We start from the raw sequence: 68,366 nt of genomic DNA, 5'->3' as shown, positions 1-68,366 counted from the left end.
TTCTTAACATTTTTAGTGCTATTTGGTAAGGGCTATGGATCTCTTCTAGATTTTAAAATAAAATAGCATTACAAAAGAAACTTTATATTGAAATACAACTAGGAAATATATATATAATTTTGGCAGAGAGAACAAGCAGGGGGAGGCAGGCAGAGGGAGAAGCAGCCCCCCTCCCACCAGGGGCAAGGAGCCCGATATGAGGCTTGATACCAGGACCCCTTGGTTAACAACCTGAGCCACCCAGGTGCCCCAGGAAATATATATATATATATTTAAAGATTTTATTTATTCATTTGAGAGAGAGATTTAGAGAACGAGTGGGAGGAGGGGCAGAGGGAGAAGCAGGCTCCCCACTGAGCAGGGAGCCAGAGCGGGACTTGATCCCAGGACCCTGGGATCATGACCTGAGCCAAAGGCAGACACTTAACTGACTCAGCCACCCAGCCACCCAGGCACCCTAGGAAATATATTTTAAGAACAAATTTGTGATATAAATCTATTTTTCTTTAAGACATTAAATATCAAGATCTTGCAGCAGGTCAAATAACTACTGAAAGTTTAAAGCGGTGATGAGAAGATATTCAAGAAGTCCATGATAACTATAATGTGATATGAAAATGCCTTTGATTTCTATTGGTGACAGAATGAAAAGTACTGCTAATTCTACTGTGGTTTGTTGCTTGCATTCACAATGGGGGGAAATGCTAAGTTTCAGTTGGACATTTCCTGAAAATAAAGATGTTATTTGGCGGGTGGGCGCCTCAGTGGCTCAGTTAAGCCTCTGACTTTGGCTCAGGTCATGATCTTGGGGTCCTGGAATGGAGCCCTGCCTCAGACTCCTGGCTCAGCAGAGAGTCTGCTTCTCCCTCTCCCTCTGCCCCTCCCCCTGCTTATGCGCATGAGCACTCTCTCTCTCTCTCAAATATACAAATAAAATCTTTTAAAAAAATGTTGCTTTTTTCCATCCAACTTGAAGGACCATGTACCTTCATCCGGAGACTCTTTTAAATCCACTGACCACAGGATTAGAAACCCTGGGCTGGATACCATAATTAAAGTGATTCCATCACCCAATATTTTCTGGGATGACATTTCAAGTATTTTGGATATAGTCCTCAGAAGTATACTCCACCTTTTCAAACCATTTATCATGATGTTTTATATTATGGAAAATATGGTCATTGGAGCTTTGCATTTCCAAAAAAAAAATGTGTGTGTGTGTGAATTTGATATTCCACAAATATGTATCATGTGCCCTCTGCAGACAAATCACTGTGTTAAAAGTAGGGAATAGGAGCTCCTGGGTGGCTCAGTTGTTAAGCGTCTGCCTTCGGCTCGGGTCATGATTCCGGGGTCCTGGGATCGAGCCCTGCATCAGGCTCCCTGCTTCGGCAGGAAGCCTGCTTCTCCCTCTCCCACTCCCCCTGCTGTGTTCCCTCTCTCACTGTCTATCTCTCTGTCAAAATAAATAAATAAATAAAAATCTAAAAAAAAAGTAGGGAATATAAAATGAATGAAACAGTCTCTGTCCTCTAAGAGTTTACATTCAAGCTAAAAACTCAGACCAAATATATAAATAAACATAATAAAAATGAGCTGTTAGGGGGCACCTGGGTGGCTCAGTTGGCTAAGCGACTGCCTTTGGCTCAGGTCATGATCCTGGAGTCCCAGGATGGAGTCCCACATCGGGTTCCCTGCTCGGCAGGGAGTCTGCTTCTCCCTCTGACCCTCCCCCCTCTTGTGCTCTCTCTCTCTCTCTCTCTCTCTCTCTCTCTGTCTCTCATATAAATAAATAAAATGCTAAAAAAAAAAAGAACTGTTAGGGAGCATTCCAGCTATGTCTCTAATCTTTTGAGATTAGGTAACAGTGCAGCCAGGACATTTTACAATCCTTACCTGTCATAGACCAAACCTGGGGTCTGAGCTGATATGTTAATGAACATGCTCTTTAAAAACCATTACAGGGCAGCAGAATATTCAAATTGAGGCTTTGACTTTTACTACTTACAACCTGAAGTTAGCAGAGAATTTTTAATATTATCAACCCTTCTTACTGGATCCATAGATCAATCTTCATCATGCTTTTCCCTTTTATAACATTTAGTCTATCCTTCAGACTTCGAACATGATGACAATTCAACCTCTTCGAAGTGCCTTCACTTGTCACTAACCCAGCCACAGTTCAAAGGCACAGGCAGGGGAAAAGAATAGAAAGAAACAATATAGAAAGGAAGAAAGAGGAGAGAAAAATGGAAAACAAATACCACGTGAAGCATGTGTGGAAAGGGTATCGCCAACCAACCCTTGCTAACATTAGATGCCACGAGTCCTCTACTCAGCTTTACTTGAAAACTTCAAACTTCATTTTCTTCATCAAACTTTACATTTTTTTATTATTTTAAGGTGCTTTCTAACACTGTGGTGCTCCAATCATACTGACCAGAGATGAAGGCTGTTTTTCATTTACACTTCCTAAGATTAGGCTTCTTTTAAAAAAGAATGTGCCAGGGGTGCCTGGGTGGGTCAGTTGGTTAAGCATCCGACTCTTGATTTCGGCTCAGGTCAGGATCTCAGGGTCATGAGATTGAGCCCTGCTCTCTCTAAAATAAATTAATTAATCTTTAAAAAAAGAGAGAGGGGGGTGCTTGGGTGGCTCAGTCGTTAAGTGTCTGCCTTCAGCTCAGTCATGATCCCAGGGTCCTGGGATTGAGCCCCGCATTGAGCTCCCTACTCTGCAGGAAGCCTGCTTCTCCCTCTCCCATTCCCCCTGCTTTTGTTCCGTCTCTCGCTGTGTCTCTCTCTGTCAAATAAATAAAATCTTTAAAAATAAAATAAAATAATAAAAAAAGGGGGGGGCACATGAGTGGTTCTGTCGGTTAAGCGTCTGCCTTCGGCTCAGGTTATGATCCCAGGGTGCTGGGATCGAGTCCTGCATCGGGCTCCCTGCTCAGCGGGAAGCCTGCTTCTCCCTCTGCCTGTATCTCTCAGTGCTCACGCGCTCTCTCTCTCTCTCAAATAAATAAAATCTTTTTAAAAAATAAAATTAAAAAAGAGAGAGGGAAAAATAATGCATCATATGGCTGACTTACAATAGCTTTAGTCAATTTACCCCAAGACCTTCTTTCATGCCTCCTTTTTCATTATTTTTGTAGCATTTTTTTTCTTTTGAAGATTATCCTTGCACTGGCCTGTTGAAGTCTCTTCTAATTCTCAAATTCATCAAAGCCACTTTAAAATGGAAAGCTTATCTCCATCTTAGCAGCAAGACATTTTACTGTGAGTTGAGCTCCTACTGTATATTGGGTGTTTTACATACACTGCAAACACTACTATCCTTAAATGAAACCTTAAAGATAAGTAATATTTTCCCACTTTATTGAGGAAACAAGTCTCAGAGAGGTTAAAACATTTGCTCAAAGCCACACAGCTGAAACCAAGACTAAAACACAGCTCCATGTGACTACAAAAGCTACCTCGCCATGCTACTTTTTAATTAAAGTCTCAGCATCGACAGCTTCTTCGCTTGTAGAGGTACATATTTTTACCAGTCAAAAAATCATCAGTGTCAATCTGATAAGTCAGAAGATACTATTTAGAGTCCCAAGCAAATCATAATATAATGACATTTTCCTTATGTGTTTTGCACATTGGTTTCACAATGCAATTGGAACTTGTTCTGAGAAATGACAGTATCTAAGAACACAGCTGTGGCCTCACAAGGTCTCAACGTTGGGAACCAACAGTCCTTTGGGTAGGTTTGTTAGAAAAGAAAATGACTCATGAAGATTGTACCTATATGGACTTCATAATACTAGTTAACATTTGTTAAACACTTATAGGTTATCTCATTAAGTGCTTGTAGTATGCGAGGCAAGTACCAAAATGTATCCTCTTCCTTTTGCGGATGAGGAAACTAAGGCTCATGCTAGAGCTGAGACCCAAACTCTGATGTAACGCCAAATTCTAGTCTCTCTTTTTTTTTTTTTTTTAAAGATTTTATTTATTTATTTGACGGAGAGAGAGACACAGCGAGAGAGGGAACACAAGCAGGGGGAGTGGGAGAGGGAGAAGCAGGCTCCCCGCAGAGCAGGGAACCCGATGCGGGACTCGATCCCAGGACTCTGGGATCATGACCTGAGCTGAAGGCAGTCGCTTAACCAACTGAGCCACCCAGGCGCCCTAGTCTCTCTTTTTTTAAGTAGGCTCCATACCCAGTGTGGAGCCATGTGGGGCTTGAGCTCACGACCCTGAGATCAAGACCTGAGCTGAGATCAAGAGTCGGATGCTTAATTGACAACCACCAGGCACCAACAAATTCTAGTCTCTTAATCATTATGCTACACAGTCAGAAGAGACAAATCAAAACCAGTAAAGTTGAACCTCCATCTTTTTAAGCCTTCATATTCCCAAACCTTATGTTGGAAGTCTCTGATTTTGAAGTTCTTTTTGTCCTTATTACTTTTTTTCATAGGTTCTCTCTTCTCCTTGGGTTCTGTTGAGGGAATATGGAAAAATTGAAAAAAAGTGAGCTCTCCTTTCCAATCCCCCAGTCAAACCCAAAAAAGCAAGAATCAACTTTCAAGTCTAATTAGGATTATTAGATCCAATTTAAGAGCAATGAACACTTAGTCTCAGGGAAGAATTTAACACTCAGCAACAAGATTCCCTGGCAATTCACCACCAGAAACTTGAGGCAATCTACCCATTGACACTGAACTCTGTAGCCATTTTATAAATTTTTTAAAAAAGATTTTATTTATTTATTTGAGAGTCAGAGAGCATGAGAGGGAGGAGGGTCAGAGGGAGAAGCAGACTCCCCGCTGAGCAGGGAGCCCGATGTGGGACTCGATCCCGGGACTCCAGGATCATGACCTGAGCTGAAGGCAGTCGCCTAACCAACTGAGCCACCCAGGCGCCCCTCTGTAGCCATTTAGAGAGAGAGGCACAGGCAGCAGCAGCACCTGCCTCCCAAAGTCCAGAAATCAAATTCTATGAGACTGTTGAACATAACATTTGAGTTCTAATTATTTTGAGGCTTCCCTGTAGGCAGACAGAAGAGCTCTATCTGCAAATCTTTTATGGAAGTGTTACTATAAGCTTTTAACCCAAATCAGGGGACTTCAAAGAATTCTAAGAATTATCACCCATATTCAAATATACAAATTAAATACACTGTTAGCCAAATCAGATTCAACAGGGATCGTGAATCCTGCTGCTTCAGTGTAACTTACTTATGTCTTGCTTTTAAAACCCAATAAAACAGTAAGAATTGATTATAAATAGACTATGTGTATATAACTAAATTCTCATTACCCTTAAATTGAAATATCCATTAGAAGAGGGCAAGAACTCTCTATCATTAATAATAAAAAGGCTGTAATACCTTCCACTCACAGTTTTTCCATTTACAAAGAGTTTCAAACACAGTATTTCACTAGACATCCTGCTGTCTGGACATCTTGAAATGTGCCCCATCTTTGGCCCTGTGACTCTCCTCTCCTGATTTTCTGGGTTCTGTAATACTTCCTTCTAGGTCCCCTCCCCTGCCCATCATTACCTACTGGTGTTCCCAGGATTTCATCCTTGATGCTGTTCTCATGCTTTATGAGGGCCACCCATTCACATGCATGGTTTACACTATCATCCCCATGCTAGCTCTTCCCGTTTCTTTTCTTTTCTTTCTTTTTTTTTTTTTTTAATTTATTCGACAGAGAGAGACACAGCGAGAGCAGGAACACAAGCAGGGGGAGTGGGAGAGAGAGAGGCAGGCTTTCTGCGGAGCAGGGAGCCCGACGCGGGGCTTGATCCCAGGACCCCGGGATCATGACCTGAGCCGAAGGCAGACGCTTACCGACTGAGCCACCCAGGCGCCCCTAGCTCTTCCCGTTTCTTTATCTACAGCCCCGCTTTTGGTCCTGGGCTCTGGACTTGTATTTTCAACTACTTGCTGGGCATATGAATATATATATATATGTTAAGTTTGGATGTAACAGTTTCTTCAAACTCAACACCTAGTCTCTAAAGGTGGTTTTTCTCTCCCACCTTTTGCCCCCTTCCTCAATGAGCTCCACCCCCACCAACCTGGTGGTTGTTCCTCCAGCATGCCAATCACGGCCTCACTACCTCACATTTGCTCTTCAGTAAATGAAGTATTTAGAACATTTCCCCCTGATGACTCATTCAGGGCTCTGCTCTAATGTCACCTTTTTAGAGGGGGCTTTCCTTGACCACTCTCTCTAAAATAGTAGCCTCCTTCACTCTCTTTCCCTTACTTCTGTTTTTCTTGTTATCACCTGATGTTATATATGTCTTTGTTTATTGTCCATCTCCCCCGCACACACCAGAATATAAGTTCTACAAGGGCAGAGTCTTCATCTCATTCAGTCTTATGCCAGGTACATAAACTGGCACTCAGCAAATTTTTTTTTTAAAGATTTTATTTATTTGACAGAGAGAGACACAGCGAGAGGGGGAACACAAGCAGGGGGAGTGGGAGAGGGAGAAGCAGGCTTCCCGCTGAGCAGGGAGCCCGATGCAGGGCTCGATCCCAGGACCTTGGGACCATGACCTGAGCCAAAGGCAGACGCTTAACGACTGAGCCACCCAGGCGTCCCTCAGCAAATTTTTCTTAAATGACTTAATTTGTAATCTCGATACCCATCCCAGACTCCTCCTCTTTTGTGTGTGTCTCCATTCATAGCATACTTATCCATTCAACAAATCACTTACCTCAGAAACCTGGATTTCATAGGTTCTGACTCCTCCCAAGTCACTCACAGAAGTAACATTTTTTAAGTAACCTTTACATCCAACGCAGGTCCCGAACTCACAACCCCAAGATCAAGAGTTGCATGCTCTACTGTCTGAGCCAGCCAGGCGCCCCCCAATTTTTTTTTTTAATTTTATTTATTTTAGTAATGTCTACACCCAACGTGGGGCTCAAACTCATGACCTGGAGCTCAAGAGTCACGTGCTCTTCCCACTCAGCCAGCCAGATGCCCTGGAAATGTTTGATGGCACACGTAGCCAGGACTGGAAAAGAGTACAAACAGAGACCTGCCCCCTTCTTTTCCCACTCTGTCTCGGTCCCGTTCTAGGAGGGCCCTAATGTCCACGTGTGTGAGGCTACCCAACCTGCAGGTATAAGTCTATCCTCCCAAACCTAGGCCTGGGGGTATACACATGAAGTTTGATTTGCCCTCAAGAAAACAACCTGGGGAAGAAGCTTGGAAGTGGGCTATTTGGGCAAAGAATTCCAAGGTCCTAGATACTTGGAGTTTGTGAACTAGAGAAGTGGGGAGGGGTATGAGCTCTAGATGGGCATGTCCCCTTAGCCCCATGAGGAAATGTGCAAGTGGAGGAGATCCAGATCAGGCCCTTTAAAGAGCAGGGTTCAGGGGGGTGGTCCTGTTGTCCTGGTCCAATGGCAGTACTACCTAGGCTAAAACCCAAACTCCACTAGAGTGGATGTAACTAAACAAGAATGAAGTCCAGAAAGCATGCTTCTGCCTTCCCTTGCTAAAAACCAAAGATTTAAGTGCTATGATTCAAGAGCTATCAATGTGGAGATCCAGAGAAGGAAACCTTGGTTAAAAATCCTATTAGAAAAGGAACTTCAAAATTTAAAACCAGTTCTTTGAAAGACACTATTAAGAGAATGAAAAGACAAGCCAAAGACTGGGAGAAATATTTGCAAATCATATGTCTGATAAAGGACTTGTATCCAAAACATATAAAGAATTCTCAAAACTCGGGGCGCCTGGGTGCCTCAGATGGTTGAGCGTCTGCCTTCGGCTCAGGTCATGATCCCAGAGTCCTGGGATCGAGTCCCGCATCAGGCTCCCTACTCCGCGGGAAGTCTGCTTCTCCCTCTGCCTCTCTCTCTCTCTCTGTCTCTCATGAATAAATAAAATAAAATCTTTTTTAAAAAAAAGAATTCTCAAAACTCAATAAAAGCAAATGTTGGCAAAACTTTCATTAGATTCTCAAAGGGATCTGGATTCTCCCTGTAAAAAATTAATCACCATTGGTTTATGTGTTCTGCTTGGAGAATTCAGAGATTGACCAAATACCAAACTTAGAGCAGGGAGCTTAAAATCCTACTCATGCTCCCTGTATTGACAGCCTGCCATGCAACACAACTCCAAAGTTGCCATAAAAAGTCTATTCCTAGATAACCCTCCAAAGATGACAATGTCTCATTAAACACAGGAACCATCAGTGGTGGGTGTCTTTATGATCCCCAGCTTTATCTGGGGGAGGGGAGAGGCGTCATCTTAGATGGGTCACATCACCTTGGGGAGCCTTCGTCCTCTTGCATAAGGCCCCACCAGCTATGCAATGACAGAATTTCTACAGTCCTTTTTTTTTTTTTTTAAGCAAGTGTGTATTTTTTTTTTTAAAGATTTTATTTATTTATTTGACAGAGAGAGACACAGCGAGAGAGGGAACATAAGCAGGGGAGGTGGGAGAGGGAGAAGCGGGCTTCAGGGAGCCCGATGCGGGGCTCGATCCCAGGACTCTGGGATCATGACCTGAGCTGAAGGCAGACGCTTAACGACTGAGCCACCCAGGTGCCCCTACAGTTCTTTTGTGAGTAGCTTGTGTGATGACAAATCAGAACTGAAGCCACTGGCCTTGCTGAGGGGAAGTTTACACATATTCTCCTCTCATTCATCCAACAAATATCTGTTGCCTGCCTACTCTATACCTGAAGTCAAACATTTGCTAGCGGCTGAAGATACAATGGTGAGCAAGATACAATGACTTCTTCAAGGGTAACAAAGTCTAATGGAGGAGACAAAAAAGTAAACAGGCAATGATGAAACAGGGATAAAGTGCTTTGATTGGAATAAACCCATGGAACACTGACAAGGAACATCTGATCCAGTCTTGTGGGATCGGGAAAGGGTTCCTAGAACAAGTGAGGTATGAGACCTGAAGAATGAGGAGGAGTTGGCCAGAAGAGTGGAGAGAAAGAGATGCAGCCTGGAGAGTGTAGATAGTGCAGAGAACTGAAACTGAGGGCAGCGGAGGACAGCAGAGGATGACCTCCTCAAAAATTACACCAAAGGAGTTTCACTGTATGCCGCTGGCAGGGGGAGGCATGAGAAGGTTTTACACGGAACAGTGGCAAGAAAAGATTTGCCCTTCAGAAAGATCTAGTTCTAGCAAGGCAGAATTAGACCTAAGGGGGTTGAAAATAGCAAAGAGACTGGGGGTGCCTGGGTGGCTCAGTCAATTAAATGTCTGACTCTTGACCTTGGCTCAGATCATGATCTCAGGGTTGTGAGACTGAGCCTCAAGTCGGGCTCCCTGAGCTGGGCATGGAGCCTGCTTAAGCTTCTCTCTCTCCCTCTCTTTAAAAAAAAAAAAAATGAAAAGGGCTCCTGGGTGGCTCAGTCGGTTGAACATCTGCTTTCAGCTCAGGTCATGATCCTGGGGTCCTGGGATCGAGTCCCACGTCGGGCTCCCTGCTCAGTGGGGAGTTTGCTTCTCCCTCTGCCCCTCCCCCTGCTTGTGCGTGCTCTGTCTTGCAAAAATAAAAAAAATCTTAAAAAAAAATGAAAACTCATTAGGAGGTGGTTTCGGTAAGCAAGATGTGGGATGTCTAGCTGGCTCAGTCAGAAGAGCTTGCAACTCTTGATCTTTACACCCAAGTTGGGTGTAAAGATTACTTAAAAATATGATCTTTAGGGGCACCTGGGTGGCTCAGTTGGTTAAGCGCCAACTCAATTTCAGCTCAGGTCATGATCTCAGGTCCTGGGATGGAGCCTGCATTGGGCTCTGTGCTCAGCAAGCAGTCTGCTTCAGGATTCTCTCTCTCCCTCTGCTCCACCCCCAGCTTGCTCACTGTCTCTCTTAAATAAATCTTTAAAAATAAAATAAAATCTTTAAAAAAAAGATTTTTATTTATTTGAAAGAGAGAGCAGAGTGAGAGAGAGTACAAGCTGGGGGGAGGAACAAGAGAAGCAGACTCCCCGCTGAGCAGGGAGCCCGACATGGGGCTGGACCGCAGGACCATGACCCGAGCTGAAGGCAGATGCCCAACTGACTGAGCCACCCAGGCAGCCCCCCCAAATAAAATCTTTAAAAGTATTTGCAATGACAGATGGAGCTAGAGTGTATTAATGCTAAGTGAAATAAGTCAGAGAAAGATAAATACCATATGATCCATGATCTCACTCATATGTGGAATTTAAGACAGAAAACAGATGAACATGTGGGAAGGGGGAAAAGAAAAAAAAGGAGAGAGGGAAACAAGCCATAGGAGGCTCTTAAGGATAGCAAACAGACAAGGTTGTTGGAAGGAGGTGGGCAGGGGATGGGTTAAATGGGGGATGGGTATTAAGGAGGGCATTTGTTGCGATGAGCACTGGGGTTGTATGTAAGTGATGAATCACTGAATTCTACCCCAGAAACCAATATTGTCCTGTATGTTAACTAAGGAAAATTTAAAAGACACTGCAAGCAAGATGTGGCCTGGTGATGGTCTGAATAACTGCAGCTAATATTTCGAGCCACTAATATTTCGAGCCCATTATCTCACTTATATCTCTGCAACTCTATGAGGTAGATATAATTACCCCCATTTTATGGATGGGAAATCCAACAGGAAAATTAATTAACTTGCCCAGGGTCACATGGTAAGTGGTGAGAGAGCAAGTAGAGAAAGCAAGGTTGGTCATGTCTGAATGAATATTCCACTAGTGTTTATTGGTTTGGGGAGGATGCCAAAAGGAGCAGGAGCTGGTGAGTATGATAAGCACGTTTCTAGCTTGGATAACTAGGCAGTGACTGAGTTAAGAAATACAGGAGGGGTGCCTGGGTGGTTCAGTCAGTTAAGCATTCTACTCTTAGTTTCGGCTCAGGTTGTGATCTCAAGGTGAGATCGAGCCTCATGTCCCCGCTCCCTGCTCAGCAGGGAATCTGCTAGAAGAGTTTCTCCCTCTCTCTGCCCCTCCCTCCCCATGCATGCCCTCTCTCTCTAAAATGGATAAATCTAAAAGAAAGAAAGGAAAGAAAGAAAGAGAAAGAGAAAGAAAGAAAGAAAGAAAGAAAAAAAGAAAGAGAGAAAGAAAGAAAAATACAGGAGAAGCAGCTGGGAGGTGGCGAAAGAAAGCAGTAAGGTCAGTTTGGGGTTTGATTTTAAGGTGCCTGGGTAATTTCCAAATGGAGGTGTCTACATGCCAGCTAGGTGCAGGGGCTGTCGTGAAACTCAAAGTGAGATTTTGAGGTTATCAGTCTCAATCTCTCCCAGAAGGAAAAACAAAACCGGAGGAGCTGAAAATGATACAAACTTTGAACATGAAACATTTAGGAAAACAGATTTAAAAATGGGATTAACTATGAAACAATTTTAGGTCAAGACAAGGTAATTTTCTTCTATTAAGTTTCACTTCTCAGTTGTTTTTCACTAATGACCTTTTATCTTCAAGTCTCCCATAGATAAGCGCTAGCCCACGATACCGTAGAGATGGGTATCTAACCAATGCTTCAAAAAGTCCATTTCTCCCAGGGCATAGGAACTCCTTTTCAAATAATACCAACTTTTCAAACAGTAGGGAACCACTTAACAAATTATCATTTCAGTGCATTCATCGGTATCCTAGTGGCCTGGAAGCAAAGCCCTAAACTAGCCTCTTAGAGAACAGATCACACAGAAGGAAATCTGTTCCATTATAATAATGGCAAAGTATTAACATATCAAATACCTTTAGAGCGGAGGCTCCAGGTGAGCCCACGTTTTCCTTTAACTTTTCCTTCCAGGAATAAAAATAGTTGTACATGTAGAGGGAAAAATAGAATTTTAAAAATTTTTTGATAAAATCTCTTTTCCAAGTTTTGTCTATAGGGTTACAACTTTTCTTCCATATTTGTATTTTTCCCCAATTTAAAGCACTTCTACTCCCTCCCTCTGCCTAGACTGGCTCTCCCTTTAAAGAAAGGTTTCTTAAGACAAAATTGCTTGTAAGTAATTTGAAAATTGTGGCCACACCCTAGTAATACATAATCACTGCCTTAGGCAAACTCTAACTCTGTCATGAATAGAGAGCCTTTGACTGTTTCTAAGAGGTATCTGTTCTGGGATCCCAATACTGGTTCAGTAGAAATTGTTTTAGCGTTCTCAACAGATACCCCAAAATATCTCCTTAAAGCAACAAGGCCTCCTCTCATTTCTGCTTTTGGATGTGTTTGTTTTTTCCTTCTCCAAAGCTAATGAGGCACTCATAACCAAATATTTCCATGCTGTTTTGCCACCAGCCCAATCTTCATAGGAAACTACCCAGATTTTTGCATCTTCCCCAAATATGGCAATATCCAGAGGGCTCACCTATGTGTGAAAACAATGTACTCCCAAATTTCCACAAGAACATCTGTACAAATGCATTTAATGTAAATGCATTAAAATCGTGCCCCATTTTAATGAATCTGATGAAATGCCATTTTAAGAATCGGTGCTGGATTACTAAAATAATTCTCAGTGTTTTGATTTTTAAAAATTATACTTTTAATTATAGAATATTGTTAGACTACAGATGTAGATAGACACTAGCATAACTGTGACCAATACCATACAAAAAACTGCTCTACACACTTATTGTTCACTCACTCTCCACAACCATAGAAAACAGGCACAAAGTGTTCAGGGTATGTGCAGAAGCAGCCAGAGACCTGGGAGCAGAAGACATGCAAAAAGCGTTAGCAAGGAGAGTCTGATGCACAGGTTCTACACAAAGCTCAACACAGCAGATGGGCAGCAATTAGGAAAAAGAGAGGCAACAGCTGGTCTGGCCCTTGCCCTTTTAACTTCCCAGCTGGAGTGTATGCGTGTGGAGAGATGGCTGGGGCACTTAGAAGCCTCTTGAGCCACTCACCTCTAAGAAGCCAAAGGCAGCAGCAGGTTGGGGTGGAGCAGGAGGGTAGGGAAGAAAAAAGGAGTGATACACACTTGGGTTGTGAGGATGCTGTCTTCTGTGGCCACTCCAAAGCTGATGCCCATTGTGGCCCACAGAAAGAACAGGAGAACTCTGATATTCATTAAAACCATTAGCAACACTGATACAGGAAAAGACATATTCGAGTTTAGTCATTAAGAACATGTTAAGTCATTCAACAATTAAAATATGAATACCCACAGTCGGCTAGATTTTGTATAGAACACCAAACATGCTCCCTGCCCAAGTTTGTATTTCAATAGGAGTGGCAACATAATAAAGAGACCTCCTTGACTGAGTGGTGTTTCATTTTGTTACTTTCAAGGCTGTGTCGCTGCAAAGGATGCAGTCCCACACAGCTGTGGGTCCTAATGACTCATTTTAGTAGATTACCCGAGAAACCACTGGCTCCTTTAACACACCAAGTCCCAAAGAGCTATGGCAGAAGTATTTTTCAAATGTTACAACACTCACAATAAAGCACAGTAGAAAGAACGTGGGGGCACGCTCAAAAATATATATTCCTTACTCTAGCCCCCTCACACTGCCACCCCCAAATACCTGGGTAAGCATCAACATCTGGGGTATTTCTTAATTCCTATGGTGGGCTGGGATAAGGAGAACTGACACTAACAGGCTTAAATTGGGTCAACTCTCATTTTAACCACATGTATCTGTAGACTGAGAGGATGGAAATACATTCCTATCTAGGTTTATTAATTCCTTGTGACTAGCCCAAAGAGAAGACAATTCAGTCTGAGAACAGGACAATCACCCTCTCTGTCCAGTCATTATCTCCCATAATTGACTGATACACATAAACAAGTGCTTAGTTCTGTACAAAGATCTTACAGGAGAGTGCACACTAGAGCACTAGGGTTTAAATATTTTCCTTAGAAAAAAATGAAAACAAAAGGACATTTCTCACATTGGAGTTGTCTGTAGTTCTGTCACATGATCAACATCACCCAAGAACATGCTAATTCTGTGTGAATTCAGTTTCTGCTACTGAAAAATTACAGGAATACACGTTTTACTGTACATTACACATGCCCTTATGCAAGCCAAGATAAACACTGGGATGTGGCCCTTATCAAATTCTACATTTAGCAGTATACAGAGAATTGATCTTAAAGGGTAGAGGGGGAAGAACACAGAAAGGACCGGTGGTGTTTCTTGCAGAGGAATTGTGTTTCCTTCCCTGAAGTGGTCAATCCCACTTGCTTCTTACAATCCACCATCAGTATGGTCCTAGCTTTCCTTGAAGATATTTTCCCTACAATGATCCCCAAAGAAAATGAATACATTTTGATTAATGGCAGTAACAACAGTGGGCATCTCTTGCTAAAGTCACTACCACTGATAAGTCCTTGGTCCCCAAACCTGTGTCTCATTTTTCCCTTCAATCTGTATCTTCAGTTAGCTTTTGCAAAGATGCAAGCTTTAATAAAGTTAAATTAGAAACAATGAGGAAAAAAAGTTTTGATCATTGCCTTCATTGTGCAGAATCCTGCTCTCAGAAAGATGAAAAGATATAAATGCATGAGCAGCTCAAGGAAAAAGCCTTTTGAAGGGGAAGATGTGTGTGCCCAACTACTATGGAGAGTGAATAGGTGTGGCAATTCAGGCAGTCTCTGGTTGTCTTTTTCCGAAGCAGCTGTGACCACCCTATTACAGTCCAACATTTCCCCTAGCATAGTTCTTTGGGCCAAGGATGAGAGAAATAAGTTTTAAAGATTTACTCCATTTCCAGGCCTGAGTATTTACCAGCATTTATCCCCTGGTCTTCTGATTCCCAGTTATTTGTGGGGCTGATTTTGATGAAGTACTTCATTAATATCAAATGAATAAAAATCACTACTTTCGAGGAGGGGATAACATTCCCAGAGTTGTGGGTCAGAACTGCAAATGGCTTATCTTCTTTGATGTTTTAAACCATGGCCCACAAAGAAATTCAGTATGGTAAAAGAAGCTCAGTCTTCAGAGAGCTCTTTGATATCAAATAAAATTGTACCTTCAAATGAATCATTTCTTGTAATTACAGGACTTAGTCAGTGTGAACTCTCTTATGTTTAATAAGAGCTGAGCTCCGGCTGAAACTCTTCTCACATTCGGTACATTCATAAGGCTTCTCTCCCGTATGAACTCTTTGATGTGTGATGAGGTTGGAGCTCTGAGTGAAACCTTTTCCACACTGTACACACTCATAGGGCTTCTCTCCTGTGTGGGTTCTCTGGTGTTTAATTAGATCTGACCTTTCACCAAAGCTTCGCCAACACTCGTTGCACTCATAGGGCTTCTCTCCAGTGTGAATTTTCTGGTGTGTGATGAGATGAGAGCTCCGGCTGAAGCTTTTCCCACAAGCATTACATTCGTATGGCTTTTCCCCGGTGTGGGTTCTCTGGTGCTGAACCAAATGCGAGATGCGGCTGAAATTCTCCCCACATTCATTACAGTGGTACGGCTTTTCTCCTGTGTGGGCTCTGCGATGGCGCACTAGGTCAGAATTCTGACTGAAATTCTTCCCACACTCATCACACTTGTAGGGCCTCTCCCCTGTATGGACTCGATAGTGTTTGATGAGATCAGATCTCTCACTGAAGCCTCGTCCACATTCATTACACTCATAAGGCTTCTCACCTGTGTGGGTCCTCTGGTGCTGAGCTAGGTGAGAGCTCCGGCTGAAGCTTTTCCCACACTCCTCACACTCATAGGGCTTTTCTCCACTGTGTGTCCTTTGGTGCTGGATTAGGTGAGACAGCCGGCAGAAACTTTTCCCACACTCGTTACATTTGTGGGGCTTTTCTCCAGTGTGGATTGTCTGGTGCTGAATGAGGTGAGAGCTTCTTCCAAAACTTTTCCCGCACTCATTACAGTCATAGGGCCTTTCCCCAGTGTGTGTTCTTTGATGCTGAATAAGGTGTGAGCTTCGACTGAAGCCCTTTCCACATTCATAACACTTATAGGGTCTGTCTCCAGTGTGGGTTTTCTGATGTCGATTAAGGTCTGAGATCTGACTGAAGGCCTTTCCACAATGAGAGCATATATGGTATCGGATGCCTGTGTGGACTTCCTTGTGAACAAGCAGATCAGTGACTTGTTGAAGAGGATAGCTTACCCATTCTTCTGCTGTTAAATCTCCCCACTGTCTTTCTGGTCTATCCCCGCTTTCAAAGGCCTCTTCATTTTCAGGATTTTCCTCAGTATTCTCAACAGGTCTTTCAGAGGCAGTCCCAAATTCTACATCTTCACTAATCTCTTGCTTTGGATTCACCTCGTTCTCACTCCTAATCTCAAAATCTGTAATAAAGGGTAAATAATAATAATAATACTGGCAAATACACAAAAAAAATTTATCTACTGTGTACCAGGCATTGTGCTAAGTTCTTTACCCGAATCACCTCAACCACCCCGAAACTCGGGCATTATGATGATTTCTATGAATCATTCTATGAATGATTTAAATGATTTAAATCCAAGACCCAGAGAAGTGGGACACCTGGGTGGGTCAGTCAGTTAAATGTCTGTCTTTAGCTCAGATCATGATCCCAGGGTTCTGGGATCAAGTCCCACATCAGGCTCCTTGCTCAGCGGGGAGCCTGCTTCTCCCTCTGCCTGCTGCTTCCCCTGCTTGATCACGCACTCTCTCTGACAAATAAATAAATAAAATCTTTATTTTTATTTTTTAAGATTTTATTTATTTATTTGACAGAGAGAGACACAGCGAGAGGGAACACAAGCAGGGGGAGTGGGAGAGGGAGAAGCAGGCTTCCCGTGGAGCAGGGAGCCCGATGTGGGGCTTGATCCCAGGACCCTGGGATCATGACCTGAGCCAAAGGCAGATGCTTAACGACTGAACCACCCAGGCGCCCCATAAATAAAATCTTTAAAAAAAAAAAAAAAAAAAAAGACCCAGAGAAGTGACTTGTGCAGGCTCAGAGTAGAAAATGGTGGAGCCAAGATTTAAATCCAGGTCTGTCTGATAATAGTTCGTGCTCTGTACCACTACAGTTTATAGTTCTTTATGAAAATTGTATATATTCCTGGTGTTTTGAAAGAAAAGAGCCAGAAACAGAAAGTATACAAGACTCTATTTTAGAATCTCTAAAAGCCAAGGATCTAGATATTTTATGTGTGATTGTGTTGCATGTTATGTTCTTAACTTTTCAAGTCTTCATTATTACCATTATATACTAGTTACTAAGAATCTACTGGGTTATTATGAAAAAAACAAATTTTTGTCTAGCTATATCATGTCTTAGTTGACAGGAAAGGTGACTGCTAAACGTTACTTGTTACTTTCCAGTGGCCTTTTAATATGAATAGAGGAGGGAAGGTTGGAGGATGCAAAAACAATGCCAGGCTCAGAACATACCTGACATTAACTAAATACAGTCTTCAAATGAAAATGAAAATATACAACCACTTTCTACAAGAAACTTTCTACCAGACACTGTATTTTCCAAGTTGTATTCTCAGCATACTCTTCAACAAAAAGTTACTAGGTATGCTGGGAGAAAAGGGTCCATGAATAAATTCATTTGGTAAATGGTGCATCCAACATCTTCTTAGAATTCACATGACATTTAACACATTAAAGGTTCTGAAGTCTGAGGTAAAGAAACCTCGTAAATATTATTAACCCAGTCCCAAATTTACTTGGGAAAGGAACTTGTGTGTGTGTGTGTGTGTGTGTGTTCTTCCATGCTTCCATCCTTCTAACAAGTGCTCCTTGGGCTGGACCATAGCCATATAAATTTACATTTCTTTAAGATTCTCACTTCCTGCTTTTGCTGGATTGAGTGGAATACTGGGATTAGAGACTGCAATACATCTAGGTAAATAACTTCATTTCTAGTTACTTTTCTAAAGGAAAGATCCAAGAATCTTGGAACATCAGGAGGAGCCCAAGTTTAAAAGGAAACCCCTCATAGTTGCCTTTTGTTCTGGAAAAGGCTACAGAAATAAAGATTTCCAAAAAAGAATTAGTCCTAATGAGTGGCAGATGACCTAGTGAACCATACACAGTTACTAACTTCTGTCAAGTCTTACCAGAGGATGAAGTGAGTCAAAAGACTGTTCAGCTCAAGAATATACTGTTTATTATAGTTACATCCAGACCAAAGGATAGCTAAGAGAAGACAGGTTTGCAGACGATCAAAAAAATTAGCTTCCCTTCTTAATAGCATCTGTGATCTCATTTAGTTCATGATTCTCCTGAACAACATTTGACACACTCAAAACCTACGATCGACTCTGAAACACCTCTAGACAAGTACCTGCTCCAGATAAATAAAGGACCTCAGGCCAAGCCAGGGCTCTGAAGCCAAAACAAACAGAAAAATGCGGCTTTTTGCCCTCCCATGAACCTGGGTCAGAACCCCCCTCATCTTCCAGTAAAACCACCATTTACAGGGGCATTTACATCCTGGCACGCACCATTATGTCAGACCTGTTTGGTCAGTGATCTGTACAAACAGGCTGGAGAATGGTAGATGACTCAGGGCACAAGAAATCTGAATGTTTCTAAAATGGGCAGAAACAGTTTTTCTTTTTAGACAATATGACCTTGATGTTCCTACGCTCAAAGATTTGCCTGAGGACTCAACTCAAGCCAAAAGCCAATTAAATGCTTTTAAAAATCCAACAACTAGGTTGCGTTGAAAGAGTTAAGCCATTTTTGAGAGTCTTGAAAATGTGGGGGTAAAGAAAGAGAGAATCCTCACTTACCTAATGAGACAACGTTTCCGTAATTCTCCTGCATAACATCCCTGTAAAGGTCCCTTTGTGTAGGGTCCAGAGGTCTCCATTCTTCCCGAGTGAGGTACATGGCCATATCTTCAAATGTCACAGGTGCCTGAAATCACACAATGCTTCTTCATTACTTGGTATCCGGAGGTTAGTACCAGTTTTTCTTCTTGAAATTAGAGACATGGCTAGAATTGTTGAGAAGGTAAAAGGAATTAACCCTGATCTGGAGAGTCGAGAGAAGAAATAAGCAGGCAAAAAAAGAGATGTGGTAGAGAAGGGAGCCATTTACCAGCTGACTGCTCTGGTTCCATGGCCAGACACCCCTGCCCACTCCAGAACTTTATCTTCTGTATGTCTTCTCAGAACACATACAACACCTACATCACTCCATACCTTTACTCACAATGTTCCTCTTTTCATGGAATCTCTTTCTCAGACCAGTGAAATCTTACAATTCTTTAAGGCCCTGTTCCAGTACCAACTGTTCTTCAGTGGCCCCTAGCCCACTCCTCCCTCGGACTCTCGAGAATTAATCACTCCCACTTCTTGGTTCCCACACCACGGCACTTTGTTCCTGCGACAAATAAAGCTGTTATCACGTTGTATCACGGTTAACCGGATGCGTCCGTCTCCCTACAGATTGTGAGCAGGCGGGGAGGGCCCGTTTCATCCATCTTTTGTCTCCCCAGGATTTAAAGGCATACAGCTGGTGTTCAATAAATGCTTGTGGCTATCAATGGCCTGGTACTGAGGTTCCTGGAGGCAGGACACCGAAGCGAGCTAATTACTAATCCCAGGGAATTTCCAACAGGGATTTGCAGAGCAAAGAAACGCCGGGACAAGGTGGATAGGCAGAGGCAGGGTCCGAGAAGCCACCCCTGGCTTACCTGGGACCCAGCCATGAGCAGGGTGGCTGCCATCACGGACTCAAGGATTCACCTCCCAGAAGATAGAGCAGGAAAAGCAGCTAGCAGACAGCGCTAAAGGAGGCGAAAAGCAGGGCGTGAGGCACAGAAAACAGGCCCTGCCCACTCCCCAGGGCTGGAGTTCTGGCCGCCAGGCGGGTGGGGAGGGCCCTGGACCCGGGCCGGGTCACTCTCCTCCCTGACCCTCGAGCGCGACCCGCCCTCTGTGTCTCCGCCACCGTAGGGTGGAGGCACTGCAGGAATTTACTAAGACAGCCCCCTGGCTCGGGCCCTCCGGGGCCGGGGGTCAAGTCGATGCTGTCTCGGGGAGGAGGCTCTCAGCCCAGCCCACAGAACGCCTCCGCTCTCCCATCTCGAGGCTGGACCTTTCCGGCAGCTACCTGAACCAACCAGCGAGCAAAGCTCGCAAAACGCTCTGCCAACTAGATGCCGAACACTAGGCCCGCCTCTTGTAGCGTGGCTGAGCACCTCTATCACGCCTGCGCCTGCCCCGGTGGCCTGCCGGGAGTTGGAGTTCCATTCTGGCGTACAAAGGCCAGTCAGAGGCCAAAAACCAAGGAGGGAAAAGAACAAAAGGGTGAAGAAAGAAGCACGGCCTCCTAGCCAGGGCGTAGTATCTTCCGCTTTCTTCTCTCGGAGACCACAGCCCGATTAAGCCAGAGAGGTTGCCCTGCATCTCCTCACGACCTTAGAAGCTTATCTTGAGTCGGGCCTTCACTTCCACGTCGGGCCTAATTTAGGCGCTGGCCTGTGTTGGGTTCTTCTGGGATTAGCCCTCATTTGACAGCCGGGGCCTGAGAGGAAAGCTGCTGCCGCCCACTCCCCAGGGGGCACTCAGCGGCCGCGCTGTAACTTTGAGCTCCGCCCACGCACTACGTCTCCCAGCAGTGCCTGCGGCACCCTCACCCGGCCACTCAGACTACAACTCCCAGAAAGCCCCGCGCCGCCCGTGCGCTGGCTAGTGCAGTCCGCGGCTTGGCCAGGGGGCGTCCCGGCCCCATCGCTATTAACCCTATAGGGGAATCTAACCTTATCCTTCTAAAGAGGGCGCCCCTTAAGGGGCGGGTTGAGTTGCGCCCAGTGGAGGGGAAGCGAAAACCCTGAGGGAATACAGAAGGGAGGGTGGGGGACAGGGCGCCTAAGGAGGAGCGAGTCAAGCTTCAGGGCTGAGAAGAGTCGTCCTTATCATCCCTGAGAGCTTGTCTCCTAAAAGGATTTCTGACGGTTTCCTGTACGGATGGGCTCTCGGGGCTCTGGGGGCCTAAGCCGGGGAGACCATCAGGATGCTAGCAGTCCCTGACCGGCTGAAGGTGGGAAGCCGAAAAACCCAGCTGGGAAAAGAACAGACTTACCTCTTGACCCGCAAAAATCCACTAGATCGTCGGCTCCAAGATCTGAGAGGCCTCAAACAGATTCCAAATCCGCAGGCAGAGTTCTCTGAGACTTTGGGTGTTTGGGAAGATTCTGGAGATCACTGGCAGATCCCGGATATCTCAGCCCCGTAGGCAGATTTCAAATCCGTAGACTTGCAGGCAGATCCCAAAGACTCCCAGACTCTCAGGCAGCTCAGGGAAACCACAGACTCATAGGCAGATCTCTGAGACCACAGCAGCTAGCCAAGAAACACCAGCAGCAGCTAAGCTGCATTCAGCTGGAGTTCTTCCGAACGGAAGGACTTGAAGCCTTCCCTTTCCCCAGCCAGGATGAGAAAACTAGACAATGGCAGCGGAGCATTAGGGTAAGCAGGCATTCTGCGTGGGGAAGAGCTCTGAGCTCGCTGTAGCCTTGGAGAGGGAAGTGATGGAAAAAGAATATAGCAGCTTATTAGGGACTCCCACCCTCTTCAAGTTATAAATATCCCCAGAACCTTGGCTACGTGCCCAGAAGCCTGTTGTCTCTAACTTTACAGGAGACTTCTCTGCCTGGGCTGGGAAAGGGGCTTTTCTTTTGTTTTGCAGATACATCCACCCACTGAGTGACTTGAATTTCCCCCCCCCTTCACCCCCAACATGACTCCAGGCTATGCTTTTATTAGTGAGTGTCCTGTTCCCAGTGCCCAGTTATTTATGGTTAAATTACTCAAGTGTCTAAAAAGAACTAGGACCCTACCCAGCCATGAGGCGGACTCCCCCACTCCCACTCCTCTTCTCACCCCCAGCTGTGAGGCTAGGAATTCTTTAGATAGCTCAGAATTGTACCATCCTACCCCATCTGAAATTTATTTGGGCACCACAAAAAAAGGGGGGGAAGGAATTGTAGAGGGTCCCCGAGAGGCAGTGTCCATAGTGGGAAGAATGTGGGGTATCAAGGTCAGACAGACCTGAGTTGGAATCCAGATAGTCATTCAATCTCTCCAGGCCCATTTCCCTTTCCGTAAAACAGGGCAATCATACCTCAGGTGGTGGTGAGCACTAAGTGAGGTGACATAAAGCACTCCACACAGAGTGAACACTCACATGACAGCTGGTATTATTATTAATCCTGCCTTTGGTGGCAGGGGAGACTTCCAGAAAGGCCTGTGGATATTTACCCTGGCTCATAAAATCTGGGAAGTCAGAGTGGCCCAAGAGCTGTGAGAATCTGCTGGTGACCTTCACCTCACATAGTGTTTCTGCTGGAAATCCAGAGGGACTTGGAAGTTGGGCCAGTGGGTGGATTCAAGCAAATTGGTAGATTGAGCCCAGTAGAGCAGAGGTATGTGAGGCTGCCAGAACCCAGCAAGTTGAGGCCTCACGCTCAGGGAAACTTCTGGGACAAGGAGGAGGGAGGTCAGTTCAGACTTTGGTGGAGTAATTGCGCATTTCTAATTGGGTCTAAGGTGAGTTGAGCGCCCGAGCCTCTCAGCCCAGCGGGGCTCCCTTTTCATCCCTTCTCTGACAGATTGCTTTGTAAACTTCTTTAAGCCTTTCTCCCCCTTGCTTCAGTGCTTTAAGTCCTTCTTTATCCTCCCAGTGTTTCTTTTATTCCTCAGGCCTGCCTGGGGGCAGGCTGCTGGCCTCCTTCTGTGGGTATGTGCTTTTCTCTCTCTTCACCTGGGACCCTCAAGAGGGTGGAGGAGAAGAGAGGCTGACAGCAACGGGAAAGCCCGACTGCCTTTGGTGCCCTTGGGGAAGTAGGGGAGGAAAGACGGTGGGTGAGGGGCTTCCTGCTGCAGCCTTCAGCGGGACTCTGAGGGTTGGGGGGTCACTGGAGAAGGAGGTGGCTTCCTGCCCCATTGTTCAGGACTTCATTGTTTCTCAGGAATACTTATTGTATGTGAATTTTCAATAATTAACTTGGAAAGCTGCACGTGTTCCCATCATTCAGCAAACAATGAGCACCTACTGGGTACACAGGGGGCAGCGGAGCCCCTCATCATGGAAAGGGGCCAGCAGAACCACTGGGCCGGGGTCTCCAAGTTAGGCTTTTGACATTATCTCCGAATGGGATTATACATTGTGTCAGATCCACTGACCAATTTGATCAAAGATGCCCTTTCTGTGTCCTTAGGCTTGTTTCTTTTTTCTTTTTCTTTTTTTTTTTAAAGATTTTATTTATTTATTTGAGAGAGAGAATGAGAGCGAGAGCATGAGGGGGGGAGGGTCAGAGAGAAGCAGACTCCCCGCCGAGCAGGGAGCCCGATGCGGGACTCGATCCAGGGATTCCAGGATCATGACCTGAGCCGAAGGCAGTCGCTTAACCAACTGAGCCACCCAGGCGCCCTTTAGGCTTGTTTCTTATTGACAAAGACCACTATGCCCATGGAGCGCTATACATTATTGTATTTTAATAAATCCTATAATCATCTTGTGAGCAGCACAATTATGGTGTAATTTTTTTATATCAGAAGCCATTAATGTATTAAACATGGAAAAATATGCCTCAGTATTTATTTGTGAACTTGTTTTGCCATCTCTTCGTTTTCAAATATACTAGGAGCATCAAAAAAATCGAAGCGCCCGGGTTCCTCTTGACCCCTGCAACGAGCGGAGATGAAGCGTCATCCCAGCACAGGGAGTTGGGGACATGGGGGACACACCGACTCTGGGTCGTTGCAGTCCAAGTGCTGTAGTATATGATGAGCAAGTCTGTGCAGAGGTGGGGGCGGACTGACAGCGGAGGGTAGGGGAGGAGGCTTCTCAGAGGAGGTGAAGTCTGAGCTGGCTTAGCAAAGACTGTAGGAGTCTTGGAGGTGGAGAACGAGGGGAGGGAAAGCATTCCAGTCTTCCAGAACAGCATGTGCGAAGTCAGGGAGGTGTGAAAGGACAGAGCTTGTTCCAGGATGGCCAGGATTGTGCAGGGCTAGAGGGAAGAGTGTGTGGGTGGAGTGGCAGGGGGAGGAAGCCGAGCAGGGACAGTCTCTCATGTCCCCTTGCCTGCCTGCCTCAGCCTTTGGCCGTGGATCAGCAGAGCTGGTGATGAGGTGCAGATGGGGGGCCGCCTGGGGGCTGGGCTGGGGTGAGAAGAGCAGATTGACTCTGCAGGAGGAGGGGGAGTGGAGAGGATTGGAAAAGAAGTTCTTTACCAGCTCCCGAATTTCAGCTGGTTTTCTCCTGAGAGGATCAACATTTTCCAAAAAATGTAAACAATTGCATTAAAAACGTACAACAAACTTATTCAGTATGAGTTCGCCTACTTAAAGGCGTCAGATAGGCCCATATTCACTGAACATGCTTGCTGTGTCTCAGTTCTGTATCAGACACTGTGCAGGGAGACAGGACGCGGCCCCTCACAATGACCGCGGGCTGCTGTGAGGATTAAATGGGAGAATGGCAGCAAAACACGCGCACAGAGGAGGCCTGGGCACACGGGCACCATCACTGTTATGAGGGAAGTAAAACACATCACAGATGCCCTGCGAGATGAAGCCCTATTTCACGGTGGCTTAGGGCATGAACGCGGGCCTGGGTTCAAGTCCAGATTCTGTCTCCTAGAAGCAAATTACTCTCTGAACTTTGGTATCCTCAGTTTGTGAAAAGAGTATGATAATACGGGGCGCCTGGTGGTTCAGTCGGTTAAGCGTCTGCCTTCGGCTCAGGTCATGATCTCAGGGTCCTGGGATCGAGCCCCACATTGGGCTCCCTGCTCCGTGGGGAGTCTGCTTCTCCCTCTCCCTCTGCCCCTCCACCTGCTTGTGCTCTCTCTCTCAAATAAATAAATAAATAAATAAAATCTTTAAAAGAAAAAAGAGTATAGGGCGCCTGGGTGGCTCAATTGGTTAAGCGTCTGCCTTCGGCTCAGGTCATGATCTCAGGGTCCTGGGATCGAGTCCCGCATCGGGCTCCCTGCTCGGCAGGGAGTCTGCTTCTCCCTCTGACCCTCCTCCCTCTCATGCTCTCTGTCTCTCATTCTCTCTCTCACAAATAAATAAAATCTTTAAAAAAAAATTAAAAAAATAAAAATAAAAAAATTAAATTAAATTAAATTAAAAAAGAGTGTGATAATACAATTTGTAGAGACAGAAAGCAGAATAGTGCTTGCCTAGGGCTCGGGAAGGAGGGAATGGGGAATTGCTTAATAGGTATAGAGGTGCAGTTTTGTAAGATGAGTACGTTCTGGAGATTGGCTGCACAACGATGTGAATGTACTTAACACTACTGAACTATATGTATACTTAAAAATGGTTAAGAGCGGTGCTCACTTTGGCAGCACGTACGCTAAAGTTGGAACAATACAGAGATTAGCATGCCCCCTGCACAGGGATGACAGGCAAACCCGTGAAGCATTCCATTAAAAGAAAAAGTCAAAACAAAGGTTAAAATCATAAATTTTATGTTATGTATATATATATATTTTTAAGATTTTATTTATTTATTTGATAGAGAGAGAGACAGCGAGAGAGGGAACACAAGCAGGGGGAGTGGGAGAGGGAGAAGCAGGCCTCCTGCTGAGCAGGGAGCCTGATGCGGGGCTCGATCCCAGGACCCTGGGATCATGACCTGAGCCGAAGGCAGACGCTTAACGACTGAGCCACCCAGGCGCCCCATGTTATGTATATGTTATCACAATTTAAAAAAGGGGCACCTGGGGGTGCTGGGGTGGCTCAGTCAGTTAAGTGTCTGACTCTTGATTTCAGCTCAGGTCATGATCTCAGGGTCATGGGATTGAGCCCTGTGTGGGGCTCTAAGCTCGGCCTGGAGTCTGTTTCAGATGTTCGCTCTCCTTCTGCTTCTGCCCCTCCCCCTCTGTGTGCACGTGCTCTCTCTCTCAAAGTAAATAATAAAAGCTTTTTTTTTTTAAAGGGTGCACCTGGTTGGCTCAGTCGGTAAAGCATGCAACTCTTGATCCTGGGCTTGTGAGTTTGAGCCCCATGATGGGTGTAGAAATTACTTAAAGATAAAATCTTTAAAAAACAAAACGAAAGAGTATAATAATAGTAACCCAGTTCATGGGGTCTGAGGGTTAGTGGGGACAATATAAAGTAAGCCCCTATACTCACAGTAATGACAATAGCTAACATTCACTAATCAAGTACTTTGTGTCGGGTATGATTGTAACGAATCCTCACAACCCTTTGAGCCAGGTGCCGTAATTGCCACCATTTTACAGGTGAAAAAGAGAGGCATAGAGAAGTTCCATAATGTGCCCAAGATACCTGGCTAGCCAATGCTCAATAATTAATAGGTGTTATTGATACTGTGATACAAAGAAATCATCATCATCATGGTAGAATGCAGTGTAATTATTAAAGTGTCACAGCAGTGTGGGAGTTCTGAGAAACATCTCTTGCGGCCAGGGGATTGGAGAAGACTTCACAGAAGATGTGCATCTGGCGAGGGAGGCAGGGGGAGGGGTGAACTAGGTGAAGAGGATTAAGAGGTACAAACTTTAGTTATAAAATAAATAAGTCACGGAGACGAAAAGTACAGCACAGGGAATATAGTCAATAATATCGTTAATGTTGTATGGTGACAAATGGGGACTATAATCTCTGTGGTGAGCACTGGGTCATGTATAAAATTGTCAAATCACTATGCCGCACACCTGAAACTAAGAATGTATGTCAACCGGGTGCCTGGGTGGCTCAGATGGTTAAGCGTCTGCCTTCGGCTCAGGTCATGATCCCAGGGTCCTGGGATCGAGTCCCACATCGGGCTTTCCGCTCAGCGGGGAGCCTGCTTCTCCCTCTGCCTCTCTCTCTCTCTTATGAATAAATAAATAAAATCTTAAAAAAAAAAAAAGAATGTATGTCAACCGTACTTCAATTTAAAAAAAAAGATACGCACCTGAGGAGAGCCTTGAAGAATGGGTAAGATTAGGACGGGGTGGTGGGAGGGATCAGAATAGGCAGCCACAGCTGGGAAGGCCCATCAGGTTTTCAAGGACAGGGCAAATACCTCCCGTAGGCTGGAGCAAAGGGGCAGCAGAGGTGGAAGATAAGCCACCCAAGGCAGGAGAGGAGCTTGAAAGTCAAACCAAGGAGTTTGAGTTTTGTTTGCCAGCTGGAGGGAATCCAGTGGAGGAGACTGGGGGAACGATGCTCAGAGCCGTGCGGGGCAGATGCAGGTAAGGTAGGGATGCTCTGAGCTGGGAGGCCAGTAGAAGGTCTTTGCATCAGTGTAGGAACAAAGAAACCCTGAAAGGATGCTGCTAGTGGGCGCCTGGGTGGCTCAGTTGGTTAAGCGACTGCCTTCGGCTCAGGTCATGATCCTAGAGTCCCTGGATCGAGTCCCGCATCGGGCTCCCTGCTCGGCAGGGAGCCTGCTTCTCCCTCTGACCCTCCCCCCTCTCATGTGCTCTCTGTCTCTCTCATTCTCTGTCTCAAATAAATAAATAAAATCTTTAAAAAAAAAAAAGAATGCTGCTAGTGTTGGGGGAGAGCAGGGTTGGGCAAGGGAGGGGCAATAGAATCAGTAACTGACAAAGAGAAGAGGGCAAGGGGAGGGTCAGAGATGGTTCTAGGTAGCGATCTTGCTGACAAATATAAAAGACAGAAGAGGGCACTTAAGAGAAGATGTGAGTTTAGTTTCAGATTAATTGTATGGAGAGGGCCAGCGTATTGAGAGGAGAAATCCAGAGAGACACTTGGTGACATAAGTCTTAAGCTCAAGGAATCTCAGGGCTAAAGACAGATTTGGTAGTCTGGATGAGCCTACTAGGAAAGATTTCTCACTCCATATAGTCTTTCAGGTTCCTGTAACCTTTAGAAAATATCTTCTAAGTTGGTCATAAGATCTTGAATGTACTTTGCTTTCAAGGTCTTTTGGCCATGACATTGCGGGTGAGAAGTCCTCTCCTTCATCCCAAGCATGGTCTCTGTTTCACCTTCCCTGTCCTTGCCTTTTTCCTCCTGTAAGGGAGCAATCTCCCCTCCCCTGGGAAGCCTTCTTGGTGGCAGAAGTTCATGCTAACTCCCTTGCAGCTCGCCCCTCTTTGTCTTTGACATGAAGGAGGGGATGGGGTTAAATCATGAGTCCCAGCCAACAGGCTGTGTGCAAGGACTATGTGACGAGGGGCACAAAGTATGGGGGCAGGGCAGAGGCCAGCCCTGCAGGGCCTGTGGATCCTGCCAAACACAGTGGGGGGAAATGGAAGGCCTGAAATTTGGGGTGGTAGAGGGGGGGCACTATAACATGATCAGATTTGCAATTTTGAGAAGCCTATTCTGGTCAGCGCAGGGGAGAGCATGAACTGGAACAGGTCCAGAGTGGACACAGGGAGACCAGTTGGGAGGATACTGATGTCTGCTGATGAACACAGTCTGAGGCCTATTCATGCTTTTCTGTGTCCTTTTGTGAAGTGGAAGTGTACTGTATAGATGTGCCGACTGGAGCCGACTTGTTCTTGTGCTGTTCAATCTGACTCATCTCCTTTGTAAACAGTAAGGTTATTGAGGGCGGAGATTCAGCGTTTGTACTTTTTCCTGTGTTGTAACTGCCCACGACACGAGGAGCACAATGGGTACTGAGACTGTGACTACTGAAAGTCACCCCACGGGGCCACCTGAAACATTTATCGACACAGTTATATTGATAATTGTTGCTTTTGGTTTCTAGACATTTGGGTGGAAGATTTGATCATGCAAAGAAAAAGTTGGATATCTCAACCCTTACTACTCAAAGCATGGTCTGTGGACCAGCAGTATCAGAATCACCTGGGAGCTTGTAAGAAATGAAAAATCTCAAAAAAATAGAAAATTAAAAATAAATAAATAAATAAAAGTTAACCAAAAAAAAAAAAAAGGCAGGGGACACCTGGGTGGTTCAGTCGGTTAAGTGTCCGGCTCTTGATTTCCACTCAGGTCATGATCTCAGGGTCGTGAGATTGAGCCCCACTTGGGGGCTCAGGGCTGGATGTGGAGTCTGCTTGAGATGCTCTCTCTCCCTTTCCCGCTGCCCCTCCCCCCCCCCGCTTGCATACGCATTCTCTCTCAAAAATAAATAAATAAGTAAAAGTTAAAAAAAAAAAAAGAAAGAAAAACTCAGACTCCCCTCCCCCCAGCCCAGACCCGTTCAATCAGTATCTTCATTTTTAACATGATCCCCAGGGGATTCGGGCCCAGTTTAAGAAACACCTGGCTGTGTAAACAACACTGCTCCCCACTCCTGTGGGTAATATTTGTACCTCAGGTATGGCATTTATCACATCCTGTCCGGTGTGGAAGACTGCTTATGGTTTCTTTCCCTGCCAGGCCGGGCATTCCTGGAAGGCAGGGGCTGAGCATTGTGTTCGGCTCCGGAGCTTCCATAGCATCAGGCACAATGACAGGAAGCAGAAGACCAAGGTTTTGGTCCTGGTTCTGCCACTGACAATCTCTGTGTGTTTTATCTTCTGAGAGAAGATTTTCCGTCCTTGGGGCGCCTGGGTGGCTCAGTCGTTGGGCGTCTGCCTTCGGCTCAGGTCATGATCCCGGGGTCCTGGGATCGAGCCCCTCATCGGGCTCCCTGCTCAGCGGGAAGCCTGCTTCTCCCTCTCCCACTCCCCCTGCTTGTGTTCCCTCTCTCGCTGTGTCTCTGTCTGTCAAATAAATAAATAAAATCTTAAAAAAAAAAAAAATTTTCCGTCCTTCCAAAGGACCCACCCCAAATCTGACGTTGGCAAGGCTGAAGATGGTGGCAGATTTCTATGCACCGTTTCCTTCCTATCCACCGTTTCGTCTATAGGAGGAGGCACATGATGGGTGGAAGGAGGAAGGCAGTAATCAATTCCAGAGTGGATGAGGCCCGGGCATATAAGGAACGTGGGCGGAAGTTACTCCCAACAGCTGCCCTAAGAGGGAACCAAGGCAGACAGAAACCAGCCGCCTCTGCACCATCACCCTTTGAAGTAGGCACTCGTGCTGCTCCTATATTTACAGGTAAGAAAGCAGCTCAGAGAGGTTCAGTGACTTGCCCAAGTTGCCAGGAGTTCAGAGACTCCTGTCCTTAGGCCATTTTAGAAAACACAGAGTCCAGGAGGCTCAGCCTGGGGCTGTCAGGAAGGCTAGGGATAGTCAGAGACTGAGACCCAGGACATGCCCACCAGACCTGCTCACAAGGCTTTTCCAGAAGGTTCTAGATTTGCCTAAAGCTCCTATAAGCCTAAAAAGCAAGCCAATGTCATTGCAGGAGGAATGTGACAAGGCCCCTCGTGCCCTACAGACTTCCTCTGAAGCTCAGGCCACAGATGGAGCTGTGCTGAGTGGGTTCTGAGCCCCAGGATCTGCAGAACTTGGGCATTGCTGTACCCTTCACTCCGAAAACTTGAGCTCAAGATGATCTGTTCCCTGCCTAGAGGGACCAGGTCTGGAGTCCTTAAAGGCCCTGAAGTCAGCTACGAACAGGGGATGGCAGAGAGTCTGGGAAGAGACCTTTCTATACGGCGTGGGAGTCCCATCTGCTGATGCCAAGCAGGGTACCAGCTGTTGCTCATATGACTCTGGGGTGGGGTGGGGTAAGCTTTGTGTCCGGCTGGTATTTTTCAATTCAGTAAAAGCTGAGAGGTTGGGATGTGAGGGAAGGGACCCAAAGCAAAGGACTGTCAGCCCACAGTCCAATAAGACATTGACACCTCAGCCATGAGGCTCTGAAGTCTCTGAGCTTCTGCAAGAGGTTTGTCGACACAGACTCTGAGCATCATACCCCAATTAGGCTCCCCTGTTAGCGAATCAATTTTAATAACAGATTATTAGTTTGCAAAAGAATTCTCCCTCTGATCCCTAAGACCCCATTCAGAATTCAGCATTTTTCTTCATCTGAATTTTTATTTTTTCTCCAGCTACAATGGCTTAGTGCTTTCTCTTTGTTCTTCCTCACCTTGTTCACCGAAATCCTGGCTGGTGGTTCTATCAGCAGAACTACAAAACCAAAAAGGCAATACCATTTTAGAGCTCTCCCTGTGTCACTCAAGGAAGCCAGGGGCGGGGAAGACATGAAAAAGAAGGTAGTATCGGAGCCATAAAAACCAGAGTCCAAATCCCAGCTCTGCCCTTATTGGCTGTGTGGCCTTGAATAAATCACTCAGCTGTGAAATGGGATCATAATTCTGGCCAGTGCAAAAGGCTGGCAATAATAATAGGAAATTTGATGCTGGGTATGTGGTGGGCTTTTAATTCGTGGTCAAAAATATCACTGTGATTATTAGTCATCAGATGGCTAGACTTTAGGCCTCCCACATGGCAATGGGCGCTACCTGAAAATGTTGTCAGAAGTCATGTAGCTGCCATCTCTAGTGGGCCCTGTCGCTCCAACTAATAGGAATGAAGGAAGAGGAGCTGGATTTGGAGCATGCAGAATGTCCTCTTCCCAACAGTTATAATCACAAGAGCTACCATTTATTGAGCACTTACTCTGGGCTAAGCAATAGTACATCCTCATGATCACCCTATGAGGTAGGCACTATATATTTATCACTCCCATTTTCACAGGTAAAAAGCAATTCAGACAGGTTTAGTGACTTGCCCAAACTCCCATAATACTGGTAGGTAACAAACTCAGAATAATAAGAATGGTGGTTTCTATGTGCCAGCCCATAAGTGCTCAGGGCTTTTTTTTTTGTTATGGTTGTACAGGTTGCGCACTGCACAAGAGAGCCTGGCCCCAGGGCAAGTTGGGGCTGAAACTTAGCTCCTGCCCTGTTTGCCTAGCTCTGTACCCTGGTGCAAGGCTATGACTACTTGGAGGCAGGGAGACCTTTTTTCGATTTGACAAAGATACCATATGAGCTATCAGCTGTTAATAACAAAGCCGTTAATGCTTTGTTTATATTACCTTCTGTAATTCCTCAAAACAGCTCTGTAGACTAGATATTAATACTCCCTTTTTATAGATGAGGAATTCAGGCCTGGAGAGTTCAGGTCACTTAGCAAAGTCACTTTGTAAGTGATAAAGGTAGAATCTGAACCTGATGCCAAAGCCCACGCTCTAAACCACGAGGCCACTAAGCTGGCCCCATCCCTAAGTGCTCAATAGGTGAATAAATGAAAAATACACAATCATCTGACTTTTACCTTAAAAAATATGGCCGTTCTAATGAGGCCCCAGGGCTGTCGAGGCCCTTAGTAAGGCTGCAGAAAACTCAATGGATCAGGAATTTGGAGTATTGTCTTTCAGTACTCCAAACTGCATGGCTTTGTGTTTGCTAAATATTTTTCAGCAGCTCAATTTCCTCACCTGAAAGTGAGAGTAATATTGTAAGGAACATTTCTCATAATTGTTTGCAAAGTGTGTATGCGTATGTAATAATCTTCACATCAGCCATGGGAGAAAGGCATTATCATCCCCCTTTTGCTCAGGGAGGTGAGTGACCTGCTCAGGGCCACACAACGAGGAGGGCAGAGTGGGACCTACAACCAGGGCTCCCGACTCCCAGCCAGTCTTGGGCTCCTCGCTAAGTACCTCAGAACTTCTGGAGCCCCTGCCGGCTGCCTGGTGGCCCGCACATCACCCAGTGCTTGTGCACGTCAGACAGTAATGGGAACTGACATTAGTCACACGATCACACTGAGTTTTTTCAGAAGAAGACGTGGCAGGAAAGAGCACTCTGGGAGGAGTCTTTGCTTGGCTCCCATGCCTGAAAACAAAACCTCTGTCTTTGCAGGGGCTGGGACAGCCCAGATTACAGTCTTGGGTAATGTAGGGCTCTTCCAGAGCTGCCTTACGAAGGGAGGATGACCTGGGAGCTATTTGGTGGCAATGCCCCCTGACAGGGCTCAGCCTTCCTGTCATCCCTGGCTCTGGCAGGGTTCAAAGGAAGTCCCATCTGTGAAAGCACTTTGCAAAGAGGTGCGGTCCAAAGGCAGAGTGCTGTTGTTTTCCCTCCCTTCTGTGGATCTCAGGAGGCTGACTGCATCTGTGCTCAAATGACAGACTTGCCCATCCTGTGATAAAATGTGGACTGTTCCTCCCACCCGCACTGGGTGCCTTCCAGAACAAAAACATGCACATGCGCCCTCTCCCCGCCTCCCCAACTGCCTGCCTCTATCTCCAGCTCTGCAGACCCACTCTGCACAGGCTGGTCAGCCCCCCTTCTTGGCTGTGGGTATAGTACTCCTTCTGTGGGGCAGCGGCTGTGGATGACAGGGGAGGGAGAAAGTTACGGACATACAGACCTTCCAGCGATTGCCACATTCATTGCATAAGACAAAGGTAGTCATGGGCTCATCAGCACTGCGTGTCTGCACCTGAGAGAGAGAGAGCGAGGGCTGGACCACTCAGGAATTCACCCCCATGCTCTAAGACCTGCCATAGCTCCCACTGTCTGTAGCAGTAGGTCCAAATCCCAGAGCTTGGCACTGCTATTCCCGACCCATTTCGGCAACTCCTTCATCACTGAGAACTCCAGAGTGTACACCTCTTCTCTCTCAGGCCCATCAGCTCACCTCCAGTGCCTCACTGGCTCAACCAGTTCTCTGCACTTTCACTTTTGTTCTTCATCCTTCTGAATTGATTGCTCTTCTCTTGCCTCAAGGCTCATCTCCTACAGGAATTATTTCCTGACTCACCTCTGAACACACCCTATCCACTAAGCCTCACTGGTCAGAACTTCAGGGAGCTGGAAGCGCCCTTAAAGATCTTCTAGTTTGCTCCTTTATCTATCATCTATCTATCCATCCATCCATCCATCCATCATCTATCTATCCATCCACCATTTATCTATCCATCCATCATCTATCAATCTATCATCTATCTATCTATCTATCTATCTATCTATCTATCTATCTATCATCTATCTATCATCTGTCCATCCAAGTGGGCTCCACGCCCAGCTCCCAATGCGGAGCTCAAACTCACAACCCTGAGATCAAGACCTGAGCCGAGATCAAGAGTTGGACACTTCACCAACTGAGTCCAGGTGCCCCTCCCCCTCATTCCTTATGTTAGAGGTGCAAGACTTGAGGCCAAGAGAGAAAAAGCAAGTTGACGATCAGTGGATCCCTGGGACTCTTTAATGTCTTGTTTCCTAGTTTCTCACGCCCTTGACCAAACCAGGCAGATGGCAGGAATTGGGCTTCCTGCGGCAAATCCCTTCCATTTGCAGATTTAACAATTACTGTTCTGATTTTCTACAGCCAACCCTGGATGAGCATGATGTGTTACTTTGCTGACACTCAGCTCTGACTGTGATGTCACCTGAGAGTCTGGGGGGGCGGGCGGTGGGTAGTCTCAGGGCTCCTGAGTGAGCCCAACGGTGGGCCAAGAGGGCACAGCTCAGCCCAGCCTCCTTACTGCAGAGTGGTAACACGGGAGGGACAATAACACTGGGGTTTCTCTGTGCAGAGAAAACTCGGCTAATGGGCGGTTTACTTCTGGTGGGACGCAATGCACAGGAAACACATCACTCCACATGGAAATGTGCTTGGAAGAAAGCAGGAGGCTTGCACAAACATCCCTGAATTCCTGAATGGGAATCTTTGAGAGACTCCTCCAGAACAGCAAGGCTGGCTATATTTCTGCTGCAACCACAGATTTCCACGAGCAAGGTGCTCTTGACAAATCTTGCTTGCCCAGCAGATGGAAGAATGAATAGAGTTCTAGAATGGCCAGGTACAAATTAGAATCCAAGAAGAGTGGTGCCCCAAGAACATAATATGTACAACCCAGAAACAGAAGGCAGTTCTTGGGTTTTAAGTCTTTCAGAGGAGGGGGCTCCACAGCCTTTTGTGACCCGCCCCCCCATGCCAGGACAGTGGTCTTCGGCCTTAGGACTTGGGGCTAAATGCCTTCAACTCTCTGGCCACATTGGCTGTATTACAGGCAGGCAGAAAAGTCTAGATCAGGGTTTGTTACTATCTCTGCCATTTATGACTGTCTTGGCCATCTTGGACAAAGCTGAGAAGCTTGACTCTTGCCTGGGCCTCAGTTTCCCTAAGTACGAAACAAGGGAGCTAACTTTTCTGTTGCTAAGTTTCTTTCCAACCATCTGTGACTCTACAGATGTCCATGCCTGGTGAGTCTGGTTCCTCCTATTCTTGCTTCAGGGCAGGCCAGAGCATGCTGGCCATGCCTCACAGACCCCAATCTGGGTGATTCTACATGCAGGAGAACATTTTCTAGAAGCCACAGGTGCAGCATGATGGTGGACCAAGACTTGGCCTTCTCTCTGCAGCCCGGAGTTTTAGTCCTTTCTCCCGATCCCCCCCACCCCTGGCTCCTCCCTAAGCTGCCTCTCCACCTCCGCGCCCCCATAGCCCCCTCTCCCACACCTGGTTATAGGTACAGTTCTTCTTCTTGCATTTGCTGCACTGGAAAAGGTCAGTGGTGGTGCCGCCTGTCTTGGCCATCTGGTGCTCACGGATTGCCTCCTGGGTCATGGCGTTCCTCAGTTCCCTCAGCTCATCGCTGGCCATTTCCTGGAGAGAAAGGAGTCTGCCCTTCAGGGTGAGAGAGTCCCAGGGGCCCTGCCCCCCACCCGGTTTCTAGACAGCCTGAACAGAGGAGAGGGGAACATGCTGGGCTGAGGGCAAGGAGCTGGAGGGACGCCTGGACTCCTGGCCTTGCCCCAGCTTGGAAAATGCTATACCCAAAGAGTCGCCCTCCCGCTTTGGGTGGAAGGACAAACCTGCAGCCTCTGACTGGGCCAAGACCAGAAGGGCGTGTGTGGGAGAGCAGAAGGCCAACAGCTTCCGCCCCAGGGGCAATAGCTTGTGTACATTTCCTCAGATCTGGTGCTCACCCTGCCTGCCAGGACCTTGGGTACCTGCCTGAACCTCCTGCTTGAGCTGCCTGGACGGCGACCCCCTGATCTGCGCTGTTCCCCTTATCTTTCCGGTCTGGACTTGACCCAGTGCCTATCCAAACTTTGACCACTGCCTAGTTCATTCTGCCTGCTGGGAACCTTGACTTGCTGTGGCTACCCTGACCCACGCGGGACCCAAAGCTCCTGGGTTCACACAGCTAACTGCTCCCCTGCATCACAGAACATCTTTTTTTTTTAAGCTCCTATAGAACAGGGGCGCCTGGGTGGCTCAGTCGTTAAGCGTCTGCCTTCGGCTCAGGTCATGATCTCAGGGTCCTGGGATCAAGCCCCGCGTCGGGCTCCCTGCTCCGCGGGAAGCCTGCTTCCCCCTCTCCCACTCCCCCTGCTGTGTTCTCTCTCTCGCTGTGTCTCTCTCTGTCAAATAAATAAAATCTTTAAAAAAAAAAGCTCCCATAGAACAGAGTCCCCTGGCTCCTGTCAGCTCACTGCAGGCACTCAGTGTTTGCATTACCCAGGTCCTACCTTTATCCATCTCCCTGCTGACTCCCCTTTAAACCTCTGACAGAGGACAGCAGAGGAGGGGACAGTCAAACTGGAGAGAGCTCTAGGTAAGGTTGGTTTAGGGGAGGAGGGATGGCCGGAGCTAATGTTAAAAGGACAACCTGGCGCCGGCTGAACATTTCCATTGTTGCTATCTATCCCGACTCTTTAAACCACGGAAAACAGAGTTGGCAAAAAGGTCAGGTGATTGTAATGTGCTGACCGCTGCGTTATCACCACCTGGGCTTCCTGATGAAATGCAGAGTCCTCTGAATCCAAAATCCTAAGAGGGGCAGGCCCGGGAATCTTACTAGTGCCCTGAAGTTATTCTGGTGCATGCCAATGTGTAAGCCCAGCCCTATTAAGTTCAAGGACTAGGTCCTAACCATGGGCAGGAGTATACAGAAAAACAAGTCAACCTGGGGCCAAATAAGCAAAAAGCAGCTAATTTTAATTTGGGGGGGAAATCCAGAGCATAATGCATTCATTCAAAATGTATCGGATGTCAATTTACTGAATGCCTTTAACTGCATTTGTGTGCTGGTGATGGGCCTTGGCCTGACTGGGGCGTGATTCCCATAGTGCAAATGCTCCTCCCATGGCCAATTTCAAGCTACTAATGTAGTGTAACTGAGTGCAGAGCTGGGAATAGCTACACAGGATCACCTCTCTCCAGCTGGTAGGTGCTGACCGAGGACTGCTGCTTCTGAGCCCTAAGGATTCGGATATGAAGATTTGCTTCCTGTCCCAGGTAATGCTAATCTGTACTGTAGCCAGGTATTTACACAGGATTGCGAGATAGCATAGGAGGTACTTAATGCGGAGGTACACGAAGCACAGGGGGAGGCCCAGCGTAGGATGGCTAACTGCTTCGGGGCAGGGGAGGCTGTTAAAGAAGCGGACACCTTGGGTGCCTGGGTGGCTCAGTCGGTTGAGCGACTGCCTTCGGCTCAGGTCATGATCCTGGAGTCCCGGGATCGAGTCCCGCATCGGGCTCCCTGCTCGGCCGGGAGTCTGCTTCTCCCTCTGACCCTCCTCCCTCTCGTGCTCTCTGTCTCTCATTCTCTCTCGCAAATAAATAAATAAAATCTTAAAAAAAAAAAAAAAAGCGGACACCTTGGGCGCCTGGGTGGCTCAGTCGGTTGAGCGACTGACTGCCTTTGGCTCAGGTCATGATCCTGGAGTCCCGGGATCGAGTCCTGCATCGGGCTCCCTGCTCGGCCGGGAGTCTGCTTCTCCCTCTGACCCTCTTCCCTCTCTTGCTCTCTGTCTCTCATTCTCTCTCTCTCAAATAAATAAAATCTTAAAAAAAAAAAAAAAAGAAGCGGACACCTTAATCAGTCTTGAAAGATAAGCAGGAGTTCCCAAGGGAGACAGCAGTTCTAGAGAAAGAGAATAGTAGACACAAAAGATCAGACAAGAGTAACACGTTGGGGGAAGGGTGTTTGGGGATGTGTTCAAGCTGGGAGATGTGGCAGGGGGGTCAGATCGTGGAAAGGGGGTCTTGTGTGCCAGCTAAGAAACAGAGAACAGAAAAAACACCCACTCACCAATCCATTTACCTGTCTCTGCCCTGCCTCATCGAGGAGATAGCATCAAAGACACGTGGAGTAAATACAGTGCTGTAGTATAGTATAGCTCTCTAATACGGTGGACATGAGGCTGGGGATGGAGTGCGAGAGGACACTGGTCCTCGTGTGTACACACCTCTGCAGGAGGAACCCCGAAGGTGAACCCCGTGAGTATGCGCTGCACACCTGTGTCGTGCCAGTTACGGGTCTCAGTACTGGGCGAGCAGCGCACAGACAAAACCCCCCTCCTCACGGGGCTGATGGTAGAGCCACTGAACAGCTCTAAAGAACATCTCAGAATCAACTCCATTCTGGGGTACGTCTGGGTAGAGAGGAGAAGAGGGAAGACTGAGGCAGACACGGGACGCGGAGAGGGACATGCACGTCCACAGGCATCTGCTGTCCCAGGCTCTCCCTGTCCCCTGAGCCAGAGCACAGCAGGCCGCCCAAACCCAAGCTGTTCTTTTTCTTACTGGGGCAAAAATGGTCTTCTATTTCTTATAGAAACTTCCGGCCTGGGGCCAAAGAGGTCCCCAAGGTGAAGGTCTCCACTGCATTTGGTGCCTGGGCTGCTGGCAGAGGGTAGGGTCCTTGGCGCCTGGCCCCGTGGAGGGCCTGCTAAGTTCTCGACTTGCCCCTCTTGGTCTGGTCAGCCTCTTCATGGGTATGGGTTGACCACCTGATTCTCTTGCTCTATTCTAGTGAACCGTCCTTGGGTGGGGCCAGACCATCCACACATCTGGCTTTGGCCAGTTACTTTGCTGGGATGTTTACTTTGCTGGGATGTCTCGGGCCTGTCTTTGTCTTGATCCAGACACTCAGCTCCATTCTGACCTCTAGCTTATGGGGACTTGCTGGGTTTGGCTCAAACCTGTGTCTGTACCTTGCTCTTGGTTCTCCTGGGCCTGGTCTTCCCATGCCTCGGATTGCCTGGAAGAGTCTCCTGGTAGCATTCCTACAATGCACATGCATAGAGGTAGAGGGACCCCAGAGCCATGGAGTGAGGGACAGGGACGAGGAAACACAAGGCCAGGTTTCCATAAAAGTCACAGCTCCTTGCAAGGAAAGAGAAGATGCTGTAAAGCCAAGTTGCAATTTGTAATTCTGGGCATATGTTGCTATTTGCCTAAGAAGATCAGATTTTTTTTTTTTAAGATTTTATTTATTCATTTGAGAGAGAGCACATGTGTGCCAGAGAGACAAGCTGGGGGAAGGGCAGAGGGAGAGGGAGAAGCAGGCTCCCCACCGAGCAGGGAGCCCGACGCGGGGCTCGATCCCAGGACCCTGAGATCACAACCTGAGCCGAAGGCAGATGCTCAACCAACTGAGCCACCCAGGTGCCCAAGATCAGATACTTTGAATTAAGCAGAAAGAGAACCCTGGTTCACCTGGGCCAAGTTCCCCATTTTTATGCTAAAGCCAGGGCTCTCTTGTTTTGGGTATTTGAGGAAAGCAATGAAGAGAAGAAATGTATATTCCCCCGCTACATCCCCCCCCAACATATACTAAATACCAAGTACACCCCACACACCACACACATTACACGTCATACATACCCACCACACATACCGCAAACACACACAGGCACACCTTGCCAACAGTTTCAGAGGGTTCCTAGACGTCCTGAGGCACAGCCAGACTCCAGGATCCCAATGCATTTCCCCTCCCCTTTGTCTGGGCCACTTTGGTTTAGTGGTGCTTTCACGGAATCCCCTCGATCAGCCCCCGATCAGTACACCCCAGTATGAGGGCCACTTATACCTGAGGGTGTACAAAAGGTGTTTCCAAGATGTGGGCTCTGAAATAAACCGATCTGGGTTCGAATTTTTATCTGTCACTTACTAGCTGTGCGTGGCTTCAGTTTTTCTCATCCATAAAATGGGGATAATTATTTCCTCTTTGACAGCATGGTGCTCGGGGTTACATGAAATGGTCAGTGACTGAGCCTATCATGTATGAATTCTGGGGAGGGCTTTACATATATTAACCTAAACACTCACATATATTAACTCATTCAATCCTTCATGAGATAGCTATTATTATTATTTCTTACTTTTATTTTTAAGGCGTGGGGCGTGGAGCCCAACTCAGGGCTTGAACTCACAACCCTTAGATCAAGACCAGAGCCGAGGCCAAGAGTCAGACACTTAACCCACTGAGCCACCCAGACGCCCCATGTTAGTTATTATTATTCTTCCTGTTTTACAGATGAGAAAACTGAGGCACAGAGAGGTTAAGTAGCTTGTCTAAGAGCACACAGCTAAGTAAGAGAGGCAGAATTCAAACCCATGCAGTTCTGAAGCTTGTAACCAACCACTGCCCATACTCCTCGGACAGGCTGCTCCCTTTTCCTTCCCTTCTTGACCCCTTCAAGCTGGGTCAATCCTTCCCTGCTCTAAGTTCCCATGGTGGCTCGATCGTGGCACTTACCTCCTCTGTATTGTACAAAGTTGAAAATATGTCTGTCTCCCCACCTTGGACTGTGTTCCACAGAGACAGGGTCTGCTAATCTGGCTTGGGCCCAGGACTGAACAAGGCAGAAGAGGGAGGTAGACGACCAAGCAGTAAAGAGTGGGTGCTCTGGGGCCAGACAACTTGCCTTCTGGCTTCGACATTTTCTTTTTCTTTTAAAGATTTATTTGTTTGTTTGTTTATTTATTTATTTATTTATCGACATTTTCTTTTTCTTTTAAAGATTTATTTATTTAAGATTTTATTTATTTGACAGAGAGAGAGACAGCGAGAGAGGGAACACAAGCAGGGAGAGTGGGAGAGGGAGAAGCAGGCTTCCAGCAGAACAGGGAGCCCGATGCGGGGCTCGATCCCAGGACCCTGAGATCATGACCTGAGCTGAAGGCAGTCGCTTACCGACTGAGCCACCCAGGTGCCCCTATTTTTTTTTTTTAAGTAATCTCTACACCCAATGTGGGGCTTGCACTCACAAGAGCCCCTGAGATCAAGAGTCGCACGTTCCACCAACTGAGCCAACCGCGCCCCTGGTTTTGACATCTTCTAGCTGTGTGTGTAGGCAAATCACTTAACTCCTCCGAGCCTCAGTATCCTCATCTGTAAAATGGGGATACCAAACATTTCTACCTCAGATGCTGTGAAGATATAATTGGCCAATGAGCCTAAGGCACTTAGCACCATGCTTAATTCATAGTAGCTGTGTTCACTATCCTGATGGTCCAGAGGCCTGGAGGGATGGGGAGTCTGAGAGGGTCTGGCTGAAAAAGACCCCAGGTCATCTCCCCTGAGTCACAAGGCACAGACACGGGCAAAGCCAGAGGGGCCTGGCCTCCCACCCCACCACGCAGCGGTCCCAGCCCCGCTCTCACCTCTGCCGTCATCCTGGCAATGAGCCCAGCAGAAATGGCCCCGCTGAGCACATTCCTCCTCAGGCTGGGGTTCCTGGGGTCCTTGAGGTTGCTGATTCGGCTGCGCACCCGGTTCCGGTACTTCATGTCCGTGCTCTTGAGCTCCTGGTAGATATGTGACCAGTTATGTCAAGGACCAGCGAGCCACTCGTGGAGGGGCACAGAAAGATGGGGAGCCACTCCCTGAAGCCCAAGGAGCCCCGGGACCATCTGTTCCTCTCCTCGGACTTGTACAGGGATTGGGCACCTACGTGGCCTCTGACCTCCGAAGTGGGGATCTCACGCGGGCATTTGGGGTCAACAACGCATCAGGGACAGCAAGCACTGTGGTGTCTGGGCCCCCAGGGATGGGCATCCTGGGTTTGTCTGAGCCTTTTGTGTGACTCAGGTGAGTCACATGACTTCTTTGTGCCTCAGTTTCCTTATTTATAAAATATAGGGCTGTTACGAGGATTTAGCAAGCTACACTGCATGATGCACTAGGCTGCTGTCTGGGATATCAAGTGCTCAACATTTAGGGGCTAAGATGAGGACAGTGATGAAGATAACCCCCAGTTTTGAAGGGCCTCTGGAAGGTAGGAGTCCAGCTATCAGAGGAAAACAGAAGATGAGGAGCCTCATGTCGAAGGCTCAGAGAGGTATTGCAATAAAGACCTCATTTTGTTCAATTGTGTTCCCAAGATATTCGAGCATAGAACCACCTCCCCCCGCCCCTGCCCCCTTTTTCCCTAGAAATACCTATTACCATGCCATGGAACCCACTTTGGGAATTGCTGGTCAGAGTTACTTCTCTCATGAATAGATAAGGAAGCTAAGGCTTAGAAAGGATGCGGGGCCCTTGCTCAAGGTCACAGGGCAAATTCCTGGCAGAGACAGGGCAGGAAGCCAGACGCCCCTCCTGACGGTAATGCTCTCTCCACTCACACAGCAGGAAGGCGCCCCTGACCACCGACCACAGCTCTCTGTCCAGACAGGTCGCCCACCCCCTCCTCCCTTCCCCACCCTCTGGAGGGGACTCAGGACATGGAATCCAAAGGCCAGGGCACACAGCCGAGGTGTCTTGGTCTGTGCCAAGCAGGATCAGGAAGACAAACCCCTTGCTGGGAAGAGCCGTATCCGACAAAGGCTGTGGGGGATCTGGACACGTGGAAACAGCTGACTTGCCAAAAGTGGTGGGAGCAAGGTGGTGTTATTTATTTTCTTCTGCGATTGCTGTTTTGATGTTGTTTATACAATAACAATGTGAAAAGCAAGAATGTGCCATCATGCATTTAAAAGCCAAAAGATTGGTTTAAATATCTGTGTTTGGGATTCCTGGAGGCGTGTATCTGCTTCACAGACACTATGATCAGCCCCTTCCTGACGGTCTCCGTCGGACCTGAAGGCAGGACAAGGTGGAGCACGGGCCCGGGGGCCACCGACCCCTTCGGACAAGCGCAGCCCCCCCGGCTGCCATGTTACTGTGAGGTCAGCCCAAACAGGACAGATCTTTTGGGGACCCAGAGCATTCAAGCCCCCGGAACTTATCCTCCCCCTTATCTCCCACCTTCTAAGAACAAAGAGGTAAAGGGCTTGAGGCAGCTCTGATTTCCTGTCCTTCAGAAGAGGGAGGAAGGGAAGGAGGAAAGGCCAGGAGTGGAATGAGGTACCAGATCACCGGGCCTTTGTTTCCAACTGGGCTTGAAGGTCAAAGGGACCTGTTTGGAGGGACAACTGCTCGGAGAGAATAAAGATGAAGCTCAGAGTTTTGCTCTGTGTTCCTGAATCATTGGGATTGATGAAAATGTACTTGGTGAGGTGTTCGATAGCCCGAGATGCGCTAGTTAATAATTAAATGACGGAGGCGCCTGGGTGGCTCAGTCATTAAGCGTCTGCCTTCAGCTCAGGTCATGATCCCAGGGTCCTGGGACCGAGCCCTGCATCGGGCTCCCTGCTCCGCGGGGAGCCTGCTTCTCCCTCTCCCTCTGCCCCTGCTTGAGTTCCCTCTCTCGCTGTGTCTCTGTCTGTCAGATAAATAAATAAAATCTTAAAAAAATAATAATAATTAAATGACAGTGGAGGGGAAGTCCCAGGAAGTATGTGGGAGGATATCCAGGCAGGCCTCCCACAGGAGGTGGCAGCAGGGGAGCAGGTCAGACCAGACGGACCAGGACCCTCCGCAACAGACAGACCCGACTGAGCTCCCTAGGTAGCCCAGGAGGCTTAAAAGGGCCACTCACACCTCATTGTGACACTCAGAACCCCTCTCCCCTGGGGACTCTGTCCCCCTCCCTTGACACCTCTTTGATATGCTGTGGGGGCACAGCAGAGAGGGAGTTTCCTCCCCCAAACAACAATCTTTCGGTGCACTGGGCCCACGTGACTTGGGTGGTCCCCTCTGTCTACACAGCCCCCTTTCAAAGGGCGGGAGGATGAGTCACACGGAAAGAACTCAGGACATGGAATCCAAAGGCCAAGGTTTTCAGTCAAGCTGTGACACCCAGTAGTACCCGAGCCTCAGTTTCCTGATCTATAAAATGGAAGCAACAGCCCCTGCCTCATAGAGATTGTGAGAACTGACGGAGCGGGAAGCTATGCAGCAGGGAATCAGTCTTCAGGGGACAGAAGAGGGGAGAAGGCTGAGCACGAGGAACGCTGTCCTCCCTTGGCATCGCAACCCAGCCACTTGTTGACATGGCCTGCCTAGCATGGTGGTTGAGCTCTCAGGTTCTAGAGTCACACTTTCTGGGTTCAAATCCCAACTTGACCACTCCTATTAGCTGTATGAGCTTTGGCGGGTGACTTAACCTCCCTGAGCCTGTTTACCATCCTCATAAAATGAGATTAGTCAGGGAACCTACCTTGTGGGATTGTTTTCAACCTTGAACGAGGTCCTGCTTATAAACAGCAAGAGGCTGGCAGGTGCAAGACTTAATAAATGTTAGCTAGAATTAAGAACTCTGGTTCAGAGGCAGAACAGGGGCTGTCCCCAGAGCCCTTCCCCTCCCCCTCACTGTCCCGGGTCCCTTGCACTTGGGAGACCCTGCCGCTGGACAGTCCAGGCACCCACAGCCCTGGCACAGCTCAAGGATATGATCTTCAATTTCCGACGCCATCTTGTCACAGTTGACTCCATAGTCCTTGTAATCGTCTATAAGAGATTCGGGAAATACAGGCATCAGCCAGCCATGACCTTGGCAGTGGAGCCTGCCCGTACCGGGGACTGGAGCGTCCTGTGCCACTCCTGAGAAGGACCACATCTCATCGGCCTTCGGGAAGCCCTTCCCCCCGCCCCCCAGCCCAGGCCCTCTCACCTTCGGCCTTCAAGGCTGCTGAGAGCATCTCCACACACTTGTCCCGCACAGAGTCCCCTGTGAGATAGCCGGGTGCCAGGAGGCAGACAGCAGGGGCAAAAGTGGGGGTCAAGGGGCTGCTGGGTGTTTTGGGGGTCTCTGCTCTTGATTTGCTGCTGTTTGATCTGAGGATGACAAACAGTAATAGACATTTTGACATTAAGCAAATAAAGCCTTCACTGAGCACCATTCTGGATGTTTTCATGGGTGATCTCCCTCAATCCTCATGACAACACTATGAGGTAGGTGCTATTTTTAGGTGCTTGACATGGATCATCTCATTTAATCCTCATGACAACCCCACGAGGCTGTTGCTATTCTTTTTTTTTTTTTTTTAAGATTTTATTTATTTATTTATTTGACAGAGAGAATAGCGAGAGCAGGAACACAAGCAGAGGGAGTGGGAGAGGGAGAAGCAGGCTCCCCACTGAGCAGGGAGCCCGATGCGGGGCTCGATCCCAGGACCCTGAGATCATGACTTGAGCCGAAGGCAGACGCTTAACGACTGAGCCACCCAGATGCCCGGCTGTTGCTATTCTTACCTCCATGTCAGAGTTGCATTTTAAAGTGTATTGTAGAGATAGTCGCATTTACAATAATTTGACTCAGGTCACACATCTGGAAGCCAGAACTGAAACCCAAGCAGTTGAACTCAGGTGCCCAGACTCTTTTTTTTTTTTTTTATCTTTTTAAGTTTTTATTTAAATTCCAGTTAGTTAACATACAGTGTAATATTAGTTTAAGGTGTACAATATAGTGATTCAACACCCAGTGCTCATCACAAGTGCACTTCTTAATACAAATCACCCCCCATCCACCTTCAGTCTGGTAACCATCAGTTTGTCCTCTATAGTTAAGAGTCTGTTTCTTGGTTTTCCTCTCTCTGTTTTTTCCCTTTGTTTATTTTGTTTCTTAAATTCCACATATGAGTGAAATCATATGGTATTTATCTTTTTCTGACTGATTTCGCTTAGCATAATACCTTCTACCAAATCAGATATTTTTAGAAGATTATAGTTTTCTTTCATTGTGTATGAGATATGTTAATTTAAAAAATAGAGAACATCTACAAAATTTTTAATCTACTTGCAAAATGTATTTGTTGTGCCTATTTTAGGCTCTGTGCCAAGCATTGGTAATATAAACATAGAAGATAAAAGAATATCTTTTCTCTTGGGGTTTAAATTAGGATAGAAAGGATGGACCCTCCAAAACTAACTAACTAGCTAACTTCCTTCCTCCCTCCCTCCCTCCCTTCCTTCTTTCCTTCTCTTTCTTTCCTTCACTCTCCCTCCCTCCCTCTTTTTTCTTTTTCTTTCTTTCTTTCTTTCTTTTTTCTTTCTTTCTTTTCTTTCTCTTTCTTTCCTTCCTTCCTTCATTCTTTCTTTCTGTTTCTTTCTCTTTCTTCTTTCTTTCTTTCCTTCCTTCCTTCTTTCTTTCATTCTTTCTTTTTCTTTTTCTTTCTTTCTTTCCTTCCTTCCTTTCTTTTTCTTTCTTTCTTTCCTTCCTTCTTTCTTTCCTTCTTTCTTTCTTTCTTTCCTTCCTTCCTTCCTTCTTTCTTTCATTTTTTCTCTTTCTTTCTTTCTTTCTTTCTTTCTTTCTTTCTTTCTTTCTTTCTTTCTTTCTTTCTTTCTTTCTTTCTTTCTTTCTTTCTTCTTTCTCTTTTTTCTTTCTTTCATTGTGTGGGTGAGTACCCTGAGTGTTGGGGATGTCCTTGGCCCTATTGAGGGGGTGCACAGGTTAGGTGTGCTTAGTGACATCATGGACAGACTTCCTGATGGAGTTTGCCTAGTGGCTAGTATGATTCCTTTCCCTCTGATGCCCTCTGAGAGCGCCAGCTGCTGTTCTTCCACCCCGCCCTACCCCTAGCAGTGTGGCATACCTGAATATTGTGGATGAGGTGCCCAGACTCTTAACCAACCGCTCTGCTCTGCAGGTTACCGAACATTGTAACATTGCCCGAAACTACACTAGGATCCATTACACACCATGCTAACTGCTCTCTCTACCCTCTCATTGAACCATTTACTCACTCATTCAGTGAATATGTATTAGGCCCTTATTCTGCAGGTCATGTGCTAAGAACAAGGGGTAAAGCAGACAAGTCAGGAAAGTTCCGTCCCTCAAGGAGCTGACAGTCTAGTGAATGGTGAATTTACCACCACTGAAGAGGACTGTCTTTTACCATGTGCCAGGCACTGTGCCAGGCACTTTAGGAACATTTTCTAATTTAATCCGCAAAGCCATCCTAGGAGGTAGATACTGTTCTCCTTCTTGTTTGCAGATGAGGAAACACAGAGTTACACCACTGAGATTTGAACCCAGGTCTGTCTGATTCCAAAGTCTACTCCTAACTCCCATGATATACTGCCTAAGAATGATCTCATTTTAGGGATGCGTGGGTGGCTCAGTCAGTTAAGTGTCTGCCTTTGGCTCAGGTCATGATCCTAGGGTTCTGGGATTGAGTCCTGCAGCAGACTCCCTGCTCAGCAGAGAGCCTGCTTCTCCCTCTGCCTGCCGCTCCCCCTGCCTGTGTGCTCACTCTCTCTCTCTCTGACAAATAAATAAAATCCTAAAAAAAAAAAAAAAAAAAGATCTCATTTTGGTTTGGGTTTAAAAACCCACAAATATATAGACAGATGATTGGCAGGATAACTATGTGTCTTAGCTTGGGCTGCTATAACAAAATACCATAGACTGGGTGGTTTGTACAATAGATATTTCCCACAGATCTGGAGACTGGGAAGTCCAAGATCAAGGTGCTGGTCAACTCAGTTTTCTGGAGAGAGCTCGCTTCCTGGCTTGTAGACAACCACCTTCTTGTTAGGTCCTCACATGGCAGAGAGCAAGCAAACTCTCAGGTGTCTCTATAAGGACATTAATCCTTTTGGATCAGGGCTCTACCCCTCACGACCTCATTTAGCCTTAATTACCTCCATAAAGGCTCCATCTCCCAATACAGTCACTTTGGCCATGATACACTTAAAAGTGGTTAAAATAGCTAAATTTTATGTTATGTATATTTTGACACAATAAAAAAATCCATCTAGGAAGTTCATGAAATAAGAATAACCATACAACTTGAAATATGCAATGATAACTAATCTGTTTTATATATTTGGTAAATCAATGCATTCAAAATGATAAAATATCTTTTTCCTTACGCTGAAAAAAAAGGTTAAAATGCACATTTTGTTATATATATTTTATCACAATAAAAAAGTTAAAAAAAAAAGAAGTACTGATACATGCAACCAAAAAAAAAAAAAATAGGCTGAAGCTTGGACTCCAACTGTTGTTGGTCCCTTTCAAGTCCTTGCAAAGAGAGTGCTGGGCGATGGAAGAGGCATCCTCCCGCATCCTGTGGTGACCTGGGCCAATCAGTATCACAATGACAGCCCTTAACAACTGCATGGCTTAAGAAAGCTCCAAGAGGTCCCACACTGCAGTGCAATTCAGTTCAACAAATTCCACAAGGGATGGGGAGTAGGAGTTGGCCACTGGAGAAGCGGACGGGAAGATGTATTCTTGGCAGAAATGCACAGAAGTGCGAAACCCATGGTTTGCATGGGCAATGTTGAGGGGCTAGGGGCAGCTGGAGGGTGAGGGTGAGGGGGCTGGAGAGGAAGGACAGAACTTGTTAAGGAAGGTAAAAGCCAAAGCCACCTTTTACTGCCTGTTTGCTATTTCTTCCTCTCCATAACCCTGACAGTTGCAAGTTCCCGGCCCCATTTCACAGATGAGAGGATGGAGTGATAGTTGCACAACTCCCTCCCTTTCAGAGATGCTTCTACACTACTCTTGGGGTGGGGGCCAGGCAGTCAAGATGCCTCCACCTTCATCTCTTTCAGTAACCATCAGGATCAGCCAGCCAGCCCTCAGGCCTCCTAGGAAAAACTGACTCATCAGAGTTGAAGAAATGAAGGTCCCTTCCTCCACTCCAGAGTCTTAACACACTGAGCCCTTACAGAAGGTCCTAAATGGCTGTTGCATTTCTTAATTCCAGGGAGTGCCATTCATATTGTCAGCTGGGTACCTTCTGGAGTTGTACAGTGCACAGCCTGGGCAGCTGCACCAGACAGCTCTGGAGCTATGGAAGTACTTCTTCCCTTCAGGAAGATGATGCTGGGCTTCTGAAAAGTCAGGCCCAAGGAGTTTGTCTGAAAGTGAGGCTGACTGAGTAGCCTAAGCTTTCCGGTGTTAAAAATCTGGGGTTACAAGATCCAACATCCAACATCCTGCTGGGTACTCTTCAATGTAAATTCTGCCGAAGACTTTCTTGTTCCTCGGTCTTTATTGTTTGACTTGACCTTGGATGCCCTCTGTCACCACAGACACCCTTGGATCATTGGGATTTTTGTGTTCTCTGGAACCTTGAGATTCCTCAAAGGTGCCTCAGTGCTGCCTCAGGGCTGAGATGGGCTGGGGGAGGGAAGGCTCTGCTCTTGTAAGGTTTATATTTTGAATTACGAAAAATTTTGTCCAAAGGGATTTCCTAGCTTTTATTTATTTTTTAAAATGCAGTTTGAACCTTTCTGTTCTAGATAAACTTACCCTGGATTCGACCCAACCCTGCCTGACAAGTGAGTGGCCTGGCAGCCGGGCACGGCTGGGGAACGTGAGCTCCAACCTGCTCTCTGCTGGAGTCAGATTTCAGTGGGAGGGAAAGGTGTGGGTGAGGGAGGGCTGGGAAGGGTGTAAACTCTAGAGCTTAAGGGGCTGCCTGCAATCAGAAGGAGTCTCCCTGTACCCAAACCTGGTCCTGGCCACTGGGCTCTGACCCATAATAGCCCAGAAGCTGGTCTCCTGGCATCCTCTTGCCCCCCTTACAATCCATTTGCCACACAGAAGCCTGGGGAATGCTTTAAAAAACTCACAGCAGATCTCATCACTCCCTGCTTCTGACCTTCTAATGGCTTCCAATTATTTTCAGCATAAAGTCAAACTCTTCATCATGGCCTCCCAGCCCCCCGACATTGGCCCCTACCTCCCCTCTGACCTAATCGCATGCCATGCTCCCTTTCAGTTCATGGAAGCCCCTCCACCGCACTGCTTCTTTTTCTTCCTTAAATATACTGGTTACTCCCACCACAGTGCCTTTGCACTGGCTGCTCCCTCCTCCAGGAAGGCTCTTCCTCCTCCAGATTTTCTTATGACTGGTCCTCTTCCTGCCAGTCAGGTCTCAGTTCCAATATCACATCCTCAGGGAGGCCTCCCCCAAACAGCCCAGCCAAGCAACCTATCCCTGCCCTGTAACTCCCTAGCACGTGACCTGATTTCTTTCATTCATAGCCCTTATCCAAGTCTAGAATTAACTTGTGTGTTTATAAACACTGTCTGCCTCCATCTCCAGAGTATAGGGACCCATTTGGCTGGTTCACCACTGTTTCCAGCACCTGGAACAACATTCTGGGCCAATACTTGATGAATCTTTGTTGAATGCATGAATATAAGATGAGTTGAGGGAGTTGGCCGCAAAGAGATGAAAGGCACATCCAGGGGGCCTAGGTAGAGCTGAACTGGGTGGGTGACAGGTCCTCTTTGGAAGGCTAGTGACCCTACTCCTTGGGATTAAGAGAGTGATCTCTCTCTGAGCCAGCGTCTGTCAAATCCCACCACCCAGGTCGGCCCATCTCCAAACTTGTCCAAGGTCATCCAACCAGCAAATGGCAGAGTTACACCACAAACCAAGATCTGCCTGCCTTCCAAATTCTTTTCAACACATCTCACTGTGTCTCCACAAGGCAGAGAGTTTTTCAGGGTCCCCTAACCCAGGCTAGGTTAGGCTGCTTGTTGCTTTCTTTCGCCCACCTTCCCGGTAGGGCAATCCCAGCCCTGGTCCCTCCTCTTGGCTAGGAGCTGGCTGGCTGGCTGGCTGGCTGGCTGGCTGGCATTCCTGTCTTGGTGCATTTCAGGCAGCCAGGCTCATTTTGCTTTCAGTGCACACGATTGGAAGTGCGACAAATTGCAGAGAGGGCATCACTGGCGGGGGTGGGGGTGGGGCGTCGGATTTATCAACAGCTTCCTTCTGCTCCCCGGATGTGCCAGCGCCAGCCCCGCAGCCTGCGATCTGACATCACCAAGCCCTTAGAAAAAGTCTCCGGCCCCAGGTCGGAGCTGAGGCACCTGGAGGCCCGCTCGCTGCTCCTGCGCGCCACCTCGAGGACATTGCGGTTACTACACCGCCAGGCAAGCCTAGCTGCTGGGTGAAAAGTCAACAATTCAGACAGCGGGGTCCTAAGGGCAGTTGGTAAAGTGCAACCTTCCTCCTTGTCACAGTGGTGCCCTTCAGCCCCAGCTACAGTTTCCAGAGCACCACGCTCACTCATATTACTACACCTTTGCACGTTCCAGTCCCACTGCCGGGCAAGCCCTCTCTTGGTTCGTCTACCAGACAAACTCCTTCTCATCTTTCAATTCTGAGCACAAATAGATTATCTTCCATGATAATGGAAGTCATATTGAGACTCTCTTCCTATGTTCCCATCGAATGTTATACCTTTGAAAAACATTAAAAAAAAAAAAAGCATTTGGAAAACAAAAACAAAAAGCATTTTGGTGTCTGTCTCTACGTTAGTGATTTGTTGTATAAAGGCAGAGATCATGAGTTCAAATCCTTGCCTGGGCTTAGAGGATGCCCCTGGTGGGCTCCACATGTATTTTGTTTGCCCTCCTTTGTCTCAGAAAAATATGAATACGTTGTCCATATTTAAGATTGGGAGTTTCATATGAATATCTAGATGTCCAGCTTTCCTTAAAAAATAGGAAGACATGGCATGCAGGGCCTGCATTTCCAGCAACAGACAGCTGGGCTGGATAGTGAGTGCCCCTTCAGACAGACAGGTACCCTCCAGTCTGCCGTGGTCTCCAGTAGTCACCTACCGTGTGCACATGACCTTGGTCCTTGGAGCATGTTAGGTTTGCAAGGAGGTGCTCAACAAACGTGCTCATCAGATGGATGGATGGATGAATGGATGGATGGATGGATGGATGGAGGAGAAAGATGAAATTGAGAGGTAGAGAGTGCAGGAAACAGTCTGGGTAGTAGATAAGGTGGATTTACAAGACTTGCTTGTGTTTCTTTGGATTCCCCACCCCCAATTCGGAACCAGCAGGAAATGGTACAACTGCTCTAAGGACAAACATATTCTGCTTGACTGACTTTCAGAAAAAGAAAGCATTTAGAGGAGGGAGTCAGGAGACTTCCAGGTCACAAGGCAAAGTCATGAAAGGAATATGGAGGTATAAATCCTTACATAAACACGAAATGTTTTGATTATAACATCACACCCAGAACTGGACTAGTGATCAGTGTTTCCTTTTGGGAGAGAACAATCCTTCATTATGCAAGGCTTTCCTTCGTGTTCCAGGACATTTAGCATCTCTGGCCCCTGCCGACCAAATGCTATCATGCTCCTGCCTCTCTCCCATTGCAGACTGAATGTCTGTGTCCTCCATAAAGTCATATGTTGAAGCCTGAACCTCCCCCCGGACCCCCTCTTTCAGTTACAATCTCTCCTTGGCGATCTCATCAAGGTTTATGACTTCAAACAATCCATACTAATGAATCTGGAACTTAGATTTCTAACCCCGATGTTCTTCCTGAATTCTAGCTTGGTATAACAAGTGCCTATTCAACTTCTCCACCTGAATGACTAGGACACCCCTCAAACCCAACACATCCAAACCTCAGCTCTGCATCACCTGCTGCAGCCTGATTTACACATGGTCTTCCCCATTCCATCCTTGCAGGGGCTCAAGAGAAAAGTCTTAGAGTCATCTTGACTCTTGATATTCTCTGGTACCCCTCCCCAGTCTGTCAGGAAATCCACCGTCATATCTTGCCTCAATTATTGAATAGCCTCCTGGCTGGGTTCTGCTCCCGCCCTTGGCCCCGACAGCCCATTCTCAGCTCACAGCCAAAGGCATTCCGATAAATTCCCTCTGGTGATTCCTGTTCCAGAGCCACAACTCTCTTGCCTCACTTACTCACTCCGGCCCTGGCACCTCCCTGCTTCTTGACCCTGCCACCCAGGGTCCCGGGCTTAGAATGACCCCGATAGCTGCATGGCTAATGAAGGATTTGTTCAAAGAGGGCTCTCTTGACCACCGTGATGACCATCCTTCCTAACCTCCCTCACTCTGTTGTCTCCACAATGCTCGTCACCTTCTAAAATTGCCTGATTTCCTTATTCTGTGGATTCCCTGTCACCCCTTATTAGAATATAGGCCTCATGACTGCAGAGATTTTTCTTTTGTTCACTGCTGTGTCCTTGGCACCTAGAACAGCTCCTGGCACATAGCTGCCCCTCAATAAATATTTGATGAATAAATAACTCGATGACTTATGCTATTTCGGGTGACTAAACCCAGAGATCCCACTCCAGGGATAGGCTCTCAAGACCTCTGTCCTCACTGGGTTCAACTTGACCTTGAGAATGTTCCCTGGATAGCTATGGGGCAACGGTGGCCGGTCAGCCACCCCAGTGAAGGAGCCATCCCTCTGACTCAGGGTCCCATTCAGTCTTACTGTGTGGGTCCTAGAGTTGGCAAGCAACATAATGTATGAGGCTTCCTCCTTTCCCCTGCCCCAGGGCTTCTTCCATGAAAGCAGAGATGGGGACACACGCTGAACAGGACTTCTGGGATGGAGAAGCTTTTTTTTACCTTTCCATCGGTGGCCTTTTTGGAGAGGAGCTGGTTGAAGACTTGGAGTCCACAGAGTCTGTCCTGAAAGAAGAGAAATTGGAGATGAGACTCTTGTCAGCTAGCACCAGGACTGATCTAGAGAGCTCAGAGGCTGGGAAGAAGGCTTCTGGGAGCCAGGCCTGCTGGGCTGAGGGTGATGGGACCCACCTGGACCACGGCTGTCTGGAGACGAAGCTGCAATTAGTGCGGGCTGCTCACCTGCATGGACCCTCCAGCAAATGAAGCAGTCAAGGGAAGGAGGCCTAATACGTGCCGTATACGTTATGTGTGTTATGCCATGTATTACTATTGTTTTTTTGGAAAGATTTTTATTTTTAAGTAATCTCTATACCCAAACTGGGGCTCGAACTTACAACCCCCACACCTTTACTTTGCATTACTAATTATTAATTATTAATAACTAATTCTCAGCAGGCTGCCCTCCTCCTTGCTGTCAGGCAGGCCTTGGCTAGCTGGAGTCCATGGAGACTGGTATTTCTGGGACCGCCTATTCTCAGGAGGAGCCAAGGAGTGGAGAAGATCAGCTTCAGTCTCCCCTGCAGGCACCTTACTTAGGAGAAGCGGAGAGAGGCACACAGCCTTTGGAGATGGTAGAGCTGTGTTAAAATGGCAAGTGAGGGCACCCGGGTGGCTCAGTCATTGGGTGTCTGCCTTCGGCTCAGGTCATGGTCCCAGGGTCCTGAGATGGAGCCCCGCATCGGGCTCCCTGCTCAGCGGGAAGCCTGCTTCTCCCTCTCCCACTCCCCCTGCTTGTGTTCCCTCTCTCGCTGTGTCTCTCTCTGTCAAATAAATAAATAAAATCTTAAAAAAAAAAAATGGCAAGTGAAATAGCGCACAAAATTAGATGTATACTATTTCTAAAGTCACACAGGAAAACCAATGCCTAGGAGGAAGAAAGATTGAAAGAAAATGCCATCGGGGCTCCTGGCTGGCTCAGCTGGTAGAGCAAGTGACTCTTGATCTTGGGTAGTAAGTTGGAGCCCCGTGTTGGGTGTAGAGATTACTTAAAAAAAAATCTTAGGGGCGTCTGGGTGGCTCAGTCGTTAAGCGTCTGCCTTCGGCTCAGGTCATGATCCCAGGGTCCTGGGATCGAGCCCCGCATCGGGCTCCCTGCTCGGCGGGAAGCCTGCTTCTCCCTCTCCCACTCCCCTGCCTGTGTTCCGTCTCTCCCTGTTGTCTCTCTCTGTCAAATAAATAAATAAAATCTTTAAAAAAAAATCTTAAAAAAAAGAAAGAAAGAAAATACAACTATGGCTATATTAGGGTGATGGGATCAGAGGTGAAAATTTGTTTCTATTCTCTAAAAGGCATGTAGCTACATTCTCTTTATGATATCTAATACATTCCCCCCTTTTATTGGTTTTATAAAATTAATCTGTAAATTGTAACCATCACTCCCCATTTCACTTACCCAGGCTTCCCTTTTTTTTTTTTTTTTTTTTAAGTAACCTCGGTGCTCATCGTGGGGCTGGAACTCAGGACCCTGAGATCTAGAGTTGCACGCTCTACCGACTGAGCCAGCCAGGTGCCCCCCAGACTTCCTTTTAAGTCCAGTGCAGGCATCCCCTTCTAACATATTACTTATCATGTACATTATCTGACCAGATCCCATGTAAATTCTGCAAGCAGAGTTTGGTAGGGTTTGTTCACTGTCCCTGGGGAGTCCACATCCCCTCGGGCACGCACTCTCCCAGTGCACTGGGACCCAAGGGCTCTGTGCTGTGGGCTCCCCCCGCCTGTGCCCGAAGGAGTTCTCTGAGCCAGCCAGCGCCAGCCGGCCGGAGGGCCAGAAGTGCGAGGAGTTAAGGACTCCAGGAGCAGCCTTTAACCAGACACATAGGAGTTGGTGGATAAACACCCCAGTGTCCTCAGCCCTCAAGAGGGTGAACCCGAGGTGTGTTCTCCACGGTCTCCCAGAGTTCCCCAGCAGGATTTAAGCCCTGTTTGCCCACAGCAGTAGCCTGCCCACTAACACACCCTGGGCTGGCTTCCTTCCCTTCCCGGTCTCACGTCCCTCACTCCTCTCTCTGCATTTCCTGAAATCACTTCCCAAGTAAACTCCTTGCACTTGAATCTGTGTTTCAGGGTCTGCTTCTGTGGAATCCAATCGAATATGTTCACTGGCTTATTTCAGGCCAAGAGAAGAGTGCCTAGCACAAAGTGGGTGCTGTATAAATATTTGCTGCCAAATGCCGTGGAGTCAACCAATACAGAAATATAAAAACTAAAAAAGTGGGAAAAGAAAGTTCCCCAGTGGTAACCATCGTTTGAGGTCGTTCCTTCCAGTTCCTTTCCTACGTGCACACAATCACATGTAACAGGTATTCTAAAAAGGGAGGCAGTGGCCTGAGTCGCAATCCCAGCCCTGCCCTGGGCAAGTCATCTTCTCTGAGTATGAGTTCCCTCCCCTGTCAAATGGGGAGAAAAGCACCTGTGTCCAGGGGCTGGCTGGGAAGAAGACGTTTCTGTCCCTACAGCAGTTTTCAGAACATAGAAGTCCTCCACGCCCCGTAGTCCTAGGCACCTTATTTCTGGTTTCCCAGGTTGTGCAATGTTCCCCGCACAGCTTTCCTCCTCATCCTCCAGGTGGTATGGGAGACAGTGGGTAAGGCAGCTTCAGGGGCCAGCCCTGATTATCCCGTGGGCCAGATCCATTTGGCTCCAGACCTTCAACCCCAGCTTAAATGCAGGGGGAGGCAGCAGAGAGGGAGAGGGGAAGAGAGACCCTTCTTCACATGCCCCTCCAATCCCTCGCTGGACCCTGGGAGTTCCCCTGCAGGTTTCCTCCCCGAATGCCCCATGGGGACAGACAGGTGCAGGCCAGAGTGGGAAGCTGGAATTCTTGCAGTAGAAGAAAGAAGGGAAGGCATGAGCCTCAACCCCTGGGACTCACCACTTTCTGGCCCTTCTTCATTGCTTTCCTTTTTTTAGAGCAAACCAGAAATATCTGCAGTTATTGCAAATGATCTTTATGAAAAATAGGAACAAGAAAAAATGCTTAGAATACAATAAGAAGATAAATAAACAGGGACGTAATTGTACACTCTGCCTATAGGAATGGAAAAATTATGTATATAAGTAGATGAGGACTGGGAGGGAAGAAGATGTCCAAAAGCTGTTTCATTTGTTGGAAGTGGCACACTGTGGACAAATATTTTTCATTTTTATTTTATTTTGTTTTGAAGATTTTATTTTTAAGTAACGTCTACACCTAACACAGGGCTTGAACTCACAACGAGATCAAGAGTTGTGTGCTCTTCCAACTGAGCCAGCCAGGCCTCATTTTAATTTTATTTATTTATTTATTTATTTATTTATTTATTTATTTAGATTTTATTTATTTATTTGACAAAGAGAGACACAGCGAGAGAGGGAACACAAGCAGGGGGAGTGGGAGAGGGAGAAGCAGGCTTCCCGCGGAGCAGGGAGCCCGATGCAGGGCTCGATCCCAGGACCCTGGGATCGTGACCTGAGCCAAAGGCAGACGCTTAACGACGGAGCCACCCAGGCGCCCCTCATTTTAATTTTAAATATCACTAATGTGGTTAGTGTTTATATAATAAATAATGATAGTGAATCATCATTAAGGAAACTAAAAAGAAAAGAAGTTCACCAACAGAGTTGAAATTGGACCCCTGCTAACTTTCCCTACAAGATGGGGAGACAACCTCCTCATTCCCTGCTTGGCCTCAGTAACAGCTTCATTTCACAGCAAAAAGTAAACCAACATTAACAACTTAATGTCGCAGGAGAATGGTCAAGATGTTGTTAAATGTAGGGGCGCTCAGTCGGTTAAGTGTCTGGCTCTTGATTTCATCTCAGGTCATGATCTCAGGGTCGTGAGATCGAACCCTTCATCGGGCTGTGCGTTGGGCGTGGAACCTGCTTAAGATTCTCTCTCCCCCTCTCCTTCTGCCCCTCACCCCTCGCTAAAAAAAAAAAAAAAAAGCATGAGAAAGGTACACAACAAAATGTTAACAGTGGTTATTTCTGTTATTTTCTTTTGTATTTGAGTTTCTAAACTTTTTACACTAAATGTGCCTTACTGTTGAAATAAATATATGTATGTGGAAAAGTTATAAAATAATATATAAAATATAATTCCATGTTATTGACACAATAAGTACTCTATGGGTAGTGATGATGCATGCAAAAAAGTCTGGAAGGATATATATGATTACATAAATGATATATATATTTATTATGTATGTATGAATGTATTTATTTAGAGAGCGTGAGGGGGGAGGGGCAATGGGAGAGGGAGAGAGAATCTCAAGCAGACTCTGCATTGAGCATAGAGCCCGATCCAGGGCTCGATCTCACAACCCTGAGATCATGACCTGAGCCAAAATCAAGAGTCGCATGCTCAATAGACTGAGCCACCCAGGAGCCCATAAACGATATATATATATTTAAATACAGGATTATTATACATGATTATATGTGCTTATCTCTAGCCAATGGATTTTTTAAATTTTCTTATTTGTATTTTTAAAACTTCCTACAATGGGCAAGTAACTACCTGTATAATAAAATAAATATAATACAAAGGTTAAATTAAAACAATAGATATAATTAGAATATATTACAAATAAAACATTTTATTTTTACGAGGAAAAAAAAACTGAGAAAAGGATGCCCATTTTTCAGGCCACAATACTGAGTCTCAGAGACTAAGGGTGTGAATAAGTGACCAAGTTCAGCCCAGAACTTGGCTTTCTGCTCTCTAATCGTCTCCTCTCCCATACCTGGCATCCTTGTAGGCCTTAAAAAAAAAATCCCTTTAATGATCATTTAGTGAGATTCTGCGATGGAGCAAAAGGAAATGCATATGTTCAGGCTGTCACCTTCACCCAGATGCCTATACTCCCTATTCTACAGGTTAGTTAGTTCCATGTCCCATTTGGTATACTCTCCCAATGGTCCAGCCTTTAGTCTTTGAATTTCATCTCATAAGACCCCCTCCCCATCCGGTCCTTCATTGGCCAGGGTGCTCAGAACCGGCTCCAGATGTGGCCAGACCAGCCACAGCATGAACACAGGGAAGGCCCTGGTGCAGGTGGGCTAGCCAACGATATTCAGGAAACGTTAACTCCACACTGGTACCGTGGAGAGGCGCAGGGGCTCCCTGCCAGCCAGACTTCTAACCTCTTTGCGAAAACAAAACAAGCCATACGAAAAGTTAAATGTCCGTTAGGATTTCTCCAAGTGGGATATAATTGCAAAATGAGCACAATGAAAGGAACAGAACAACAACAACAAAGATCCCTTTGACAAGTATTGCATTTTAGAAAGCAGACTATAAAATTGGTTGATAACTATATAGAAAGTCAGCCAAAGAGAGAATAGAAAGAAAAACCATATACCAAAATATTGAGTGACTGTCTTTGGGTGGTGAGAATGTGGGTGTTTTTTTCCCCCTTTTCTCCATATTTTCCATTATTTCTACAACAGATTTTTATGTGTTTACTTGTTTATTTTTTTAAATGGTATTATTTGTTCTGATTTCAAAAGCAATACAGGATCACTGTGAAAAGAAACTCAACAATACAGATTTTAAAATTTTATTGTAGTAGAATATGAAGCTCTTCTTAATTATAATCACACAGATATGTTTCTGTTTTTAAAAAAATGGTTTCATTATTTTTTTCTTATTTAAAAATTAGTACATATTTATTGGAAAAAAATAAGAAAGACACAAATTTGCAAAAAGAAGAAGGAAAAAAAACTTCTCAATCCTACCACCCAGACATAATCACTATTACCATCCTGGTATATATCCTTCTCATCTTTTTTCCTATACATATACATAAAACTCATTTAATTTTTTTAACTTATTTTTTTTTTAGTAAACATTACACCCAACATGGGCCTTGAACTCACCACCCCAAGATCAAGAGTTACGTGCTGTACTGACTGAGCCAGCCAGGTGCCCCTCACTTACTTAATTTTTATAAAAATGAAATCATACTACACGTACTACATCATACACACAGCTTCTCTTAATACTCAGTGAATATTTTCCCATGTCATTAAATCAAATTTTTCTCTACCCAGCACTGCCTCTCCATGGAGACTCTATCAGCTTTTTGAACATAATAAGTGGTTTTTCAATGTGTGGGACTATTCTGTGCATGGAAGGGTATTTAGGATCCTTGCCCCACAGCTATTTGAACAGCCCAAACTGGGAGTATCGTGGTAGAGGTATGCCTCCCTCCTGGGTGAGATCTTCCCTTCTACAGCATCAATCCCTAAAGTGTTTTCTGCAAAACACTTGTTTTATAGGATTATAATAAACATTCATTTAAAAAGGATTCAGAGATTAAAAATGTTTCAGAAATGCCAGCAGAAATATGTTACACATACAACATGTAGTCTTTATGCCTTAATCTGGTTAATTCCTTTTTTTTATTAAAGTAATCTCTACACCCAATGTGGGGCTTGAACTCACAACCCCAAGATCGAGAGTCCCATGCTCTTCCGACTGAGCCAGCCAGGTGCCCCTAATCTGGTTAATTCCTTAAAATGAATTCCTTATAGCGGCTATACCGGGTCAAAAGGTATGTTCACTGGGGCGCCTGGGTGGCTCAGTCATTAGGTGTCTGCCTTCGGCTTGGGTCATGGTCCCAGGGTCCTGGGATTGAGCCCCGCATCGGGCTCCCTGCTCAGCGGGAAGCCTGCTTCTCCCTCTCCCACTCCCCCTGCTTGTGTTCCCTCTCTCGCTGTGTCTCTGTCAAATAAATAAATAAAATCTTTAAAAAAAAAACCAAAAAAGGTATGTTCATTAAAAACGTTGATATATCACAGATGATATTATCCATATAACACCTACTATTATCTACCATTAGATACTATTCAGTATTATCTAAAACTGCCTCCTTACCTATTAGGTGAATAAATGCAGACCCCTCCCACCCACCTGAGGAATTAAGTGCTCTCGTCACATAGGGAACGGGTAGGACTTATTTATACATCGATGAGGACTTTTATCTACTATCATGGATAAGGCATTTGGGTCTATCTGAAGTCATGCAATTTGGGGGACCCTGGCTAGGTGGGCAAGGGGGAATGGGCATGGAGTTGAGACAGACAACTCTTCTATTCTCAGCAGAGGTCTGGGGGTCTGACAAAGATGGGATCCCCCTCGGTCACATAATAGCTGGGTGGTCTTGGGAAAGTCCCTGCTCCCCAACCTTCGGCTTCCTCCCCACAGAATGAAAACGTTGAATAGAGAGCCAACAAAACACTTTACTTTCTGTATGGTTAAGTGAGTTCCTAGCCCCATGTACCCGGAACCCTGACAAGGCTGGGATGTCAGCTGTGTTACTAGGCCAACATTGCTTATAGCAAATGAGCCCTGATTGGTAAATTATGTCCAGACAGGAAGGGCTCTGAATGAAATATAAATAATTAGTGGAAAACCATAGCTTTTGGGGGCTGCCCCAAGGACAGTGAATCCTGCTGGGATCCTGGCAGCTTTGTCTTCTAAGTCAGGGGTTCACCACCGGCGACCCCCACCATTGTGGGCTCATTACCCTGCACCTGGGTAGAACCGAATAGCTCTGGATGCTGTGTGGTCCCCTAGCAGATGAGAAAGGCCTGGGCCTGCCCTGCTGGCACACTGCACCTCCTGCCCCGGCGTCCTTCTCGGTGAAGCCAGTGCCAGGGATGGCCTATTTGGGTCTTACGGGTCTGTCTGATTGAGCCCAAGAAGACCCTCCCCAAGGGGGCCCCGTAGGAGATGGGAACGAACAGTAGCTCCTCCCGGGGCGTGAAGATTAAACGAAGTTATATAAACAGAGCCTCTGGCAGAGGACATGACAAGTGTCAGCCCCCTTCTCTCCATCCCAGAAAAAATACCTGTCTTTGGGCTCTTCGCCTCGTTTTTTCCTCGGTGGAGAAAGGCCTGTCTCTGGCTTCCAGTCAGAGTAGTTGATCCCTTTTTCCTTCTTTGCTTTGTCTCTCTCCTCTCCTTTTTCTCCTTTGGGGGGTCCAGGGGAGTCTGCAAATGAAGGCATGGCATCGTTCTCAAACTGAGCTCTGTCTCCGCAGGACCCAGCACGACTTCGGGGAGGGAGGGGCAAAGGGCAGGGACAGCGACAGCTGCACATGCCCCCAACACACCTGCACACACACAGAAATACACATTCATACACAGATGCATATACGACGTGCACGTGTGTGTGCAAAGCCGCGCTCACACGGGGGACAGAAAGACACCTGCACACAGACCATACTCACACAAATGCGTATATATAGACATGTGCTCTCTATATAACATGCAAGCACAAGGAAATACATACATAGAGGCACACGTACACGTACACAAAAACTCACATGTCTACACATGTTGCCATGTGTAGACCAACACTGGCATTCCCCACTTAAGAGGCCATCTGTCTTTTCTTAAGTCATTCGACAAACATGCACTGAGTGCCTGCTGTAAGCCAGGCATGGTCCCGACCCGGGCGATAGGAGAAACACGCAGCCAAGTCGACCCTGCCCCCTCTCACCCAGCAGCCGCTTCCAGTTTTTGATGAGGACTTTGGCCAAGGACACCACCTCCTTGTCTGAGCAGTGCTTGCGGACCCCATTGACGGCGACTCCAATCCTGGTGGTCTGCAAAGCCAGAGGGTCAGGGGCTGGTCTTCCAGTGGACTCACAGGACTGCCCTAACTGGCGAGGCCTGCCCTGGCTCAACGCCCCATGTGCCCAGCCCCAGCCTCTCCAGAGCCCTGGCCCTGAGCCATGGCTGATGTAATAACCCAGGCCTGACCTGCAGCCCTCAGTAAGCTCCAGGGCCCAAGGCCCAGACCCCGGCCCTGACAGCGACCATGGCTTCGGTGAAAAGCTGAGGTAGTGGTGGGTTCGGCTGCAGCCAAGGACCCCTCACCACTTCCACCTCCTGGTGTCTTTGAGTTCAAGTTTCAGCTTAAGACACAGCCCAGGAGACCACAGCTTGGCTCTGTGCTGATTTTTTTTCAGGGCCAAGAACTTCTGGTAAGACTTGGGATCTAAAAGTGGGCAACTTTTCCTTCTCCCTGGATCACTGGCCTCTCAGACCCCATAGGCCCAGGGCTTAGGGATTGGGGTATTTAAGAAAGCAAATCAGTCCTTCTCACAGACCTACAGGCCCCCTGTGCTTGGAAGGTACCCGGCCCCCATCTAAGTGCCTCAGAGCGCAAGGCCTCCCCTGCCCCTGGCCCTCCCATCAGAAATCCCTCCCAGACCCCACCCTTGGAGGGCTCCCCCACCCCAGGTCTTTCTCTTCGCCAGAAGGCCTTCTCCACCCCCCAGGCACAGCCCCCAAGGCTTCCCACCACCGCCCCACCTGGAGTAGCTGGATGGACATCTGACAGCTATTCAGCTTCTTCAGAAGGTCGAGGGCTCCTTCCTGTGGGAGGCCACAAGGTGAGGACGGAGGCCATGGCTTCTGCCCCAGACCGTTTTCTGACACTGTGTGGTGTTGGCGGGAAAGAGGGGTGCAGGGGGGTAGGGGGAGACTGCTCAGCTACAGGATACAAGTAGACAAGTGGTGGAAGGACAGGCAAGGGACAGAAGGAGGGAGGAGAGAGGGAAAAGATTCTGCCCCAGACCAGCTCCCTAACTGCATCTCATACCACCCAGCTGGCCTCATGCCCCTGGAGCCGGGGCCCAGCTCTAACCACTCCTCCTGGCCCCGGCCTCGGTTCTGCTGTTCCTTGCCCTGGGCATGCTCTACCCTTCCCCGTCTCATCCTCTAACATTAATTACTTAATGGATTCTTGTTACTGCTTTTGTGTCTGCATCCTCATCTCCCCCCTCCCCCCCCCATACACCCACTGCTTCCCAACTGTGAGCTCCTGCAGGGTGAGGATCGTGCTTTTTCTTCCTTAATAGCTTTATTGAGATATAACTGACATGCAATAAACTGCATGTTTGACGTTTGTATACACCCATGAAACCATTATCACAATCAAGAGAAGAACATAGCCGTCATCCCCAAAAGTTTCCTTGTGCCCCCTTGTGATCCCTCCCTCCCTGCACCCCAAACCCAGGCCCAGGCCACCGCTATTCTGTTCTCACTCTAGATGCACTTGCATTTTAAAGGATTTTATATAAAGAGTACTGCGATGGGCTTTCTCCTCTGGCTTCTTTGACTCTGCATAATTGAGATTCATCTACGTTGCTGCGTAGATCAATAATTCTTTTCATTACTGAGTCGTTTTCCATTGTGGACATACACCACAATTGGCTTATCCGTTCACCTGCTGGTGGGACTTTGGGGGTAGTTTCCAGTTATTTGGGCCTACCACAAATAAAGCTGCTAGGAGCATTCGTGTACAAGTCCTTGTATGGACATATATTTTCATTTCTTTTGGGCAAGGAGGGCTGTTTTAATCTCTGAAACCTCAAGGTTCAGCACGCAGCTCAGCGCTCCCTGAGTGAATGAGTAAAGCAGAAAGCAGAGGTGGGAAGAGAGAGGGGGAGGGGAGCAAAGGAGCCTCAGATCTGAAAATCTGCTGGCTGCCAGGCCCTGAGCAACCCTGCCCCATTTCAGCCTTCTCCTTCCTACACCTGCTTCCCAGAGGCCAGCCCTGCCTCCTGTCCTGAGATCGGCTCCCTGGGGAGCACCAGCTGACTGTGTCCTGCATGCCCCTTGCCCTGGTCTCATTGTGTGGTTCCAGCTGCCATCCCCCACCCTGCCAGGCTTCCTTGCCAGGACCACATCCCAAGGGCTGCCCTCTGTCAGCCCTCAGCCTCCCTTGGAACTCGGGCTTGTAGTACGTTTTTGGAGGCGTGACCTGCGGATGTGCGTGCGTGCACATAAATGTGCGGGCATACAACTCCGCACATGCCACTAATTCAAGGCTTGCTCTGTGCTGGGCCCTGCTCTCAGTCCTTCACCTGCATTAGTTCCTTTCATTGTCACACTGGCCCTGCGAGGTACGTACTCTTACTACTCCCATTCTTACCGAATTATTACCCCATTTTCACAGATGAGCAACCCAAGAAACAAGGAGATTAAATACTTTGCCCCAAGTTACAAGGCACTGAACTGGGATTTGAGCTCAGGCCCTTCGGCTCTTACCACGATACCAACTGCATCGAGATGGACACCCAGCTACCTCGATGTGTACAATTATGGAATCTCAATATGAGTAAGGGCAGTGGTATGCTGCCCGATGTTTAACGCCCAGTTCTCAAAGAAAAAAACCACCTGATCTGTAGTGTTTGTCAATTTCTGCAGTGTCAATAGTCCTCCTGTGGCCAATTTCAAGCTACCAACCTGCTGTCACTGAACTAAAGGAGGTACTGGGAGATGTGCAGAACCACATATTATATGCCGTTTCCAATGTACTGACGTAATCGAAGTGCATCAGCTCTACACCACAGATGATAGTGAAATGTAGTAAAACAATTGGCAGTGATGACTTTGGAGTGTTTATTACCTTTGTTTTTAATATAACTTTTTTTTTTTATTATTTGATAGAGAGAGAAATAGCGAGAGCAAGAACACAAGCAGGGGGAATGGGAGAGGGAGAAGCAGGCCTCCCGCCGAGCAGGGAGCCCGATGCGGGGCTCGATCCCAGGACCCCGGGATCACGACCTGAGCCGAAGGCAGACGCTTAACGACTGAGCCACCCAGGCGCCCTGTTTTTAATATAACTTACTTAATTGTAAGTATATCATTTGATTTTTAAAATAATGGCTCTCTACATAGGGAATGTAGTCCATGGCATTTTATTTTATTATTTTTTAAAGATTTTATTTATTTGAGAGAGTGAGCGAGCGAGCCAGAGAAGCAGACTCCCCACTGAGCAGAGCCCGACGTGGGGCTCGATCCCAGGACCCTGAGACCATGACCTGAGCCGAGGGCAGGCGCTGAACCGACTGAGCCACCCAGGGGCCCCAAGTCAATGGTATTTTAACAGCATCGTACAGTGACAGGTGGTGGCTACGCTCGGGGGGTGAGCACGGCGTAATGTGTAGAGCTGATGAATCACTATGTCGTACACCTGAAACTAAATGTCACACTGGCTGTCAAACTACAGTCAGTTAAAAAAATAAAATGACGGCTGTATTTCACAAGCAGCTCGCAAAATTCCTGAAAAATGGCCACTAAGTGGCCCTTAAGCTGGCTGCAGCTCACCACTGGGCGTGTGTCTCTGCGTGTCACACTGTACAGCCGGGTCGTGCTGCCGAAGAACAGCCACGGGCCCCGGCTGTGGTCGGGCTCCCAAAGCCCCGCACGGGAGTTGCCAGCGTGTCTGTGTGGGAGGATGCCCGTGTTATAAGCTCTGAGTGGCTAAGTGTGGCCGTTTGGGGGTGGCCATGCCCACGTGTGTGTGTCCTTCTGGAAACATAATGGGTGTCATTCTCTAATAATGGTCAGTGTGTCTGTCACGTCGGTGCCAGTGGCCGTGTCTCAATGCAGTTACGTGTGTAGATGCTTGTCCAGCTCCTGCGGCGTGTGGCTGCGTGCGTGGAGCTGCGTTTGTTGTGTGCCATGGCGGGTACGTGTCGCTGTGGCTGTCGGTGCTCGGCTGTGCGTCTGAGGCTCTGCCTCAGCTGCATGCGCACAGCATCTGACAAAAGCCCTAAGTCAGTTGCTGGGACGTCAGTAATTGGCAGCGAACCCCAGGCCTGAGCTGCAACGTGGAGGATCCGTCTTATTCCAGGAAGTGTGTCCTCCTCTCCCTACCCGCTGCTGGGCGGGCCCACTTTCGCTCCCAGAGCAGGCGCCGCCTCTCTCGGCCGCAGGCCCAGAGCTCTGTGCCCACCCAGATGCTGCCAAGAGCCTGGGCGCAGACGTGGCGGCGGAGGAGCTCTGTGCTACAAAGACCCTGCGGCCAGGCTGGCCTCTTTCCTGGCAAGAGCTCTGGGTACTTCCACGGGAATCCATCCCGCAGGGACACGGTTTCCTCTTCCCATTTCACAGAAGAGGACACTGAGGCCCCGAGAGGAAAGCAGAGTGGTGAGCCGAGGGCCATAAAAGGGGTGAGGGGAAGCCAGGGCAGGTCCCTTCCTCCTCAGCCAGAGCTCTACTCCCCCCAAAACTGCCTTTCCTCAGGTGTCCCTCTCCCACCCCCCAACCCAGAATCTGCTGGCCCAAGCCCGGGGTCAGCAAGGGGCAGGGCTGTGAGGTGGAATTCAGGGGCTGAGCTCCACCACTCCCAGCTGGGAAAGCGCCCTCTGACGCGCAAGGCTCAGTTCCACTGGTTTTGGAGGACCTGGGAATGGGGGTGAGGGGAGGCTGGGCGTGTAAGGGTGATGGGCTCCCAGCACTCCGCAGGTTTCTGTGTCCCGCCTGGCTGTCCCAAAGCAGGTGTCATTCTCTAACTCTTACCAAGCACCCATGCAAGTCCTCCCGAGGGCCTTACCTCTCTTCCACCCTCACCACTGCCCACAGAGACATTCCTTCCCAGGAGTGATAGATAATCTCATCTCTTCCCTACAGGTGAGGAAACTGGTAGACTCTGGCCTTTATACGGACACCCACTCACTGTGTCTACTCTAGGGCTGCTTCACAAACCCCACGGCTCCAGTGACTCTTCCTTCTCCCCTGCTCTAAAGCTTCCCTTAGGGTCCATCTTTCCCAAGCTCCCAGAGTCACAGAATGGGCTGGAAAGACAGGTCCGGCTCCAGCACGGGGTTATGGATGGTGGGACTAGGAGGGCCCTGGTACAGGGTGAGGTGGGGGGACAGTCTCAAGGGCTGTGTTGGCTCTCCTCTCTTCCCTCTCCGGGTGTGCCCAGGCCCTCCCAGACCCAAGGCCAAGTCTGCTCTGACCAGGCAACCTGGTGGCCGCCAGCTTGAGGCAAAGATCATGGTGAGGATCAAACATTAACTTCAAGTTGGCCTGAGAGCCCAGGGCCCCGCAGGTAGGGCCGTCAGTCTGGATTCTCCTCTGGGTCTGGCTCCCCCCCCGAAACCCCCCAGCCCAGGCCTACAGCCGGTCCCCCTTCCCCCCTCCCACCCCGCCCCGCGGGCCCCGAGGGCGCTGTGGCTGCCCGGCACCTGTTCGGCCTCCGCCCGCCGGGGCCCCACCCTGCGGCCAAGTTAAGGGAAAGTTGCAAGTAGAATGGCTCCCGGCGCCCGCAAGCTGTGAGGTTGTGGGATCCGCGGTCCCTTGCTGCTCCACCCCAGATCCACTACCGGGGTGAGGGACAGAGGCGGCTCAGCACCCCACATCAGCTCAAGTTCCTTTGCCCCTTCTCGGGCCACCCAGGATTTTGTAATCCACCCCCCTCCCCGCCGTTCCCCCTTCTCCGCCGCCCCGCTGTCGCCGCCACTCCCCGGACTTTGCACACGCCTTGAGTCTCCGGACTCCGAAAGTCCTTTTCCAGGTCCCGGTCTCTTCGCTCGCTTTCCCGGGCCCTGCACAAGCCACCCAGGGCCCCTGAACCCCACTTGCCCAGAGGGGCGTGCGCAACCAGCCTCGTCCGTGGGGCCCGCACGATCCTGCCCCGCGCCCTGGGCCAGGCACACGCCCACCCCGGGGTTCTCAGCTGTCCCCAAGGGGCGCTGCGTCCTGCGCCAGCGCCAGCCGCGCCTCTCTCGGGCCCGGCGTCCCGCACGCGCCTCCCGGGCGCCCAGCCAGCACGCGCCCCCGGGACTCCTGGCTCGCACGCGCCGCGCCTCCTGGGGGCGGGGGCTGCGGCCCAAACTCTGCAGCCTCACCGTGTTCTTCCTGGCCACCATCTTCTCCAGCTTTCTGGCGATCCTCAGCAGCTCCTCTTCCGGGCCCATGCTGGCGCGCGACGCCCGGCGGGGCGAGGGGCGCCGGGGCTGCAGGAGGCGCGAAGGCGGAGGGCGCGCGAGCGTGCGGGCCCCAAACGCACACGACACACACGCCTGCGGGGGCGGGGCTCTCCCCCCACACCCCCTCGGCCCGCCCGCCTCGCAACCGCAGGGGGGAGGGGTGACGAGCACTAAATATAGACTTCAAGGACTCGCCCGGGCAAAGTTTGCCCGCGCCGGCGGGCCTGGCCTCCCGAGAGGGACGAGGCTTCCAGAGAGGGCCCTTCACCTCGGCCCTTCTGTCGAAGGGAGATTTGGCAAGGGGGGAGGCCGTGGTCCCCGCCACAAGAGGCTGTCTCGGTGAGCGGGGCGCCCGAGGGTGCCCCAGCGCTCTGGGAGGAGT

At 47.8% G+C, this 68,366-nt stretch overlaps 2 protein-coding genes, 1 long non-coding RNA gene and 1 other non-coding gene across 10 annotated transcripts; 2 read left to right on the top strand and 2 right to left on the bottom strand.

Moving 5' to 3' along the window:
• Positions 1–12,487: 12,487 nt before the first annotated feature.
• Positions 12,488–21,720, bottom strand: ZNF436 (zinc finger protein 436). Of its 6 annotated transcripts, none has more exons than XM_064589780.1 (4): positions 20,968–21,720; positions 19,577–19,669; positions 18,669–18,795; positions 12,488–16,238 (listed from the first exon to the last, which is right to left on the bottom strand). In XM_064589780.1, exons 2-4 carry the CDS (start codon positions 19,607–19,609, stop codon positions 14,986–14,988), a joined length of 1,413 nt encoding a protein of 470 aa, XP_064445850.1. In that variant the 5' UTR covers positions 19,610–19,669; positions 20,968–21,720; the 3' UTR covers positions 12,488–14,985. The 6 variants fall into 6 exon arrangements, with proteins under 6 accessions (XP_064445850.1, XP_064445851.1, XP_064445852.1 ...); XM_064589781.1 differs by lacking the exon at positions 20,968–21,720 and adding an exon at positions 19,996–20,927; XM_064589782.1 differs by lacking the exon at positions 20,968–21,720 and adding an exon at positions 20,084–20,927.
• A 3,507-nt stretch (positions 21,721–25,227) lies between these two features.
• LOC123860655 (U6 spliceosomal RNA) lies at positions 25,228–25,331 on the top strand. Its single transcript, XR_006794777.1, has one exon. It is a non-coding gene; the product is annotated as a U6 spliceosomal RNA (small nuclear RNA).
• A 2,845-nt stretch (positions 25,332–28,176) lies between these two features.
• Positions 28,177–49,193, top strand: LOC135364218 (uncharacterized). The gene is made up of 3 exons (XR_010411065.1): positions 28,177–29,891; positions 36,927–37,001; positions 49,075–49,193. It is a non-coding gene; the product is annotated as an uncharacterized LOC135364218 (long non-coding RNA).
• On the bottom strand, positions 30,757–68,151 carry TCEA3 (transcription elongation factor A3). Of its 2 annotated transcripts, XM_054513074.2 has the most exons (11): positions 67,904–68,146; positions 62,571–62,633; positions 61,753–61,858; positions 61,100–61,241; positions 53,198–53,260; positions 44,492–44,655; positions 44,273–44,328; positions 41,160–41,315; positions 35,217–35,363; positions 33,123–33,194; positions 30,757–30,869 (listed from the first exon to the last, which is right to left on the bottom strand). In XM_054513074.2, the coding sequence occupies exons 1-11, from the start codon at positions 67,970–67,972 to the stop codon at positions 30,861–30,863; spliced, it is 1,047 nt and encodes a 348-aa protein (XP_054369049.1). In that variant the 5' UTR covers positions 67,973–68,146; the 3' UTR covers positions 30,757–30,860. The 2 variants fall into 2 exon arrangements, with proteins under 2 accessions (XP_054369049.1, XP_054369050.1); XM_054513075.2 differs by lacking the exons at positions 30,757–30,869; positions 33,123–33,194; positions 35,217–35,363 and adding an exon at positions 40,565–40,887 and having other exon boundaries at positions 67,904–68,151.
• Between the last annotated feature and the right edge of the window lie 215 nt (positions 68,152–68,366).

The sequence above is a fragment of the Mirounga angustirostris genome, unplaced genomic scaffold, assembly GCF_029215605.1.
Source record: "Mirounga angustirostris isolate CCGP_5_RB_7025 unplaced genomic scaffold, mMirAng1.0.hap1 SCAF_4, whole genome shotgun sequence".
Classification (NCBI taxonomy): Eukaryota; Metazoa; Chordata; class Mammalia; order Carnivora; family Phocidae; genus Mirounga; species Mirounga angustirostris.
Note: the sequence above shows the minus strand (reverse complement) of the source record. Positions and strands in the feature narration are given on the sequence as shown.

What these genes read in the sequence shown, in the direction of transcription:
- ZNF436 (XM_064589780.1), bottom strand. Translation starts at nt 19,609, where the DNA reads ATGGCAGCCACCCTGCTCATGGCTGGGTCCCAG. An exon ending in TGCTCATGGCTGGGTCCCAG is followed by an intron (nt 18,796 to 19,576) that starts GTAAGCCAGGGG and finishes GTGTGATTTCAG; the next exon opens with GCACCTGTGACATTTGAAGA. An exon ending in CGGAAACGTTGTCTCATTAG is followed by an intron (nt 16,239 to 18,668) that starts GTAAGTGAGGAT and finishes CCTTTATTACAG; the next exon opens with ATTTTGAGATTAGGAGTGAG.
- TCEA3 (XM_054513074.2), bottom strand. Translation starts at nt 67,972, where the DNA reads ATGGGCCCGGAAGAGGAGCTGCTGAGGATCGCCAGAAAGCTGGAGAAG. An exon ending in AAACTGGAAGCGGCTGCTGG is followed by an intron (nt 61,242 to 61,752) that starts GTGAGAGGGGGC and finishes CTTCATTTGCAG; the next exon opens with ACTCCCCTGGACCCCCCAAA. An exon ending in AGCAGCCTTGAAGGCCGAAG is followed by an intron (nt 44,329 to 44,491) that starts GTGAGAGGGCCT and finishes AATCTCTTATAG; the next exon opens with ACGATTACAAGGACTATGGA.